Source organism: Eleutherodactylus coqui, chromosome 8, assembly GCF_035609145.1.
Source record: "Eleutherodactylus coqui strain aEleCoq1 chromosome 8, aEleCoq1.hap1, whole genome shotgun sequence".
NCBI classification, from domain to species: Eukaryota; Metazoa; Chordata; class Amphibia; order Anura; family Eleutherodactylidae; genus Eleutherodactylus; species Eleutherodactylus coqui.
The window spans coordinates 208,869,290-208,941,032 of NC_089844.1; the positions used below are offsets into that span (position 1 = coordinate 208,869,290).

Genomic DNA, 71,743 nt, shown 5'->3' on the forward strand with positions numbered 1-71,743 from the left:
GCTCTTCTCCTTTAGATAGCGCTGCATATCCGCCTGTCCTCTGCTCGTCCGCGGCGTCCCTGAGGGCTCCATGCCCCTCTCCTTCCCGACTCTTCTCATTTCTGCGCTGCTGGAAGCTGCTGAGGGTCCTAAAAGGGAGTCTTGCCGAGGGAGCTGTACTCTCACGCGGCCATTCTTCTCAGCGGTCATGCTCCGCCCCCCACATGAAGAAATTTTAATGGGCAAAGCAGGACAATTCATTCTGTGTATGTGTCAGATAGCTGAACGCCACGCTGGGAAACCGTTGTGTAACAAGAGTATAGACAAACCCCTGAAGCATTTCTGTACCAAGAGTACAGGCGAACACCTGAAAAAATGTCTTTACCAAAAGTATAGGCAAACCCCTGAAAAATCGGTGTACCAAGAGTACAGGTGTACCCCTGAAAAAAAAATTGGTTTACCCAGAGTGCAGGTGAAACCCAGAAACTTTTTTTTTTGTTACAGGACCACTCCTCGGTAAAGAATTGGGGAGGCTGACTACCACTCCGCCGCCCATGTTGGAGTTGGTATTCCACTATTGCTCTACGTTGCTCATAGAGCCAGGCCAACATGTGCAGCGTAGAATTCCACCATGTGGGCACGTTGCACAGCAGTCGGTGCTCTGGCAGATCAAACCGATGTTGCAGGGTCCTCAGGGTGGCAGCGTCCATGGTGGACTTGCGGAAATGTGCGCAGACGAGCTGGTCAGGTCAGGCAAGTGAGGGTAGTTTTTAAGAAACCGCTGAACCACCAGATTGAAGACGTGGGCCAGGCATGGCACGTGTGTGAGGCTGCCGAGCTGCAGAGCCGCCACCAGGTTATGGCCATTGTCATACACGACCATGTCCGGTTAAAGGCTCAGCGGCAAAAGCCAGAGGTCGGTCTGCTCTGTCAGACCCTGTAACAGTTCGTGGGCTGTGTGCCTCTTGTCACCTAGGCTGAGTAGTTTCAGCGCGGCCTGCTGACTCTTGCCTACCACTGTACTGCCGCGCCGCGCCACACCGACTGCTGGCGACGTGCTGCTCACACTTCTTAAATGAGAGGTAGAGGTTGCGTAGGAGGAGGAGGAGGAGGGGGAGGGTTTAGAGTAGGTGGCATAGACCGACGCAGATACCAGCACCGAGGTAGGACCCGCTATTCTGGGTGTGGGTAGGACGTGAGCGGTCCCAGCCTCCACCAAATTCACCCAATGTGCCGTCAGGGAGATATAGTGGCCCTGCCCGCCAGTACTTGTCCACGTGTTCGTGGTTAAGTGGACCTTCCCAGTAACCGCGTTGGTGAGGGCACAATTTATGTTGCGGGAGACGTGCTGGTGTAGGGCTGGGACGGCACACCGGGAAAAATAGTGGCGACTGGGGACCGAGTAGCGCGGGACCGCCACCACCATCGTGTTTTGGAAGCTTCCGTTTCCTCAAGCCTGTACGGCAGCATCTCTAGGCTGATTAATTTTGCAATATGCATGTTTACAGCTTGTGCGTACGGGTGTGTGGTAGCGTATTTGCGCTTTTGCTCCAACTCTTCTGCTAGTGACAGCTGAACGCTGCGCTGAGAGACATTGCTGGATGGGGTGGAGGACAGTGGAGCTGAGGGTGTGGGTACAGGCCGGGAGGCGCACGTGCCTGTGTCCTGAGCGGCGGGGTGGATCTGAGTGGCAGGTTGGGGCACAGGGGACGAGGCAGTGGTGTGACCCGGAGGCGGTGAACGACCTTCGTTCCACCTTGTGGGGTGCTTGGCCCTCATATGCCTGCACATGCTCGTGGTGGGGTGGCTGGTAGTGGTGGCTCCCCGGCTGATCTTGGCGCGACACAGGTTGCACACCACTGTTCACCGGTCATCCGCGCTCTCACTGAAAAACATCCACACCTTTGAACACCTAGCCCTCTGCACGGAGGCTTGGCACGAGGGGGTGCTTTGGGAAACAGTTGGGGGATTTTTCGCTCTGGCCCTGCCTCTACCCCTGGCCACCCCACTGCCTCTTCCAACCTGCAGTGCTGCTGCACTTGCCTCCCCCTCTGAAGACCTGTCCTTAGTAGGCTTAGCAAACCAGGTAGGGTCAGTCACCTCATCGTCGAGCTGCTCTTCCTCAAAAACCTCTGTGCGCTCCTCTCTTGGACTTACTGCCCTTACTACTACCTCACTGATAGACAACTGTGTCTCATCATCATCATCATCATCATCCTCACCCACTGAAAGCTCTTGAGACAGTTGCCGGAAGTCCCCAGCCTCATCATCCAGACCCCGGGGAATTTCCAAAAGTTGGGCATCAGTCACAACAAACTCCTCAGGTGAGAGAGGAACCATTTTTTCCCACTCATGTCAGGGGCCCGAGAACAGTTCCTGGGAGTCTGCCTGCTCATAATATGTCATTTTTATGGAGTGAGGAGGCTGGGAGAAAGGAGGAGTTGCAGCCAGAGGAATCAGAGTTGCAGTCCCTATCTGGGAGTAGTGGACGGCGTAGAAGATTGGGCGGTCGATACATTGCTGGATGCACTTTCTGCCCATTACGACAGGACCTGCTCACACTGCTCTGTTTGTAATAAAGGTCTACCACATGGACCCATAAATTGTTATATGAAGCTGGGGACCCCAGAAACTTGCCTCTCTCCTAATCCCGCAGCAGCCGGCTGTGATTCACCTGGGCCAGGAACTCGGCCTGTGCCCACACCCTCACTTGGATGTCCGCGCCCACCTCCTCAACCCTTACACCTACTCCTCATCATGGCGGATTACGAATAAAGCAGAGGCGAAATAAATTACCCCACTGTACAGCACTGGCAACTTGGTCTTAATTCACCGCACACAGAGACTTGTAGATAGCGGAGGCTCTTTTCTGTGGCTTGAAAAAAGTAACCCGCTGTCTTGTGCTGATACCTAGGGGTAATTTACTGCTCGCAGAGACTTGTAGATAATAGAGGCTGTGTGGAGTGGGAAAAGACTGTAAAGCCAGTGGATAGTGCTGGTAACTGCGGTGATCTCAACCCCACCAAGGAAAGGGTATTATGAGACGCTCTGTACAGCGGCTAAGCTGAAGTACTTCGCAATAGCCCGGTGATATTACAGTACTGTTTATCGTGAGAGTGGTATTTTACTGCACACTCCAGCCAGAAAAAAATAACACGGCAGGCTGCAAACAGGCCTAGCTGTGTAATACTAAAATGGAAGCACTACAACTCCCATCATCCACCCAGTAAAATGCACACGGTCAGATGTAGCCCTAAGAAGGATCGTTGGGGTTCTTGAAAACAGTGTGTGGGTATATGTATATATTGCCATATCTTTTTTATGCTTTTATACCTATATGCAAGTTCTATTCAATTCCAAATGAGAAAAAACTTAATCTGTCGCCTTACATCAGATATTCCAAAGGCCTTGCAAGGCGAAGACAAAATGTATCTTAAACACCGCAAAGAAGAATCGGACACGAAGGCCGCGTGCTTGGCTGTTTTCCCAGAAGCGCCATATCTAGATAACGACTGTTCAACTACGTATATAACTTTCACTGTCTCAGGCCGGAAATCCGGACTTTACATATATGGTTATGCAGTGAATTTGAGCCAATGAGACCATTACCCATTCCTAGTGATGTGACCAAAGGGTATAAGACCCCATGTAATCTGTAATAAAGCGTGCAGTCATGTCCCCGTGTGAGGAACTATACCAGACCTCCGTGTGTGGTGTCTCTTTTTTTTTTTTTTAATCCAATTTTTATTGACATTTTGAATTTTTCAACAATCAGAAAACAGACAATAAGATAACGTCTCAAGTGGCATGAAAGTAAAATTACATACGTGCATAAGAGATCAAATGAAAATGCACAACGCTCGTTATTAATTTAGAGACGATCACAACAACAAAGCGGCAAGAGCCGCTAGGGGAGACATATCACTCTTCAGGGCGGCCGCCCTGTCCGGGATGCCACCGAAGAACATCAAGATTAACTTCAAACACAGGATGACAGGTACAGTAGGTAACGAAACAAAGGGGGGAGGTTAGGGGGGGAATGGGGGGGGGATAGTCTCGTGCTTCATCTATCTCTGCGAATTATGAGAATCCGAACGAAGAAGACTAAGACGGCTGGGGGTACAGCCTACGAGTCGTGCGGGCTAAGCCGGAGGGTCTCTATGTAATAGGCGGGGAGAACATGAAACAAGGCTCAACATGGTGAAGGATGGTCGGGTGTCCCTCCCAAAAACACTCGGAGGGTCCTGTTATTTTATTACAGAGCTGTCCTGATAGAACGCCATGGGCTCCAGGTTTCTAGGTATTTCTCATGGGAACCTCTGGCGTAGCTAGTCAACTCCTCCAGGCTCGATAGGAGATCCACCCTCTCTCTCCACTTAACCAGGGAAGGGGGGTCCTTACTACGCCAGAGAAGGGGGATGAGAGACTTAGCAACATCAATCAAGTGTGCTATTAATTTGTGTTTCTGGACTAACCCTGGAGCAAGTTTGCTCGGCACGCATCCCACACCTTTCCAGAAAGGAGTCAGCACCGGGCACTCCCACCACAGATGTAGATATGAACCCGTTGCGGAGTCGCACCTCCAGCAGGAGTTCTGAGATGTAAGTTTGTGGTCCGAGAGCCACTGGGGAGTTCTATACCATCTAGATAGCAACTTATAATGTGATTCCTGCGAAGTGACGCAGAGGGAGGTGCCAAATGAGTTTCTGAGTATGACCCTCGTGTCGCTCTCTGAAAGGGAGATCTTGAGCTCCTTCTCCCAGGAGGTGATGAACACTGGTTTAGAGTTGTGTGGTGGTGAGACAAACTGTTTACGGATGACAGCCAGTTTCCTCTTGGAAACGTTTTTGTCGTTAAGAGATTTCTCAAAATTAGTTAGAGGTCTGGTCGATCTATGCAGATACAAAAAATGTTTCATGATATGTGTAATATGTGCTGTCATTAGAAAAGGTAGCTTATGTCCGGGTAATAGTTCCCCCAGAATATCCGAGGGGGGCATATGAGCCCTCGTCTGTAAGTCTGATATTTTTTTATCGGACAAAATCTGCCAGCTGCCAGCAGAACAGGGGTCAAGCTGAAGACCCACTGTCATGTGTAAAGCGTTTAAAGGGGTGAGAGGAGAGGGGGTGGGGGCCAACTCCCCCCCCCCCCCCAGCCTAAACCAGGCCTCCATAGCTCCCTTCTGTAGGGGACTGACCTTTCCCCGTCTCCGTAAGATCTGCTTAGGAAACCATAAATCCTGAAGGAGGGTGGGGCCGTAAGAGGCCAGTGCGAGGTCATGCACTAGCTGGTCTTTGACTGGATGTACTAGCTCCATCCAATGACTTAGTTGGGTCGACAAGTATATGTCTCTTGGGTTAGGCAAGTCTATACCTCCATCTGTCCTTCTCCTTTCTAGCAAACTGCGGGCTATTCTCGGTCTTCTGCCCCTCCAAACATAGTTCAAGACAATTGAGCGCAAAGACTTGAAAAAAGACTTGGGAATGTAGATCGGGAGAAGTCGCATTTTGTATAAAAAAATTGGCATAACGTAAGATTGAAGAATGTTTTTTCTCCCTAACCATGAAAGGAAAGGGAAGTCATATGAATGCAGCAAGTTTCTTATTCTAGGCAGGAGAGGAGAAAAATTGGCCGAGAACAGATCCTCTGCTTTTTTAGTCAGTCGTATACCCAGGAATTCAATGTCTGCTGTTGCCCATGAGAAAGGTGAATTTGTCTTCAGTGCCCGACTGCGGTTAGATGAGATCGAGACACTCAGGACCTTTGACTTTGAATAATTTATTTTGAAATTAGATAAGGTCCCGAATTCCTCTAAGAGAGTGGTGAGGCGCGGCAGACCCTCCTCTGGGTTCGTGACTAGAAAGACAATGTCGTCTGCGTAAGCTGCCAGTGAGAGGGTCCTCCGGCCAACTTTTAGACCACGGATACCTGAATCTAATCGGATCTTCTGTAAGAACGGCTCTAGGGCAAGGATAAATAGCGAGGGAGATAGGGGGCACCCCTGTCGCGTGCCGTTACTGATATTAAAGGGGGGCGAAAGGATTTCGTTTATTTTAAGTCTGGCATACGGGGCGGCGTAGAGAGAAAAAATGGCGGTAATGAAGGTGGGAGGTATTTTGAATTGGGAGAGAACACTTTGCATGTATAGCCAATTGACTCAGCCAAAGGCTTTTTCAGCGTCAGAGCCGACCAAAGCCAAAGGGATGTTTAATGTTTGCACGTGTCTTATTGCATGTAGAAGTCTGATACAGTTATCTTTACCTTCTCTGCCCCTGATGAAACCAGTCTGCTCCTCGTTTACTAGGGATGGGATATACCTTTCCAATCTTTTAGCGAGAAGTTTAGCCCACATCTTCACGTCAAAATTAATTAGAGATATAGGCCTGTAACTTCCGCAAGCTTCAGGGTCTTTATTCTCCTTATGTATTAATGTAATGTGCGCTTCTTGCGCTTGTTTGGGCAGTGAATCTCCCTGGAGTAGGGAGTTAAATAGTTCCGTTAAATGAGGAGTCAGACATGATTTAAAGGCTTTGTAATACGCGGCAGGTAGTCCATCGGGGCCGGGACTTTTACCCGAAGGGGATGAAGTCAGGAGGTCCTCTACCTCTTGAGAAGAAACTGGTCTCGTCAGGGCTACAGCTGCATCCTCGTCTAGACAAGGGAGGTCCAACTCGCTCAAAAAAGCCTGAATCTGTGTGTGCGCTATCTGTCTCTCTTCCTGGGTGAGGGATTAGCGAATATTATACAATTGGGAGTAGTAGGCTTGGAATTCCGCTGCTATGTCCACAGAGGATGTGACGGTACCGCCCATGTTGGTCTTTAATGAACTAATGAAATTTCTTTTCTGAGCTTTTTTGATAAGAGCAGAGGTCCACTTACTCCCTCTATTGCCCTGTACATAAACTGTTTTTTGTAAATGTAGGTGTTTTTTATTGTACTTTGAATCAAGGTCTCTTTTCAGCTCCTTCCTGAGGCTAATTAATTTGTCTAATGAGGCCTTGCATTGAGAGCTTTTTACGGCTTGTTCTAGTTTAGTAATTTGCTGGAGCTTTTTATCTGTCTGTTTTTGTTGCCTTTTTTTAATTCTAGAGCTTAGCGCAATTAATAAGCCCCTTGCGTAGGCCTTGTGAGCTTCCCATGTCATTGGGATTGAAACCTCTGGAGATTTATTTAGTTGGAAGAATTCTTCTAATCGGGACCGAATATATTGTTTATCCTCTTCTGCGTCCAGAAGCGAGAGGTTTAATTTCCATCTCCATTCACGAGGAGAAGGTGGGATGAGGTCTATGCTGATGTGAAGTGGAGCATGGTCCGAAATTAGCATGGGGTCTATTTTAGCACCGTTGACGGTGTTTAATAGGGACGAGGAAATAAAAAGATAGTCGAGGCGTTGAAAGGAGAGGTGTACATGAGAATAAAAGGTAAAATCCTTCGTGGACGGGTTGAAATGCCTCCAAGCATCTACCAAACCCAACTCCGAGAGACTGCGGTACAGTCTTCTAAGTTTAGTCTGAGAGATGTGGGACCTTCCGGTCGATGAATCGAGAATGGGACTTAGAGTCAAATTTAGATCACCTCCCAGGAGAATTGGGCCCTCTGCGAAATGCTTTAAGGTCTCGAGGTGTCCCAGCAACTAGGGCACCTGCCCCGCGTTTGGAGCGTACAAATTAGCAATCGTCACTTTTTGGTTTAGAAGTTTGCCTCTTAAAAAGAGGACCCTTCCCTCTTCATCTGAGTGTTGGGCTTCACAAGTAAAAGTTACCGAATGATGGAATAATACAGAAACTCCCCTAGCGGCGGATGTCGGATGCGTGCTGCGGTATGCCTTCCAGGGAGTGATAAATGTCTATTTCCCCTGAAGTGGGTTTCCTGTAGGAATGCAATTTTAGTACCGTACCTTCTCAGCAGCAACGCTATGTGATGCCTTTTGGATGGGGAATTCAGTCCTTTCACGTTCCACGTGGTCCATTTCAGTGGTTCATTCATGCTAATGTAAACTCTAGCACACCTGACTCTGGATAGCGTGGAAAAAGAGAAGCGTCAGTCGTAGGCAGATAAAAGACTACTACACCTCCCGCGTTGGGATTCACCTAACTGGGTACCCGAGACTGATGGGTGGAGGGAAGGGGGAGGGAAGAAGGGGAGCACCTGGGACGAGCCGGGGAGGGGGGGACTTACTTAACAGAGACAGAAGGGAGGGAGGTAGACTATAAAACACGTATAAACGAGAGAACTAGGCTATTCCCTCCAGATGGAGAGAACTGCAGGGTCTCACGTCGACAGGGTCGTCTATTCGTGAGAAAGTGGAGGGGGGGGTAAGATGGGTGTGAGGCGGGTTGGTCGACCCTTATTCAGATAATGACCGATCAACTATGGACAGCCTGAACTGCAGGGGTCCAACAGGGTCCTTTAGAAAGGACAGCCGTAAAGGGGGGTATAAGGTCTTGGATCCCATCCCGAGTTAGACAAGAGAGGGATGCAATAGTAGTGGAGGAGTCAACTATAACATGATAAACATATAAAAAAAACATGCTGCGTCACTATATAGTGACTATACAAAACCGTTTCGGTGAGGACGAGGTCGGTCGGGAGCCGGGAAGCTTGAAACTCCGGCTTGGGTCAACACGGGCGCTTTCTTAATGGCGCATGACCAGGCCGTACGTGTATAGCCTGTAAAAAGGCAAACAATAACAGTAACATACGGGAGCTTCAAGTGTCCTCGTTGTTGATGGTTTCCTTTGCCTTCTTTCGCTTCCCTCTAGGAGACTTTGCATTAGAGGCTGGTTGCCAAGCATCAGGCTGGGGGAGTTTTGGCAGATTCGGGAACCCTGGAAGCGGGAGCCAATACGGCAGGTCGAGAGGTGGTATATCCAGCAGGGGCCAGGCTTTGGGCAGATCCTCTGGGGTTCTTATAGAGAGCCTGCGCCCACCTACGGTAATCCCAAGTCGAAAAGGGAACAGCCAGGCGTAACGTAAGTCTTTAGCCCTAAGGGCTTCAAGTAACGGTCGTAGGAGTCTCCTTTTGTACAGAGTTGAGGGCGCTAGGTCCTGATAGAACTGCAGTGCGTGCCCTTCAAACTTTAATCCTTTGTGTCCTCTCGCAGAATTTAAAATAGCCAGGGTGTCTTGGTGAGAGAACATTTTACAAATAATGTCCCTGGGAGGTTCATTTGTGGGAGGAGGGGGTCTAAGCGCCCTGTGAATGCGCTCTATACCCATATGTAGAGCTTTCTCAGGTCCTAGAAGACGTTTGAAGATTTCAGCTCCTACCTTAAGGAGGGAGTCCGCCTCGTATGACTCGGGGAGCCCCTTTATGCGAACGTTGCATCGCCTGTTTCGGTTTTCTAAGTCTTCCTGGGCAATTATGGCGCGGTTCAGGTGCTCGTGTTGTTCCTTCAACACTTGCGTCAGAGCACGGGCGTGAGAAGTGATGGCGGAGGAAGAAACCTCCAAGTCTTCAACCCTGCGCCCCAGATGTTTCACATCCTCCTTTATTTCAGATAGGTCTGATATTAGGGGCTTCAGGGTGTCAGCAAGAAGCTGCTTCATAAAGCCTTTTGAAATGGCTTCGTTATCTTCCTCTTCTTCAGATGAGGACTCCCCTCCCCTCTCCTTACTATGAGCCGGTGAAGCAGCCTCGTGGGACGGCCCCATCTTGGCCGGCTGGCGCGGTGACCGCGAGTCCCGTTCTTTTAAGAAGCGCTGCATCCCGACCTGGTTCTTCAGCGCCCGCGGTGTGCTCAGCTGCTCTGCGCTCCTCTCCTTCCCCGTTTTCGGCATGTCCGCTGTGAAGAGCTTATGATAGGACCCTGTGGGGACACCTCGCAGTCGGAGCGCTGGACTCAGGCAGCCATCACACTCGGAGGTCAGGCTCCGCCCCCCCCCCCCCCCCCCCCCCCGTGTGGTGTCTCTTCTTTACCGCCGGCAGCGGGGCATTGGGGTGGGCCTGATCGGTGCTTTACGCAGAATTTTCCCTGACAAATGGCGCCCAACAAGGTGGGGGGGGTAAAACCAGAGCCGTGCAGCCCTGTCTACCCGGATCTATGCCACGGGGAAGCCGTCCTGCTGCAAACCGAGCCTGATCAACACTACAGAACTCCAGGTAAGACCGGCATAGCATATATTTATGTTGTGCTTTACACTGAGAGTCTTGCAGCAGGAGGGACTATCTGTGTTTTGTGACCGGACGGCTTGGGTTAAGAGTTCTACACGGTAACTTGTGGGCTTCAGGTTTGCCGTCACGGACCACTGACCGTGATAAGCACACCAATTGCTCACCCAGAAACTAGTCTGTAGTCTATTTGTACTTTGAAGTCCGTAGTGTTTTAATGATAGTGAAGGTTGTTTGTTGTATCTGCAGAATTTTTTTTTCTCTTTTTCTTTTCATTTTGTCTCACAGACGAAGGAACCCTCTGTTTTAGTTTAGTTAGTTGTTGATGGTTTAGCTGAGAGGGATGCACTCTTTGGGACTGGTTCCATAGAAGAAGATGCCTTTGGTTGTTTTGCCGTATATAATGGGCTAACAATTCGGGTCAGAAGGATGCACTCTATGGAGCGTGTTATTATTATTATTATTATTATTGTTGTTGTTGTTCTAATATGCGTAAGACCTTATTAAAGAAGACGGATCCCCTTATGGGCCGCCGCCGTGCGGATCAATTGGTGGAGGAGAGACAAGGGTCCCAATTTGTAAACTGTAAGAAAACTATTATGAAAATGTGTGACATTGACCCACACGGTAGATTACAATATGGGGAATGGGAGGAGGTCTTTAGGACCAAGAAGGGTGCCTTGGAAGACCAAGGGTTGCTAGAAAGTGCTGAAGTGATAAGGAGAGAGACAGTCAGAGAAAGTTAAGTATGTACACAATATTTGTTTAAAGGTGTATAATACTAGGTGGAGATATATATATATATATATATATATATATATATATATATATATATATATATATATATATATATATATATATATATGTGTGTGTGTGTTTGTGTGTGTGTGTGTGTGTGTGTGTGTGTACTTATATATGTGCAAATGGTTAACTGAGCTCTAGAGATGAGCGAGCACCAAAATGCTCGGGTGCTCGTTACTCGGGTCGAAATTTCTGCGATGCTCGAGGGTTCGTTTCGAATAACGAACCCCATTGAAGTCAATGGGCGACCCGAGCATTTTTGTATATCGCCGATGCTCGCTAAGGTTTCCATTTGTGAAAATATGGGCAATTCAAGAAAGTGATGGGAACGACACAGCAACGGATAGGGCAGGCGAGGGGCTACATCTTGGGCTGCATCTCAAGTTCCCAGGTCCCACTATTAAGCCACAATAGCGGCAAGAGTGCCCCCCCCCTCCCAACAAGTTTTACTTCTGAAAAGCCCTCATTAGCAAGGCATACCTTAGCTAAGCACCACACTACCTCCAACAAAGCACAATCACTGCCTGCATGACACTCCGCTGCCACTTCTCCTGGGTTACATGCTGCCCCCCCCCCCCCCCCCCCCGCACAACACAGTGTCCACAGCGCACACCAAATGGTCCCTGCGCAGCCTTCAGCTGCCCTCATGCCACACCACCCTCATGTCTATTTATAAGTGCGTCTGCCATGAGGAGGTACCGCAGGCACACACTGCAGAGGGTTGGCACGGCTAGACAGCGACCCTCTTTAAAAGGGGCGGGGCGATAGCCCACAATGCTGTACAGAAGCAATAAGAAATATAATCCTGTGCCACCGCCATCAGGAGCTGCACAAGTGGGCATAGCAATGGGGAACCTATGTGCCACACACTATTCATTCTGTCAAGGTGTCTGCATGCCCCAGTCAGACCGCGTTTTTTTATAGTCCCAGGCAGGTACAACTGCGCAATGAGAATTCCGTGTGCACCCACAGCATGGGTGTGTGCCTGAAACCCACCGGCGGTACATAAATATATCCCATTGCAGTGCCCATCACAGCTGAGGTAACGTCAGCTGTAATGCAGGTGGGCAAAAAATTAATTGGATTACATTGTAGGCGAGGGCCCCAAAAAATTGGTGTACCAACAGTACTAATGTACCTCACAAAAATTGCCCATGCCCAACCAAGAGGGCAGGTGAAACCCATTAATCGCTTTGGTTAATGTGGCTTAATTGGCAACTAGGCCTGGAGGCAGCCCAGTTTAAATAAAAATTGGTTCAGGTGAAAGTTTCAACGCTTTAATGAGCATTGAAACGTATAAAAATTGTTTAGAAAAATTATATGTCTGAGCCTTGTGGCCCTAAGAAAAATTGCCTGTTTGGCGTGATTACGTGAGGTTTCAGGAGGAGGAGCAGGAGGAGGAGGAGGAATATTATACACAGATTGATGAAGCAAAAAGGTCCCCGTTTTTGATGGTGAGAGAGAACGATGCTTCCATCCGCGGGTGCCGCCTACGTATTGCTTAGGTATCGCTGCTGTCCGCTGGTGGAGAAGAGAAGTCTGGGGAAATCCAGGCTTTGTTCATCTTGATGAGTGTAAGCCTGTTGACACTGTCGGTTGACAGGTGGGTACGCTTATCTGTGATGATTCCCCCAGCCACACTAAACAACACTCTCTGACAAGACGCTAGCCGCAGGACAAGCAAGCACCTCCAGGGCATACAGCGCGAGTTCAGGCCATGTGTCCAGCTTCAACACCCAGTAGTTGTAGGGGGCAGAGGCGTGACCGAGGACGGTCGTGCGATCGGCTACGTACTCCCTCGCCATCCTTTTACAGTGCTCTTGCCAACTCAGCCTTGACTGGGGACCGGTAACACAGTCTTGCTGGGGAGCCAGAAAGCTGGCAAAGGCCTTGGAGAATGGTCCCCTGCCTGCGTTGTACATGCTGCCTGATCTCTGCGCCTCCCCTGCTACCTGGCCCTCGGAACTGCGCCTTCGGCCACTAGCGCTGTCGGATGGGAAGTTTACCATCAGTTTGTCCACCAGTGCCCTGTGGTATAGCATCATTCTCGAACCCCTTTCCTCTTCGGGAATGAGAGTGGAAAGGTTCTCCTTATACCGTGGGTCGAGCAGTGTGTACACCCAGTAATCCGTAGTGGCCAGAATGCGTGTAACGCGAGGGTCACGAGAAAGGCATCCTAACATGAAGTCAGCCATGTGTGCCAGGTTACCTGTACGCAACACATGGCTGTCCTCACTAGGAAGATCACTTTCAGGATCCTCCTCCTCCTCCTCCTCTGGCCATACACGCTGAAAGGATGACAGGCAAGCAGCATGTGTACCCTCAGCAGTGGGCCAAGCTATCTCTTCCGACTCTTCCTCATGCTCCTCCCCCTCCTCCTCCTCCTCCTCCTCCTCCTCCTCAACGCGCTGAGATATAGACATGAGGGTGCTCTGACTATCCAGCGACATACTGTCTTCCCCCGCCTCCGTTTCCGAGTGCAAAGCGTCTGCCTTTATGCTTTGCAGGGAACTTCTCAAGAGACATAGCAGAGGAATGGTGACGCTAATGATTGCAACATCGCCGCTCACCATCTGGGTAGACTTCTCAAAGTTTCCAAGGACCTGGCAGATGTCTGCCAATCAGGCCCACTCTTCTGTAAAGAATTGAGGAGGCTGACTCCCACTACGCCGCCCATGTTGGAGTTGGTATTCCACTATAGCTCTACGCTGCTCATAGAGCCTGGCCAACATGTGGAGCGTAGAGTTCCACCGTGTGGGCACGTCGCACAGCAGTCGGTGCACTGGCAGATTAAACCGATGTTGCAGGGTGGCAGCGTCCGTGTTGGACTTGCGGAAATGTGCGCTGAGGCGGCGCAGCTTTCCGAGCAGGTCTGACAAGCGTGGGTAGCTTTTCAGAAAGCGCTGAACCACCAAATTAAAGACGTGGGCCAGGCATGGCACGTGCGTGAGGCTGCCGAGCTGCAGAGCCGCCACCAGGTTACGGCCGTTGTCACACACGACCATGCCCGGTTGGAGGCTCAGCGGCGCAAGCCAGTACTCGGTCTGCTCTGTCAGACCCTGCAGCAGTTCGTGGGCCGTCTGCCTCTTCTGTCCTAAGCTGAGTAGTTTCAGCACGGCCTGCTGACGCTTGCCCACCGCTGTGCTGCCATGCCGCGCCACACCGACTGCTGGCGACGTGCTGCTGCTGACACATCTTGATTGCGAGACAGAGGTTGCGTAGGAGGAGGGTGGTTTAGTGGAGGAAGCATACACCGCCGCAGATACCACCACCGAGCTGGGGCACGAAATTCGGGGGGTGGGTAGGACGTGAGCGGTCCCAGGCTCTGACTCTGTCCCAGCCTCCACTAAATTCACCCAATGTGCCGTCAGGGAGATATAGTGGCCCTGCCCGCCTGTGCTTGTCCACGTGTCTGTTGTTAAGTGGACCTTGGCAGTAACCGCGTTGGTGAGGGTGCGTACAATGTTGCGGGAGACGTGGTCGTGCAGGGCTGGGACGGCACATCGGGAAAAGTAGTGGCGACTGGGAACCGAGTAGCGCGGGGCCGCCGCCGCCATCATGCTTTTGAAAGCCTCCGTTTCCACAAGCCTATACGGCAGCATCTCCAGGCTGATCAATTTGGCAATGTGCACGTTTAACGCTTGAGCGTGCGTGTGCGTGGCGGCGTACTTGCGCTCACGCTCAAACAGTGGCGCTAGCGACGTCTGGACGCTGCGCTGAGAGACATTGCCGGATGGGGCCGAGGACAGCGGAGGTGAGGGTGTGGGTGCAGGCCAGGAGACGGTAGTGCCTGTGTACTCAGAGGGGGGTTCGATCTCAGTGGCAGGTTGGGGCACAGGGGGAGAGGCAGTGGTTCAAACCGGAGGCGGTGAACGGCCTTCGTCCCACCTTGTGGGGTGCTTGGCCATCATATGCCTGTGCATGCTGGTGGTGGTGGCTCCCCAGCTGATCTTGGCGCGACAAAGGTTGCACACCACTGTTCGTCGGTCGTCAGGCGTCTCTGTGAAAAACTGCCACACCGTTGAGCACCTTGACCTCTGCAGGGTGGCATGGTGCGAGAGGGCGCTTTGGGAAACATTTGGTGGATTATTCGGTCTGGCCCTGCCTCTACACCTGGCCACCGCACTGGCTCGGCCTGTGCCCACACCCTGACTTGGGCCTCCGCGTCCTCGCCCGCGCCCACGTCCTATAGGCCTACCCCTACCCATCAGCATGGTGTATTACCAGTAGTGCAGAAACAGAACGCTGTAATTAAATGTGCCGCTTATTGGCCTGTGGTTGGAGGCTGACTTCGCTTACGGAACGCACAGCAGAGCCAGGAAATAATTTTGTGCAAGCCTGCTGTAACACTTAGCTGGCTGCGTATGAATTTGGACAACTACCCTCACCAGAGACCCAGTACACTGAGGGCGGTCACAGGCAGCCCAAATAGAATTTTTTTCACAAAAGTTTGCGGAAAGGCCCACTGCTTATATTCACGAAATATGTCTTCTGTCCCTGCCTCAGCAGCACTACTGTCCCTGGAGTATGTCAAATAACTGCAGAGTGTTGCACTGTGGACTGTAATACAGCGCTGATGTGACAGCCAACACAGAGCCAGGAAATAATTTTGTGCAAGCCTGCTGTAACACTTCGCTGGCTGCGTATGAAGTAGGAGGACAACTACCCCCAGCAGAGACCCAGTACACAGAGGATGGTCACAGGCAGCCCAAATAGATGTTTTTTCCCAAATGTTTTTGGAAAGGCCCACTGCCTATATACACTAAATATGTCTTCTGTCCCTGCCTCACCACCACTACTGGCCCTGGACTATGTATAATTACTGCAGGGCGCAATGCTCTGCACGGCCCATATACAAAAAAAAAAAAAAGTGCAACACTGCAAAAAGCAGCCTCCACACTACTGCACACCATCAGATGTGGCCCTAAGAAGGACCGTTGGGGTTCTTGAAGCCTAAAATACTCCTAACACTCTCCCTACAGCAACTCCAGCATCAGCAGCACTTTCCCTAAGCTATGTCAGAACGCATCTGTGGCGAGCCGCGGGCGGGGCAGATTTAAATACTCGGGTGACACCTGATCTCCCCAGCCACTCACTGCAGGGGGGTGGTATAGGGCTTGAACGTCGCAGGGGGAAGTTGTAATGCCTTCCTGTTCAGGAACCTTCCTTTGCGGAACCACGGCTTACTCAATTTGGAATGTTTACACCCTTCCATATTAATTCTGAATTGATAATGCGCATAAGAAGTTTTCACACTGACACAAGGTTCAGCATGCATAGCTTCCTCAATTCTAACTTTAATGATCGGCGTGTAGCCTATTTTAAGAGTTTAACACATCCGCCCATCTGGGCAGGTCAAAGATTACATAGATACAACGTTTTGTTTAATTATTGGATAAGCATCTTGCAATTCTTCCATCCTCCAGTCATCTGTGATTGGCCATCAGGTGGTGGATGAAATGAGTGGGTTGTCTTCTAACGTCTAATGCATAAATCTTATGTTGTAACCTTACGGTCACAGCGGTGACCACCTAACATTGTATGTGGTTACAATTGAATTGGGGACTTGGCAAACATAGACGTATTTTCTTGTGGGCATGGTGGGCTACGCCGTCTGTTACAGTTACAGTTTGTATTCTTAAGAGCCCCCTCAGGATGTGAGTGGCATATAACTTTTTACATTTGTGTGACGGATGTATAACAAGGATTATATTACATAACAAAACATACGAGTAGTCTTATCATCCAACATTAGTTGAATAACTAACAAATGTTACAGCACAAGAATTGCTTTGCTTCTATTAAGAGTTCCACTTCCTCTTTTTAAATGAAGTTAGCAGCTTTTTTTTTTTTTTTTTCCCCTCTAAACACATTCAGTTAACCCTTTTTATACATTCACTTACGGGCACAAGCCTATACTTTCAACATTTAACAATTCAACAGCAACAGAGTCTAGTAGTCTGTCTTTTACTAGAAGGGATCCAAAAATGCAACCTATGAAGTCCAAACCCACAGCGTGCCGCTGTGTACGGTGCATTATCTTGGCTATAACCCAGCCAATGCATTGCTCATTGCTCATTGCTAACAATCCCTTCTTACAGTTGAGCAGGACTGATACTAATTATATATGATAGACAAACAAACTATTTCTACATAACAACTCAGCAGGATTAGCTCTACACAACAGACAAGCACACTAACTTTATCATACTGACAGGTAGGACACACAGAAAGATTGCTTGTTTAATCAATGATAACTTGACTCTCCACCCCTTCCACACTTTCCTGGAGGGTGTAAGAATTAACCTCGGTACAATGTTCGCTGCCTTTCAATTTCAATCATGGCTGCCAGATTTATGATTATAGAAGTCTCCTCAGACGCCGGACATAATATGCCCCGCCCTAGAGTCTCTAGCATTTCTGTCGCTACACAGTTTATCAATCTACCCTCAGACGGAGGGATCTACTCGTGCACGTTCAAACGATAAACAAATATTTGTGGACACACACAAATAGACAGAGCACCAGTACGGCTGGCTTAGTCTCACTGCCCCTCGGGATACTGTCTGATAGCTCCCTTCTCCCGGACCCTACAAGCAGGCCTAGCAGGAGCGGAAATCCCATATCAGACTTTTCTCTGGCAGTCTCTCCCTCCCTGGGCCCTACAAACAGGCCTCAGGACTGCTGAGTCTCTGCGACAGGCCACCTGAACGGCTCCCTCCTCCCTCAGGAGTGGAAACACCCCGTACAGGCCCTCCCGGGGGCAGCTATTGATGTCACCAATTAACTAGTACTCTCAAGACAACAGGCATGTAAACATTCCTTTATATCTTATGACAGGTTCTTATCGAGTGATCGAGACTTATAAATACCTGTCGTTTGGTTCCAAATCACTTGGCCTTGGCACGGCACATAGGCGAGTCTGAACTTAGCCACACAGGTATAGATAATTAATTTATCTTACCGTGTTCTGAAGATTTTTTATTGGGCCCACAAAGTCCAAGGTCGCATATGTCCGTGTCTCCTGTCCAAGCTCTATGGAACCCATCGATCACTCCCCGTACGGGCCACCAGCTGTCGAGGAACCTTCCTTTGCGGAACCACAGCTTACTCAATTTGGAATGTTTACACCCTTCCATATTAATTCTGAATTGATAATGCGCATAAGAAGTTTTCACACTGACACAAGGTTCAGCATGCATAGCTTCCTCAATTCTAACTTTAATGATCGGCGTGTAGCCTATTTTAAGAGTTTAACACATCCGCCCATCTGGGCAGGTCAAAGATTACATAGATACAACGTATTGTTTAATTATTGGATAAGCATCTTGCAATTCTTCCATCCTCCGGTCATCTGTGATTGGCCATCAGGTGGTGGATGAAATGAGTGGGTTGTCTTGGAGCCACGTGTGGTTCCTTCGATATGATTGGATGTTACATCATGAACTATAAATTGCACAAACCTCCCATGTTATTTGCATACGTTTCCAGTAAAATTGCTTGGGTAATTTCTGCGGTAGCTGCGGTTGTCCATGTCTGAGTTAACTGTCCTCCAAAATTGCAAAACAGATGGAAAATGTAACGTGTTTATACTATATATTATCTTGTCAGCGTTTTGAGAACAGAAGTTTCATGTTGGCTTCCCCATGTCAGCAGAGTTATAAAACAGATATTTTCATATGAGCGGAAGTACCTATTGCATAACTGTAAGAACATTATATTTGTAGCAAGACAGAAAGCGAATATGTATACAGAATGTTAAATTGACAACTATCTACTGCCAAGGCCCACCGATCCATATAGATATATACTGGGCTTCCACCACAGACCCCCCTTGAAACTATCTGTTTCACTAAACTCGCCCTGCTCCGTCCCACCCCCACCGCTGACCCTAGACTCGCATTGTGTTGTACACTGGAGCTATTGCTGCCATGGGGGTATAGGATGGTTCGACATCATCGTATTCTGGATCCATGATGACGACGTTTGCGCTGACAGTGGGCTTTTTGTTGGACGTCGTAGTGGGACAGGTGGACCAGGCAGTCATCAGGGTCGGAATACACTGTATGCAACGACAAACAGAAATTAGGATGACTATAAAGGTGACAAATATAATCAGGTTAGGAGAGGTGCGACTTTCACTATTTCAGGTAAACACTGCATAACTTGTATAGAACCCCGCCTTCTTGACGTTACCTCGATTCATCAACAAGAGTGCAAAATCAGGACTATCTAATAACTGATCAACATGACTGAACCCCTGTCTTATTAGTACGTGCATTACCATATATATTAGTCTGGAAGGAAAGAGCTACAAGCTGATTATTCCCACTTCCCTTTTCCAGAGGCGGCAAGGTAACAGGACCAGGGGTGTTGTAACACCGGTATGTTGCGTGGACATAAGCAGAGTGCACTGCAGATAAAATAAAGCAAAATCTTAGCGAAAACCTATCACAGTGTTCTAAATACACAATGTTTTAAAACTTATTTTTCTATATTTCTCCCTTCTCCTGTTAGGTACCTAACCGAGGAAAACAGACTAAGGTTAGCTCTTTTTAGTTAGTGCGGTCAGCTTCTTAATGGCAACTGCGTTTTTACCTGCGGGTCACGTTTTGTCTGAAATGTAGGTACAAGTCTCCGCTATCATCTTACAGACACTCCCTTTTTTGGCTAAAATCGTACCTAGTGCCATTCTATTTTGAAAAGTCATAGTCGAGGTAGGTCCTATTGGTCGACTAGTCCCTATAAGGCGTCTCTAGTATAATTTATAAACCGCTGTTAATTATAATAAACATAATTAATCCAGTCAACATTTATTTACCCTAATGATCGGGAAAATGGACTCGAATCTAGTTTTAACTTGGTCTCTAATTTTTAAAACTTGTCAGGTACCCCCCTTGGCTATCCTATGATGTCAATGTATACGTGTAGATCAAAACTACCACCAGGGGTCTCTCTTCTCACTCTAATGTGCTGTACTGGAAGTACATACTAGTAGTGTGCACAGGTACGCACGGCGTGGGACTCCCTAATCTTCACCCACACCATTGTCCCTCCTGGAGATAGTCCTAATGGTGAACACGTCCAGGTCGCCTCACCCTTGCGTCAGGGTTTTCCCACTGCCCATAAGTCCCTACTCCTAGGAGGGGAGGGATCCCTACCTCACCTCAGAAGGAGACCATGGATTCCCTGGGCTTATTTCCAGGCATCCATACCCTCTATCTGTACGAGTTAACACCCCACAGGGTGTGCCCTCGCCGGAACCTAAGGTCTTCTGCACTATCCCTTGGCAAATGGGAATTCCACTGACAATCCATCTTAGGAGATCGGGCCAGGCACAGTACTAGTACATTTCTCCTTTTCTTTGGTAGCGTATGTGGTTGGCATTATCGGAACTGGCTCTTCATCTTTTTCAAACAAGGGAAACATTGGTCACATTAAAGGGAGAATACACGTACAGGAAATTACATACCCCACCTCTTTCTGCGAAAATCATATCCACGGCCACTCTATTTTGGAACGCCATGGATGCAGTGGGCCCTAACTGGTTAGCTAACCCTTGCAAAGCATCTCTGGTGTAGTTTACAAACCTCTGCTGATTGTAAGAGATATAATTCATCCAATCTACATTATTATTAACAGTGACAAAAGCAAATAAGGACTCAAAACCTGCTTTAACCTGATCTCTAGAATTAAATTAATCTCGCTCCCCCCTTGGCACTCCTATTACATCTATGTGTACATGTGGATCAAAGTTACCACCTGGAGCGTCAACGTCTCTCTTAGCACGATGCAGTGTTAGATTCTCACCCTCAGTGTAGGCTTCATATTGCACATTTGATTGTATCAATTTGTTCTGAAACAGGGGGCTAGTGTACAGTAGTCAAAGGTGTGTGTTAGAGGAATTGTACCACATTATAGCATGTAAAGGATATGCAGGATCATTAGTTTTTTCAGTGCGAAGTGTGGATCCAAGTGGGCTTTCCTTTGAGCTTGACTGCAGTTGGGGTGGTGAACAACATCTGGTAGGGACATTCAAACAGGGTTTCTCTCTTAAACTTTTCCACATAGACCCTGTCACCTGGTTTTAGATTGTGACACTCATCTGTAGGACCTGGGGAAAAGCAGAGACTGCAGAATGCATTACTAACAATTCCTTGGAGAGGCCTATGACAAAATTAACAAGAAAATCATTCCCCAAATTCAGCTACTGTTGCATGTACCATCCTGGGAAAAAGAAAAACTAATGAAAGACACTCAATTCAAAATTTACCCATTTTCTCTATTGCCTTTTGTATCTACTTTCCCACTACTCTGTGGATGGTAGGGTGTGTGAAAAGCCTGAAATATACCCAAAACAGACATGATGTGTTGCATTATTTCACCTGTGAAGTGTGTACCTTTGTTTGACTCAATCACTTCTGGTACCCCATATCTGCAGATTACCTCATTCATGAATTTCTGTGTGGTTATCTGCTCATTTACCTTAGTATCAGGGTGGGCCTCCAACCTGAAGAAGACTCCAGCAACAACAAGCACATATTCATACTCCCCAACAGGTGTGAGCTGAATTTGGTCAAATTGGCAATCTCTGAAATGGGTAGAGTGGTCAAGGCAAGTGTTATATGGCCACCTTACTTCTGTCCGGACTCGCATATGGCAAAGATCATGCTAACTGGACAAATGATGCAGCAGCTACGGAGAACCTAGGTGTCACCCATTCTTGTTCAGTGTCGCCGTCATCGCTGCTTCTGATTCTGCGTACCAGTTGGGCCATCATGGGGAACAGGGACCTCTGTAGGCAAGTTCTGTTAATTGTTCGCCATACGCCGTCCTGTTCTGTCGCTCCCGTCTTTTAGCCCAACTGCTTTCTTTCCTCGTTGACTTGTAACTGTAAAGTCCTTGACATATCAAAGTCCAAAGTTTTTATCAGAGTCCAAAGTCTTTGTCACTGACTCATGCTGTCAGTATCTATTCTTCTTTCTTCCACGGCTTGAGGGCCGCTGCCTTTGCTGTGTTGTCGGCGAGGGTGTCATCTCTCGCTTCTCCATTGTAGAAATCGGTGTGAATTCTCCATTGCCAGGTAGTAGTAGTAGGGTTTCCATGAGACTCTGCACCGCTGCACCATTCTTAATTGGCTGTCCTACTGAGATAACAAGCTGTCTGACCTTCCATATTGGGCCATAATCATGAGCTATGCCAAATGCATTCCAGGAGTCAGTGTAAAAAGTTGCCGACTTACCTTCTACCACTCCACACGCCTCAGTGAGGGCCTCCGGTTCCGCTTCTTGCCCTGAGACATGCGGAGGCAGAGCTTCTGCGTTTAGGACATATTGTTGTGTGACCTCTGCATATCTGGTTCGGAGTCATCAATCCTCACCCTGATACCATCTACAAAAGAAAACTCAAAATATGCATCATTAACAGTGTGTACATCACTACAATAATGCACAGAATTTTAAACAATTTTAAAAAATAGCTGATCTGCCATACTCAGATCACCTATGCCTCCCCTCCCCCCAGGATTACCTGATTAGGAGAAGAGTAGCCGGGTTCAAGGTATTACAACATTGGGAAGCAATATTGGGGGAGGCATGGAAAGAGCACATTGTAGCCGGATCTAATAGGCCAGAGATAAGTGCTTGGGTTGCACTTGCATGAGTATGTTCTGGGTGTCATTTGGGGTGTGGACCACTAGGGGGTAGTCCAATACCAACTTAGAAGATTTGTCAGCCATTGCCTGTACTGCTGCCACCGCACAAGCAGATGAGGGAGCTTCTCGAGTCACTGGATCTAACCTCATCTGCTGTGGTTGTCCTCCGTGCTTTTGTGTCAATACTGTCATATGGGCGGCAGTATGAAACAAGGCCCAGAAAGGTGCGGAATTTGGCAACGGGTGTATGTACAGGTATGGCCTGCAGAACTTGGTTAGTCTTTGGAGGCCTCCAGGCCTTACAGCCTTCTGCAAGAGAAATTAACAGTGAAATTGTGGCCGGTTGGCAGTTTTTCCAAAGCATCAGCACACAGCACCTGATCTGCATGGCTGACCCTTCACCCCCTTTTTTTTTTTTTTTTTTTAAACTAGGGGGATACTGTTTGACCCAGGGGTGTGTATCTGGGTCTCGTATATATTATCATGGTGGGTATAATCAATTTTCCTATGTCTGTCTTGTAGTTGTCCCATAATTTGTCAGGAACCGTGGAAAGCTGAGTTTGAGACAGGAGGAAAAAACAAAAAAACTTTTTCTTCTGGCTATCTATGATTCTTACCCCCTCCTTGGATAAGAGACGTGTTCTTGCATCATCTAGCTCCACCCCTCTGAGTGTGGCTAATCACTTACTTCCTTATTCTCTCATTCAATGTTTGGCAGTCCTTGGGTACACATCACAACTCAATAAAGATAAAGTCTTATGCACCACACAATTTACATTTTACAAATTACGGGTCAATCTGCCCCGTTCCTCCTGTGGATACCTGGCCTTATCGTTACCTGCTTGTTTCCTATTCCTTGGCTTCTCTACTGTCTCTCTTACTCCCTGTAGTTTATTTATTTATTTTATATTGTCTGTGAATATACGTTACTTGTGCTGGGACTACAGGGCTAGTAACTTCCTCTTTTCAGAATCTCTCCCTCCCGTGACAGCCTAGCGAGGGAGAATGTGGCTAATTTTTACTTTTACAACAGTTTTTGTCCCAGACTTCCGGCGACCGGGCAGATGCAGTCTTAGATGCCGGGCATCTCCATCTGATTGGTAATGTACTGCAATTCCCTCTATTCACTAAACTGTATTGAACGCTGGTGTCTTTGGCTTGTATTAATACAGACGCCATTTTAGCCTACCTTCTCTTCCTCTTTTCTGACACTTAGGGAAATTCTAACGTCTAATGCATAAATCTTATGTTGTAACCTTACGGTCACAGCGGTGACCACCTAACATTGTATGTGGTTACAATTGAATTGGGGACTTGGCAAACATAGACGTATTTTCTTGTGGGCATGGTGGGCTACGCCGTCTGTTACAGTTACAGTTTGTATTCTTAAGAGCCCCCTCAGGATGTGAGTGGCATATAACTTTTTACATTTGTGTGACGGATGTATAACAAGGATTATATTACATAACAAAACATACGAGTAGTCTTATCATCCAACATTAGTTGAATAACTAACAAATGTTACAGCACAAGAATTGCTTTGCTTCTATTAAGAGTTCCACTTCCTCTTTTTAAATGAAGTTAGCAGCTTTTTTTTTTTTTTTTTTTTTTCCCCCTCTAAACACATTCAGTTAACCCTTTTTACACATTCACTTATGGGCACAAGCCTATACTTTCAACATTTAACAATTCAACAGCAACAGAGTCTAGTAGTCTGTCTTTTACTAGAAGGGATCCAAAAATGCAACCTATGAAGTCCAAACCCACAGCGTGCCGCTGTGTACGGTGCATTATCTTGGCTATAACCCAGCCAATGCATTGCTCATTGCTCATTGCTAACAATCCCTTCTTACAGTTGAGCAGGACTGATACTAATTATATATGATAGACAAACAAACTATTTCTACATAACAACTCAGCAGGATTAGCTCTACACAACAGACAAGCACACTAACTTTATCATACTGACAGGTAGGACACACAGAAAGATTGCTTGTTTAATCAATGATAACTTGACTCTCCACCCCTTCCACACTTTCCTGGAGGATGTAAGAATTAACCTCGGTACAATGTTCGCTGCCTTTCAATTTCAATCATGGCTGCCAGATTTATGATTATAGAAGTCTCCTCAGACGCCGGACATAATATGCCCCGCCCTAGAGTCTCTAGCATTTCTGTCGCTACACAGTTTATCAATCTACCCTCAGACGGAGGGATCTACTCGTGCACGTTCAACGATAAACAAATATTTGTGGACACACACAAATAGACAGAGCACCAGTACGGCTGGCTTAGTCTCACTGCCCCTCGGGATACTGTCTGATAGCTCCCTTCTCCCGGACCCTACAAGCAGGCCTAGCAGGAGCGGAAATCCCATATCAGACTTTTCTCTGGCAGTCTCTCCCTCCCTGGGCCCTACAAACAGGCCTCAGGACTGCTGAGTCTCTGCGACAGGCCACCTGAACGGCTCCCTCCTCCCTCAGGAGTGGAAACACCCCGTACAGGCCCTCCCGGGGGCAGCTATTGATGTCACCAATTAACTAGTACTCTCAAGACAACAGGCATGTAAACATTCCTTTATATCTTATGACAGGTTCTTATCGAGTGATCGAGACTTATAAATACCTGTCGTTTGGTTCCAAATCACTTGGCCTTGGCACGGCACATAGGCGAGTCTGAACTTAGCCACACAGGTATAGATAATTAATTTATCTTACCGTGTTCTGAAGATTTTTTATTGGGCCCACAAAGTCCAAGGTCGCATATGTCCGTGTCTCCTGTCCAAGCTCTATGGAACCCATCGATCACTCCCCGTACGGGCCACCAGCTGTCGAGGAACCTTCCTTTGCGGAACCACAGCTTACTCAATTTGGAATGTTTACACCCTTCCATATTAATTCTGAATTGATAATGCGCATAAGAAGTTTTCACACTGACACAAGGTTCAGCATGCATAGCTTCCTCAATTCTAACTTTAATGATCGGCGTGTAGCCTATTTTAAGAGTTTAACACATCCGCCCATCTGGGCAGGTCAAAGATTACATAGATACAACGTATTGTTTAATTATTGGATAAGCATCTTGCAATTCTTCCATCCTCCGGTCATCTGTGATTGGCCATCAGGTGGTGGATGAAATGAGTGGGTTGTCTTGGAGCCACGTGTGGTTCCTTCGATATGATTGGATGTTACATCATGAACTATAAATTGCACAAACCTCCCATGTTATTTGCATACGTTTCCAGTAAAATTGCTTGGGTAATTTCTGCGGTAGCTGCGGTTGTCCATGTCTGAGTTAACTGTCCTCCAAAATTGCAAAACAGATGGAAAATGTAACGTGTTTATACTATATATTATCTTGTCAGCGTTTTGAGAACAGAAGTTTTATGTTGGCTTCCCCATGTCAGCAGAGTTATAAAACAGATATTTTCATATGAGCGGAAGTACCTATTGCATAACTGTAAGAACATTATATTTGTAGCAAGACAGAAAGCGAATATGTATACAGAATGTTAAATTGACAACTATCTGGTTCTGATCACAAATGGACATGTCTTGGTCTCTTTCATACATGTAAGAAAGTTATACCCCACTCACATCCTGTGGGGGCTTTTAAGAATACAGGGGTTGACAATGCAGAACATGTTGCATTGTCAGAAGGTCCCAGCATATGTGTTAATTATGAGTTCAAATGCAGGGAATAGTTAAACTAAAACAACTCTGTTCAGTCAGTGAATGCATATTCGGAGAGATAACAGTTATTTTGCAAAGGTGGGTGCTTTCAGCTCAGGGTCACAGAGAAGGAAAGGCAGGGGGGCTGACAGATACCCACGCATTCTAAAAGACTTCAGCGTTTAATATAACATATAATAGCTTCAGTAGATAAGAAAGATAGAATGTCTCAGTCACTCAGCAATTTTTTTTCACATAATTTGTCAAAAATAGCGCTCATTCACAATCTCATCTCAATAGAATCATGTACTTTATAACATTATAGCACTCACCTCAATGTCTTTCAACTGATGTATGTTTGTTTGTCAAACTTTTTTTGTTTGTGCATCTGTATGTACTGGTACACCTTCAATGGGGGGTGACGGGGCAAACTTGAGCGCATGGATGGATGAGAGTTAGTGACCCATGTTCAGGCTGTGATGAATGTAAAATGTGTGATGCAGATATTGACTGGGGATAAAAGTCCCCCCCTATGCATAAGACTTTACTTGGTTGTGATGTGGACGTGCGGACTGTAAAGCTTAAATGAAGTTGTGAAAAAAGACGCAAGCAGCCAATATCGAAGGGGTGGAGCTAGATGATGTAAAGGATGTAATGTTTCATCCCTCTTGTCCACAAGGGAGGGGGTGAGGATCTTGAGCAGCTAGTAAAAGTTTTTTTGTTTTTTTTTTCTATCTCTCAAATTTGATAAGACATTGCAGGCAGGATCAGATTAATAATGAATTTGCTTAAAGGATATCACATTTCCAATATTAATAGATGTTTGTAGATTATTCTGCCCTGATGTAACTCATGTCTCTGTTATTGGTGCTAACATCTTACAGGTCTTATCTGCATCCATCAAATCTTTTTTACAATGTTGTAATACCTTAAACCCGGCTACTCTTCTTACAATTGAGTACCCTGGTTCAAGGGGGGGGGGGGGCATAGGTGATCTAGGTATTGCAAATCAGCCATTTTTAAATTTTTTGCAACAAGATTCTGATCTTTTTGAAATAGAATATCAGCAGGATTGTCTAGCATTGATGCAACAAGAAAATTTAAGTTTTAAAAAGTTACTGAAACCCTTGTTAACAATGTATATTTTGAGTTGTTTTTTATAGATGGTACCAAGGGTGATGGACGACTCCACACTGGATATGCAGTGGTCACACAACAAGATGTCCTAAAAGCAGAATGCCTCCGCATGTCTCAGCACAAGAAGCGGAACTGCAGGCCCTCACTGAGGCGTGTAGAGTGGTAGAAGGTAAGACAGCAACCATTTACACTGACTCCCGGTATACATTTGGCATAGCTCATGTTTACGGCCCAACATGGAAGGCCAGACAGTTTTTTACCTCAACAGGACAGCAAATTAAGAATGGTGCAGCGGTGCAGAGTCTCACGGAGGCTCTACTTCTACCTAACAAAGTGAAGAGCTCACACCAATTCCTACACCGGAGAAACAAGAGGCAACGTCATCACAGACCACACAGCAAAGGCAGCGGCCCTGAAGCCGTGAAAGAAAAGAAGAATTTGACTAACAACTTTGGACTTTGACAAAACTTTGGACTTTGATAAAAACATTGGACTTTGCTAAAAACTTGTACTTTGATATGCTTAAGACTTTACAGTTACAAGCCAGCAAGGAAGAAAAGGAAAAATGGACTAAAAAGGGACGGCGTATGGTGAACAGTCAACAGCACTTGCCTACCACGGTCCCTGTGCCCCATGATGGCCCAGCTGACGCACGGAAATACGCACCTCTCAATGCAGCAATGATGTCGACGCTTGAACAAGGACGGGTGGCTCCTGGGTTTTCTCTAACTGCTGCATCATTTGTCCAATTTTGCATGATCTTTGCCGTAAGCAACAGGGCAGAAGTAAATTTGCCACATCACACTTGCCGGGGTTACTCTACCCATTTCAGGGATTGCAAAATTGGCTACACTCAGCTCCCACTTGTTGGGAAGTATGAATATGTGCTTGTTGTTGTTGATTTCTTTTCAGGTCGGAGACCTACCCTGTTGCTAAGGTAAATAGGCGGGTGGCCGCACAGAGGCTCATGAATGAGGTAATCCGCAGATACGGGGTACTGGAAGTGATTGAGTCAAACAAAGGTACACACTTCACAGGTGAAATAATGCAACACATCATGTCTGTTTTGGGTATATTCCAGGCTTTTCACACACCCTACCATCCACGGAGTTGTGGGAAAGTAGATACAAAAGGCAATGGAGGAAATGGGCAAATCTTGAATTGAGTGTCTTCCATTAGTTTTTTCTTTTTTCCAGGAGGGTACATGCCACAGTAGCAGAGATTGGGGAATGATTTTCCTGTTGATTTTGTCATAGGTCTCTCCAAGGAATTGTCAATAATGCATTCTGCAGTCTCTGCTTCTCTCCCAGGTCCTACAGATGAGTGTCACAATCTGAAACCAGGTGACAGGGTCTATGTGAAAAAGTTTGAGAGAGAAATCCTGTTTGAATGCCCCTACCAGATGCTGCTCACCACCCCAACTGCAGTCAAGCTCGAAGGAAAGCCCACTGGGATCCACACCTCGCACTGCAAGAACTCATGATCCTGTATATCCTTTACATGCTATAATGTGGTACAATTCCTCTAACACACACCTTTGACTACTGTACACTAGCCCCCTGTTTCAGGGATCAGAACAAATTAATACAATCAAATGTGCAATATGAAGAGTACACTGAGGGTGAGAATCCAACACCGCATCATGCTAAGAGAGAAGTTGATGCTCCAGGTGGTAACTTTGATCCACATGTATACATAGATGCAATAGGAGTGCCAAGGGGGGTGCCAGATGAATTTAATTTTAGAGATCAGGTTAAAGCAGGTTATGAGTCCTTATTTGCTATTAATAATAATGTAGATTGGATGAATTATATCTATTACAATCAGCAGAGGTTTGTAAACTACACCAAGGATGCTTTACAAGGGTTAGCTGACCAGTTAGGGCCCTCTGCATCCATGGCGTTCCAAAATAGAGTGGCCCTGGATATGATTTTAGCAGAAAGAGGTGGGGTATGTAACTTCCTGTACGTGTATTATCCCTTTTATCAAAAAGAGTATGAGTAAGGGACTGGACAATGTGACACCAAAATTTCCCTTGTTTGAAAAAGATGAAGAGCCAGTTCCGATAATGCCAACCACGTACGTTACCAGAAGAATGGAGAAATGTACTAGTACTGCGCCTGCCCCGATCTCCTAAGATGAATTGTCAGTGGACTTCCCATTTGCCTAGGGATAGTGCAGAAGACCTTAGGTTCGAGCGAGGGCACACCCTGCGGGGTGTTAACTTGTACAGATAGAGGGTATGGATGCCCGGAAATGAGCCCAGGGAATCCATGGCCTCCTTCTGAGGTGAGGTAGGGATACCCCCTCCTAGGAGTAGGGACTTACGGGCAGTGGGAAAACCCTTACGCAAGGGAGAGGCAACCGAGGAAGAGTGCAAGGCCTGGTGCTTGATCTCCATATTAAGTTTTTAGGGGGGTTTGTGAGGGTATATGTATATATTGCCATATGTTTGTTATGCTTTTATACTTGTATGCAAGTTCTATTCAATTCCAAATGAGAAAAAACTTAATCTGTCGCCTTACATCAGATATCCCAAAGGCCTTGCAAGGCAAAGACAAAATGTATCTTAAACAACGCAAAGAAGAACCGGACACGAAGGCCGCATGCTTGGCTGTTTTCCCAGAAGCGCCGTATCTAGATAACAACTGTACTACTACGTGTATAACTTTCACTGTCTCAGGCCGGAAATCCGGACTTCCCATATATGGTTATGCGGTGAATTTGAGCCAATGAGACCATTACCCATTCCTAGTGATGAGACCAAAGGGTATAAGACCCCATGTAATCTGTAATAAAGCGTGCAGTCATGTCCCCATGTGAGGAACTATACCAGACCTCCGTGTGGAGTGTCTCTTATTTACCGCCAGCAGCGGGGCATTGGGGTGGGACTGATTGGTGCTGTATGCAGAATTTTCCCTGACAACAGGATCCTACACTACCACTGTCCCTATCTCAGCAGCACTTTCCCTATACTCTGCATAATAGACTGCAGCCCGAGATTAACCCCTTAACGACCAAGGACGTACCGGTACGTCCTGTGGCCGCGGGGTATGTATGAAAAGAGATTGCGATGCAACCTCTCTTCATACAGTGCGGGCATCAGCTGTTTATAACAGCTGACACCTGCGGGCAATAGCCACGAGTGGCCGCACGGCTGATCGCGGCTATTAACCATTTAAATGTCACTGTCAATTCAGACAGCGGCATTTAAATCCCCCGAACGCTGTTTGGGGTCCCGCGCCCCCCCCCCCCCCCGCGGTGAGATCGGGGAAGCCGTGCAGGTGTCATGGCAGCCGGGGGCCTAATGAAAGGCCCCAGGGCTGCCTTAACAGACTGCCTGTCAAGCCATCCACACAGGGTGGCTTGAGAGACTGCCTGTCAAAAAGTAGTATGACGTAATGCTATAGCATTACGTCATACTGCAGGAGCGATCAAAGCATCGCATGTTAAAGTCCCCCAGGGGGACTTCAAAGTAATGTAAAAGAAACAATCAATAAAGTTTTTTTTAATTGAAAAAAAAAAAGTTGTAAAAGTTTAAATCACCCCCCTTTTGCCATATCTATTATTAAAAAATCTAAAAAATAAATTAAAAATATGTATTTGGTATCGCCGCATTCGTAAAAGTCCGACCTATCAAAGTAGTACATTATTTTTCCCGCACGGTGAACATCTTCCGGAAAAAAAAATGAAGAACGCCAGAAATGCACTTTTTTAGTTACCCTGTCTCCCAGAAAAAACGCAATAAAAAGCGATCAAAAAGTCGTATGTATTCCAAAATGGTACGATCAGAAACTACAGGACATCCCGCAAAAAATGAGCCCTCGCTCAACTACATCGACGGAAAAATAAAAAAAGTTATCGCGCGCACAAAATGACAGCAGAAAATAATTGAAAAAAATTTAATGTCTTTGAAAAAAAAAAAGAGCAGTGTAGTAAAAAAAAACGATACAAGTTTGGTATCGTAGTAATCGTACCGACCCATAGAATAATGTTATCATGTAGTTTTTGTTGCCGTTTGTGCGCCGTAGAAGCAAGATGCACTAAAATATGGCAAAATGTCGTTTTTTTTTTTCATTTTACTCCACTTAGAATTTTTAAAAAGTTTTTCACTACATTATATGGTACTTTAAATAGCACCATTGAAAAATACAACTCATCCCGCAAAAAACAAGCCCTCATACAGCCACGGCGATGGATAAATAAAGGAGTTACGATTTTTTTAAAGGGGGGACGAAAAAACGAAAATTGAAAAAGAAAAATGGCCGCATCATTAAGGGGTTTAAAAAAAAAAAGTGCAAAACTGCTCCCAGCAACCACAACAGTAATTCACACAGTCAGATGTAGCCCTAAGAAGGACCGTTGGGGTTCTTGAAGACAGGATCCTACACTAACACTCTCCCTATAGTAGCAGCAGCAGCACTTTCCCAATACACTCCCAGTGTGTGTCTGAGGCGAGCCGCGGGCGGGCCGGCTTTAAATATTCTAACTAATAGAGATGAGCGAGCGTACTCGTCCGAGCTTGATACTCGTTTGAGCATTAGGGTACTCAAGATGCTCATTACTCGAGACGAGCACCACGCGGTACTCGAGTCAATTCTCTCTTTCTCCATCAGGCACCCTAGCATCTCTCCTGACCCTCCTATCTATCGCACCTCTAGGAACCTCCAGTCTGTCCACACTAAACAGTTTGCTGAAACTATTCAGTCCTCCCTATTGCCCATCTCTCGCCTCCCCTGCCCTAACCTCGCAGCAAATACTACCACACCACCCTCAGCCGTGCCCTGGATGAAGTGGCACCGCCCGTGACGCGAGCTGTCAAACGCAGACCACGGCAACCCTGGCTCACGTCCCAAACGCGCTTCATCCGACGGTGCTCTAGGTGCGCCGAGCGGCTGTGGAGAAAGTCAAAGCTGCCGGCAGACTTCCTCCACTTCAAATTCATGCTTAACACTTATAACCTAGCCCTTCACCATGCCAAACAAGTTTATTTCACCTCCCTTGTCTCCTCACTATCCCACAACCCCAAACAACTCTTTGAGACCTTTCACTCCCTCCTCAGCCCCAAGGAACAGGCCCCTGCGACAGACCTGACTGCTGGAGAACTAGCTGCCTATTTCAAAGAAAAAATCGACCACATTCGAAAAGAAATCTCTGAAAGCTGCATGGTTAGCCCTGATCCCAGCTTCATCAGCACTGCACCCAGCACCTACTCACTATCTACGCTAGAACCAACGACAGAGGAAGAAGTCTCCAGGCTCCTTTCCGCTGCCCGCCCTACCACCTGCGCCAGCGACCCTCTCCCCTCTCACCTCCTCCGCTCCCTTTCCCCAGCTCTCATTACTCACCTTACCACAATCTGCAACCTCTCCCTAACCTCTGGCACTTTTCCCTCCTCATTCAAACACTCCATTATATCCCCTCTGCTTAAAAAACCAACCCTGGACCCGACTAATGCTGCTAACTACCGACCCGTCTCGAACCTCCCCTTTATCTCCAAATTACTGGAACGCCTGGTCTACTCCCGGCTTACTCGCTTTCTCTCTGACAACTCGCTCCTCGACCCCCTCCAGTCTGGTTTCCGCTCTCTACACTCGACCGAAACTGCCGTTACAAAAGTAACAAATGACCTGATGACTGCAAAGTCGAGAGGTGATTACTCTCTACTAATCCTCCTTGACCTGTCTGCTGCATTTGACACTGTTGACCATAATCTCCTTCTCACTATGCTCCATTCTATTGGTCTAAAGGATACTGCTCTCTCCTGGTTCTCCTCCTACCTCTCTGACCGCTCTTTCAGTGTTTCCTTTGCTGGTTCTATCTCTGCTCCACTTCCTCTCGCTGTCGGGGTACCCCAGGGCTCGGTCCTTGGTCCCCTTCTTTTCTCTATCTATACTGCCCCAATTGGACAAACAATCCACAGATTTGGCCTCCAATACCATCTCTATGCTGACGACACCCAACTATACACCTCCTCTCGTGAGATCTCTGGACCATTCCTCCAAAATATCACCGACTATCTGTCTGCTGTCTCTAACACTATGTCCTTCCTTTTTCTCAAACTAAACCTCTCTAAAACTGACCTCCTTGTCTTTCCACCTTCTAACCGACCTCCCCTCAACATCTCCATTCCAGTGTCTGGCACCATCATAACCCCCCGACGGCATGCCCGATGCCTTGGGGTCACACTGGACTCTGACCTCTCCTTTACCCCCCATATCCAATCTCTGGCCCAAACATGCCACATGCACCTCAGAAATATTGCTAAAATACGTCCGTTCCTAACCACGGACACGCTAAAGACGCTCGTGGTTGCGCTCATCCACTCCCGGCTCGACTACTGCAACTCGCTACTCATTGGCCTCCCTCGCACTAGACTCGCTCCGCTCCAATCCATACTAAATGCAGCAGCTAGACTCATTTTTCTATCCAGTCGTTATTCAGACGCCTCTGCATTATGCCAGTCGCTGCATTGGCTGCCCATCCACTGCAGAACTAAATTTAAACTCCTCTACCTCACTCACAAAGCTCTGCATGGCGCTGCGCCACCATACATCGCCTCCCTCCTGTCAGTACACCACCCAGCCCGCTCACTCCGATCGGCTAACACACTCAGACTAAACACCCCTGTAATATGAACCTCACATGCTCGCCTACAGGACTTCACCAGAGCAGCACCCATCCTCTGGAACGCTCTACCCCAAGGCATCCGGACAATTCCCGATGCACAAAATTTCAGACGTGCCTTAAAAACGCACCTCTTCAGGGAAGCATACCAAATCTCCTGACATAGTCCCTCGCCCCTCCCTATGGTGCTCCACCCTGTTTGCCTTCTGATAAATGATCTGTACATAAAATTTCCTATTGCCTGTGTTCCCCAACCCCTGCACCTCCTGTACCACCCCCAACCCATTTGTGTCTAACCAAATGTACCTTATATTGTAATTGTTGTATTGTTTTGCATTTATCCATGCCTGAAAGCGCTGCGGAATAAGTTGGCGCTATACAAATAAAGATTATTATATTATATTAATTCCATTTCCTTCCCTGAAATGTTAGCACCATTTTCTGGCCAATAGACATGCAGGGAGGGCATTACCACTTCCTCCTGTGACGTTCCAGCCCTATCCCACCCCCCTGCAGTGAGTGGCGGGCCAGATCAAGTGACCCCCGAGTATTTAATTTGGGTCTGCTTGCGGCTCTCCACAGTCACACACTGGGAGAGATCAGGGGCAGTGCTGCTGCTGCTATAGGGAAAGTGTTAGTGTAGGAACCTGAGTACAAGAACCCCAACGGTCCTTCTTAGGGCCGCATATGACCGTCTGCATTACTGTTGTGGCTGCTGGTAGCAGTTTTGCTTTTTTTTTTGTATATCGGGCGTGTAGCCCCATTACAGCTATAACGTTCTCAGGCTGCAGTCTGTACTACTTAGTATAGGGACAGCGTTGCTATGATAGGGAGAGTGGTAGTGTAGGATCCTGTGTACAAGAACCCCAACGGTCCTTCTTAGGGCCACCTGTGACCGTGTGCATTACTGTTGTGGCTGTTGGTAGCAGTTTAGCTTTTTTTTTTTTTGTATATCGGGCGTGCAGCCCCATTACAGCTATAGCGTTCTCAGGCTGCAGTCTGTACTGCATAGTATAGGGACAGCGTTGCTGAGATAGGGAGAGTGGTAGTGCAGCATCCTGTGTACAAGAACCCCAACGGTCCTTCTTAGGGCTACCTGTGACCGTGTGCATTTTACAGGTTGTCTGATGGGAGTTGTAGTCCATCACTATTGCACTTAGGCCTGTTTGCGGCCTTCCTGACTGTTGTTTTCTGCCTGGAGTTTGCCTTACTATACCGCTCTCAGTGACAAAGTCTACGCACATAATTCCAAGATCATTTACACCGGGCTGTGTCTGCAGTGAATTAGAGACGCACAGCATACGGCCACATCGACTGATAGAGGGAATGTGATATACACACTATCCAGCCTGTATTCTTTGACAAAAAAAAAAACAAAAAGCTCCTACTTAGGGCTACCGCTGAGCGTCTGCATTTTACTGGGTGCCTGGTGGGAGTTCTGGTGCATCACTATTGCATTGCTTCCATTTTTTTCTGCCTGGAGTTAGCGTTACGATTCCGCTCTCTGCGTGAAAGTGTACGCATATGATTCCATAATTATTTACAGCGGTCTGTGTCTGCTCTATTCGCAATACACCATGATGAGGGGTAGGGGTCGAGGATGTGGACGCTGGCGAGGATGCAGAGGTCCAAGTGAGGGTGTGGGCACAGGCCAAGTCCCTGGTCCAGGTGTATCCCAGCTGGCTGCTGCGGGATTAGGAGAGAGGCAAGTTTCTGGGGTCCCCAGCTTCATATCACAATTTGTGGGTCCACGTGGTAGGCCTTTATTGCAAACGGAGCAGTGTGAGCAGGTCCTGTCGTGGATGGCAGAAAATGCATCCAGCAATGTATCAGGCACCCAGTCTTCTACGCCATCCACTGCTGAAACTCTGAATCCTCTGGCTGCTGCTCCTCTTTCCTCACAGCCTATACTGATGCTACAAAAATGGTACTGGGGTCTGCATATGCTTCTGCTACATAAATGTTACAGGGGTCTGCTGCTGCAGAAATGCTACAGGGGTCTGCGTATATTGCTGCTAGAGAAATGTTACTGGGGTCTGCCTATACTTCCACTACAGAAATGGTACTGGGGTCTGCCTATACTGCTGCTACATAAATGTTACAGGGGTCTGCTGATACTGCTGCTACAGAAATGATACAGGGTTCTGCTGATACTGCTGCTACATAAATGTTACAGGGGTCTGCCTATACTTCCACTACAGAAATGGTACTGGGGTCTGCCTATACTGCTGCTACAAAAATGGTACTGGGGTCTGCAAATGCTTCTGCTACATAAATGTTACAGGGGTCTGCTGATACTGTTGCTACGGAAATGTTACAGGGGTCTGCTGATACTGTTGCTACGGAAATGTTACAGGGGTCTGCTGATACTGTTGCTACAGAAATGATACAGGGTTCTGCTGATACTGCTGCTACATAAATGTTACTGGGGTCTGCCTATACTTCCACTACAGAAATGGTACTGGGGTCTGCCTATACTGCTGCTACAAAAATGGTACTGGGGTCGGTCTATACTTCTGCTACATAAATGTTACAGGGGTCTGCGTATACTGCTGCTAGAGAAATGTTACTGGGGCGTGTTTATACCTTTGCTACAGGAATGTTACAGCGGTCTGTCTATACTATGGGTGCACTAAGTCTTCCCATCGCGGTGTTTTACCTATGTGGCACAAATAGTACAGTGGCTGACTAGGCCTGAATTGCTGGCCGAGGCCAAGTCGCTTGGCGGGGCAAAACTCTCCCATGGTTGGGCACTCCGATTTCTTCCTGTGTAATACCATCTTTGTGCACTTACAGCATAGGCTAGGCCACGGAACGCAAAGACTGCCCCTTCCAGTGTTGAGCTATCTATGTTGCGACACATGGATTTCTTGTTGCTATGTAACTCAGGGCACCTTGGGTCACAAAGGTGGAGGCTTGGAACCGAGCCTGACCCTGGGCCTGCTAACGTGCTTCCCACACAGACTATAGCGGGTCCTGGTCATGGTGTCTTGGCCTTGTAATGCCACATCCTCCCCCTTGGGGTCAGGGAATCAGCAATGCACATCATGTGCTTTCTCTAGTGTTACCACAGTTATCAGAGAAACTTGTTTGGGCCAAATGAGATGAGCGTAACTGCATTAACGTTACAGGAGCCTGCCTATACTTCAGCTGCAGAAATGTTACAGGGGTCTGCCAATACTGCTGCTACATAAATGTTTCTGGGGTCTGTGTATACTTCTTCAACTAAAATGTTACTGTGATCTGTCTATACTGTTACTACTGAAATGTACCTAATACTCGGCTCTACCTATACTGCTACTACGGAAATGTTACAGGGGTCTGTCTATACTGTTACTACTGAAATGTTACTAATATTAGGCTCTGCCTATACTGCTGCTACGGAAATGTCACTGTGGTCTGTCTATACTGTTACTACTGAAATGTTACTAATACTGGGCTCTGCCTATACTGCCGCTACGGAAATGTTACTAGGGTCTGTCTATACTGCTGCTACTGAAATGTTACTAAACCTGGACTCTGCCTATATTGCTGCTACTGAAATGTTACCGGGCTCTGCCTATACTGCTGCTACTGAAATTTTACTGGGGTCTGTCTATACTGTTAGTATTGAAATGTTACAAATACTGGGCTCTGCCTATGCTGCTGCTACTGAAATGCTACTGGGCTCTGCCTATACTGCTGCAACTGAAATGTTGCTGGGGTCTGTTGATACTGTTACTACTGACATGTTAATAATACTGGGCTCTGCCTATACTGCCGCTACGGAAATGTTACTAGGGTCTGTCTATACTGCTGCTACTGAAATGTTACTAATCCTGGACTCTGCCTATATTGCTGCTACTGAAATGTTACCGGGCTCTGCCTATACTGCTGCTACTGAAATTTTACTGGGGTCTGTCTATACTGTTAGTATTGAAATGTTACAAATACTGGGCTCTGCCTATGCTGCTGCCACTGAAATGCTACTGGGCTCTGCCTATACTGCTGCAACTGAAATGTTGCTGGGGTCTGTTGATACTGTTACTACTGACATGTTAATAATACTGGGATCTGCCTATACTGCTGAAACTGAAATGTTACTGGGGTCTGACTATACTGTTACTACTAAAATGTACCTAATACTGGGCTCTGCCTATACTGCAGCTACGGAAATGTCACTGTGGTCTGTCTATACTGTTACTACTGAAATGTTACTAATACTGGGCTCTGCCTATACTGCCGCTACGGAAATGTTACTAGGGTCTGTCTATACTGCTGCTACTGAAATGTTACTAATACTGCACTCTGCCTATATTGCTGCTACTGAAATGTTACCGGGCTCTGCCTATACTGCTGCTACTGAAATTTTACTGGGCTCTGCCTATACTGCTGCTACTGAAATGTTACTGGGGTCTGTCTATACTGTTAGTATTGAAATGTTACAAATACTGGGCTCTGCCTATACTGCTGCTACTGAAATGTTACTGGGCTCTGCCTATACTGCTGCAACTGAAATGTTGCTGGGGTCTGTTGATACTGTTACTACTGACATGTTAATAATACTGAGATCTGCCTATACTGCTGAAACTGAAATGTTACTGGGGTCTGACTATACTGTTACTACTAAAATGTACCTAATACTGGGCTCTGCCTATACTGCAGCTACGGAAATGTCACTGTGGTCTGTCTATACTGTTACTACTGAAATGTTACTAATACTGGGCTCTGCCTATACTGCCGCTACGGAAATGATACTAGGGTCTGTCTATACTGCTGCTACTGAAATGTTACTAATACTGCACTCTGCCTATATTGCTGCTACTGAAATGTTACCGGGCTCTGCCTATACTGCTGCTACTGAAATTTTACTGGGCTCTGCCTATACTGCTGCTACTGAAATGTTACTGGGGTCTGTCTATACTGTTAGTATTGAAATGTTACAAATACTGGGCTCTGCCTATACTGCTGCTACTGAAATGTTACTGGGCTCTGCCTATACTGCAGCTACGGAAATGTCACTGGGGTCTGCCTATACTGCTGCTACTGAAATTTTACTGGGCTCTACCTATACTGCTGCTACTGAAATGTTACTGGGCTCTGCCTATACTGCTTTAACTGTAATGTTAGTGGGGTCTGTCTATACTGTTACTACTGAAATGTTACTAATACTGGGTTCTGCCTATATTGCTGTTACTGAAATGTTACTGGGCTCTGCCTATACTGCTGTTATGGTAATGTTACTGGGGTCTGTCGATACTGTTACTACTGAAATGTAACTGATACTGGGCTCTGCCTATACTGCAGCTACTGAAATGTTACTGGGGTCCGTCTATACTATTACTGCGGAAGTGTTAATAGGATCTCCCTGAACTTCTGCAGCATAACTGTTAGTGGGGTCTTCTTATACCTTTGCTACAGGAATATTACAGGGGTCTGTGTATAGTATGGGTGCACTAAGTGTTCCCATCGCAGTGTTCTACGTATCTGACCCCCCAAAAAACCCAGACTGACTAGGGCATGCAGTGTGGGCCGAAGCCAACCTGTATTTTATCTCACGTTACCTCAGCTATCCGGGGCACTGCAATGGGATTTATGTATGTACCGTCGGTGGCTTTCAGGGACCCACCCATGTTGTGGACCCACACAGCTTCTATAGCAGAGTTGTACCTGCCTGGCACTATGAAAAAAACCCAGACTGACTAGGGCATGCAGAGTGGGCCGAGCAAACCTGTATTTTATCTCACGTTAGCTCAGCTATCTGGGGCACTGCAATGGGATTTATTTATGTACCGTTGGTGGCTTCCTGGGACCCACCCATGCTGTGGGTCAACACAGACTTCCCATAGCGGAGTTGTACCTCCTGTGACTATGAAAAAAGGCCAGACTGACTAGCATGCAGTATTGGCCGAAGCCAACCTGTATTTTATCTCACGTTACCTCAGCTATCTGGGGCGCTGCATTGGGACAAACAAGAGGAGCGATACAGCGCTAATGAGATGTGCACAGCTACGCTAGCATGGGAGTCCGCTCTAGGCCCACGATTGCTGAGGGTTTGTGCAGAGGCCTATGTCCTGGGTGCAGTGAAAGTCCGCTTCCTGCCTACGATTGCTGAAGCTGTTGGCCGAGGCCTATGTCACGGGGGAAGTGCAACTGCGCCAGGTTGGGGCTGTGCAACTTTTTCCTGCTAATCCAGTCATTGGAGCGGTGAAAGGAAAGCTAACTGCATTAATGAGCCCGTCGCAGATGAACTAGCATCGAAGTCCTCTTCATGCCTACGATTGCTGAAGCTGTGAGCCGAGGCCTATGTCATCGGCGCGGTGCAAGTCTGCCATGTTTGGCCGCTCTGATTTATCTATTGTTCATGTCTTGGGTTGCCTAGGAACCACCCATGCTGTTGGTGCAAACTTAGTTCTCATTGCGGTGTTTGACCTGTCTGGCACAAAGACACTGACTGACTTGGGTAGGGGGCAGAGTGCAGATGGCTTTCCCCTTGCGGTGTCAATTGAGCTATGCGACACCTAGACAGAATGAATACTGTGCGGGCACATGGATTCCCCATTGCTATGTAACGCATGCCCACGTTTGCAGCTCCTGACGGAGGTGACACATGATTGGAATGAAGATCGAATGTCAATGTCTCACTTTTGTGTGCGCTGCGGACGCAGGGTCGTGCGGGGGGGGGTGGGGTGTTGGGCAGCATGTGACCCTGGAGAAGAGGCAGCGGTGTGTCCCGCAGGCAGTGCTTGTGCTTGGTTGGAGGTAGTGTGGTGCTGAGCTAAAGTGTGCCTTGCTAATGAGGGTTTGTCCAGAGTTTGTCCGGAGCTACACAATGCTGCAACATCAGCATCGAGGGGCATTTTCTGCTCAGCCATCGTGGTAACTTCCCGGAAAACCTTGGTGCCCTCAGCCATGAGCAAGGTGGACGATCCCACCAAGATGTGAAGGTCATGGAGGCAGGGTATCAGGGTAGACGGCGTGCATATATCAGGGCCGACTATTATCGGGGCATCAGAACGGATTGCCAAAGATTGAACAACACTCCGTGACAAGATATCAGCCTAAAGGTCGCCCTTTGCCGCTACTACTTGCACACAATGTGACACAAGAACACTAGACCCTTTGTACGGACACGGCGACCTTTACATAAACATTACATTCAGAACTCATTTATTGTATTGTTCTCCATTGTATGTCCATGTTGTTCATTGTGAGCAGATTATTGACCCACCGGCCGCACTGTGTACTGCGGCTACTGCCTCTACATGTATGACTGCAGGTAGATACAGTGACCGGAGACTAGTGGGTTAAGGGTTAAATGTACATAGCTAGGCCGGTGTCCCGTGGGAAGTCACGCATGGGGCAGCCCGGACAGGGAGCTGTCTTCCGTGAAGCTTCTTGATGGCACCCGATGGTATTTATTATCCTCTCCTCCCCACGGAGGCCCCTGACACTGCTCTCTTTCTGGGTAGCCTCATTGGGCGCTAAATAGAAGAGCTGATTAGCGATCTGGAAGGGTATGGAGGACGGGGTTGTGGGGGAAGCGGGGGTCTCACAGTACCGATGGTCCTTCAGGGTCTGTGAAAGCTTTCTGGACCAACACGCTCTCCCGTAGGAATCCCAGCGGACACTGTACAACATCTGCTGCCCCGGGGATCTACAGTAGAACCCTCCCTGCGGGTTCTGTACGATGTCACCGACTGTGGCACTGGATCTGGCGCTGAGAGTCCCGCTGTATCACTGCTCCGCTCGGACATCAGTGACTGACAGGCCATCGCCGGCTGCAGGAGACCCGCGGGTAGAAGGCTTTGTTCAGGCGTCATTTCTTGGCGATCTACATCCCGATTAGAGCGTTGTTAGATGCCACCGCTCTTCAGCAGAATCCCAAGTTCCATCTTCACCGTCAACGATTGATGGGAACTACAGAGCCGATGCAATGGCCGTCACGTCCAGCACATGATATCCCTGGGATGATATAGAACGGGCAGCAGCCCGCGGGAGGAGATGCACCTGCAGAGAAGAAGAATCGCTTCTTCTTGTGGACAACCACACCCATCATGTCCGGGGTATTAAAGGGACGATAACGTGTGACATTCCCGATCGTCTGAGTGTACAGGGGGGTACTGGGTTTCCTCATCTTACATTGCGCCGCAGTATAGAGCAGTCTGCAGTATATACAGTATACATTCAGCACCCGGGAGCTGGCAGTGAGCGGAGGCGCCGCCTGTGCTACACCTCTGGGCTCTCGGCAGCTCCAGGTCGTCCTCACATTGTGCAATCAGCTTCTGCACGATGGAGATTGTGGAGTAGATCCCGGGGATGGTGACAAGGGCCGGGAATAGAGGGAAGGCGCTCCCGCAGCGGTTTTATCTCCGCAGATACGCGGTGATGTGCAGATCGGGAGAACTATGGCGAAGATCTCGTGGCCTCCTCTCCGCTCCTCCCCGGAACCTCCGCCAGCAGCGGCTATAAACGGTTGCATGAGATGTCAGAGAGTGAGGAGTCACGTTGAAAGCGAGCTCTCCTGTCCGGTTCTGACCGGTAACGGACTCTTATCCCGGGCAGGGAAGCACAAGAGGAGAACGGAGCGGAGAGGAGGCCCGGATGGGATAAGGCAGTAGCTGTGCTCAGTGTCAGCCAATAGCAGCTCAGGACGGGCCTGCTCACGAGCCAATCAGAGCGCGGCCGCTGTACATATAAGAGGCGCCACCAGCGCCGCTCTCAGAGTTTCTCTTCCAGGAGAGTTTTACTATTTGATTACCGCAGCACACAATGGCAGAAACCGCGCCAGCCGCCGCTCCTCCTGCCGCCGAGCCGGCTGCCAAATCCAAGAAGCAGCCGAAGAAATCCGCCGCAGGGGGCGCCAAGAAAAGCAAGAAGTCCTCCGGTCCCGGCGTGTCGGAGCTGATCGTCAGAGCCGTGTCCGCCTCTAAAGAGCGCAGCGGGGTGTCTCTAGCCGCCCTGAAGAAGGCTCTGGCTGCCGGAGGGTACGATGTAGAGAAGAATAACAGCCGCCTGAAGCTGGCCGTCAAGTCTCTGGTCACCAAGGGCAGCCTGCTCCAGGTGAAAGGCAGCGGCGCCTCCGGCTCCTTCAAGCTGAACAAGAAGCAGGAGACTAAGGACAAGCCGGCCAAAAAGAAGCCAGCGTCTGCGGCCAAGCCCAAGAAGCCCGCTGGAGCCAAGAAAGCGGCGAAATCTCCTAAGAAGCCCAAGAAGGCTCCGGCCAAAAGCCCGAAAAAAGCAAAGAAACTTGCAGCGGCCGCCGCCAAGAAAGTAGCCAAGAGCCCGAAGAAAGCCTCAAAGCCGAAGGCCGCCCCAAAGCCCAAGAAGGTGACGAAGAGTCCGGCTAAGAAGGCGGCCAAACCCAAAGCTGCCAAGAGTCCGGCTAAGAAGGCTGTTAAAGCCAAGAGTGCGGCTAAGAAATAAGCTGAAGCCGCCCATGCATTTACCCCACAAAGGCTCTTTTCAGAGCCGCCACCTTCTCACCGCAGAGCTGTATTATCACTGCCTCGAATTCTGTTCTAGATAGCAGCGCCCCCATAGCGGCTACAGGGGACTTCATATCAGTTGGGAGTCTAGGGAGCGAGGGGGAGTAATACGAGACATTGTCGCCGCATCATCCCCGTTACTGTTGGGCACTGTGACCTATACAACGCGTGTATGGATGCCGGGCTGAGTGTGAAGAGGGAGGGGACTCGCCGACCTAATGCATTTCCCATAAAAGCAGCGCAGCTTCTAATGGGGGAGACTGCCGTGCAGCGTGGAGTGTGTGTTTCTGCGGACATATCAATGCAGGGAAGCAGCTGAGAACATGATTTCACAGACACCCGTACGTATCATGCAGTGGCCTGATAGGCTGCGGTGGGGCAAGCCTCTGCCGAACGCTGATTGGTCGCGGGCATCAAGCGTTTTGGCGGGCTAGTGGTTTGTTTGAAAAGGCCAATGAGATGTAGGGGGCGTTGTTTCTAAGAGCCAATAGGGAAGAGCAAGTAGGGTATAAAGGCTCTGCTCTTTCTACAGCTCCCATCATATCACATCTGTGTGCATCTCTACAGTAGAGTTATGGCCAGAACCAAGCAGACCGCTCGTAAATCCACCGGAGGGAAAGCTCCCCGCAAGCAGCTGGCTACGAAGGCCGCCAGGAAGAGCGCTCCTGCCACCGGCGGAGTGAAGAAGCCTCACCGCTACCGTCCAGGTACAGTGGCTCTCCGTGAAATCCGTCGCTACCAGAAGTCCACCGAGCTGCTGATCCGTAAGCTTCCCTTTCAGCGCCTGGTGAGAGAGATCGCCCAGGACTTCAAGACTGACCTGCGCTTCCAGAGCTCAGCGGTCATGGCCCTGCAGGAGGCCAGCGAGGCTTACCTGGTAGGACTGTTCGAGGACACCAATCTGTGCGCCATCCACGCCAAGCGGGTCACCATCATGCCCAAAGACATCCAGCTGGCCCGCAGGATTCGCGGAGAGAGGGCTTAGATCTGCTCTGGGCACCGCATGGAACACAAAGGCTCTTTTCAGAGCCACCAAATCTTCCTCAAACGAGCTGCATCCTGTCCTCCGCTGTCATTTTCCCAACTCGGGTTCACAGCCAGCCTGTGCGCCGCCGTGTACCCTGGCGCCGCCTCTCCCCAATAATGTTCTGTCGTCAGCAGGAGGTGGTCTGTTAACCCCTTCAGTGACCTAGTCAGTTCCTCAATTAATGCCATTCTCTCATCTTTCAAATGTAGTAGAAAGAGATTTGACTCCCCGGCAGACAGTTATGAACGTGGTTGATCAAACGTGTCCGTATGAGGCATCTATCTGTGCCTGTGGGCCGGGAAGGGATTAGTGTTGAGCATGTATTTATGTGGATATTATCTCATTGTACGAAGAAGAAAGACAGCGATACACAAAACTATACTAATTAATACGGCATAATGGGATTGGGAACCGGCCGGGAAACTGTTAAGAATTGTAAGAATACGCGGTAAATTCAAAATTCCAAACGGTTCTGTGTTAAACCAATCAGCAAAGAGAGGGGAGCGGCCAACATGTAATTGCCCCAATAGGAACGCCTAAACTTGCGTCATTTGTTACTGATTTCAATCTGGTCCGCTCGTCGCGTAGATAAGTGAGGACGCTTGAGCTGGTTGGCAATTGTTTTCTGCTTACATCGTGGAAGATGTCTGGTCGCGGTAAGGGAGGGAAAGGTCTTGGGAAGGGCAGTGCCAAGCGGCACAGGAAGGTGCTCCGTGATAACATCCAGGGCATCACCAAGCCTGCCATCCGCCGTCTAGCTCGCAGGGGAGGCGTCAAGCGTATCTCCGGCCTCATCTATGAAGAGACTCGCGGCGTCCTGAAAGTCTTCCTGGAGAACGTGATCCGCGACGCCGTCACCTACACCGAGCACGCCAAGAGGAAGACCGTCACCGCTATGGACGTGGTGTACGCGCTCAAGCGCCAGGGCCGCACTCTCTACGGCTTCGGAGGTTAATAATTCTGCTCTTTCACCATAACACAAAGGCTCTTCTCAGAGCCGCCCACCTCTTCCAAGGAAAGGCTGTAATACAACTTCTTGTGGTGTCGCTGCTGCCTGATTGCCCATCTGTTCTGATACGTGTAACCCGCCCTATAGCAGATGCCTGCCATCACCCCTTATGCGTTGGCATTGTTAGTGGCTCAAAACTCATTTAACCCTTTGAATCACACTTTTGGGTGCCCACCTTTATGCCCATTGTTCTTTGCGTATGCTATAGTCAGCCGTGTTCCCCTCATGACGCCTTCCCGCAAGGTCTTTGTATCATTAAAAGTAAATAAATGCCTAGATGCGCACATACATACTTTAGTTATTGCGAGTAACAGAGAGATTTAAGCGTTCTATTAAAAATACCCCCCGCCATGATGACCCCTAATGCCAGCGAATCTTCTCTTCTACCAGGAAGCAGGCTGCGGCGCACTGATTGCATGTCCCCTTTTACTAAAGGATACAGACTGCCAGCTAATCCGTGTCATGCTACCATATTGGAGGCGTCCGGCACGGCCGTCCACTCATAGAAGTGCTGCGATTGCACCAAGCTCTCCTAGGGACCCGCACAGCCATCATTTTACATAGAATTGCCGTCATAGCAGCCAGCTCTCCCAGAGTGCTGCACTGATTTCCTATTGCGGGACTCTGGGGGACCTGGGTGATCTAGCCGGAGCACTAAATTAATCTAGGGAAGAGGTTGGTTCTGCACGTCTCTGAGAAATACAGTCTGCGCCTCTTTGTGAGGGGATGCCCGCTGTCACCGGTCCCCGCTGTTCTCCACGCCAGACTGCCATCTCCGCTCACCTGCGGCCGCTGCCACGATGGTCTCTGCTTCCGTGCACCCTGCTGCCGCGGCCACTCTGGTCCCCGCTGCCCATGCGGCTGCTGTAGCCGGTGTACTGCCACTCTGGTTCCCGGTACTCTTCTGTTCCACATGCGGCCTCTGCCACTCCCCTTTCCTAGCACCCCCAGTGCTTCAAGCCTCTTATTTTCAGGCATCCCCGATTGCCTCCGCTACCCACTACAATGTACTACAGCCCCCAGCATGTCGTCTGCCTACTACCCCTTTCCCTTTGTGCACCCCACTGCTTTAGGGCGCAGACCCGCATATCCCCTGTAGTCTTCTGCCTTCCGAGCACTCCAGTACAGCTGCTACTTGTGGTCGGCATCCCCCTCCGACGTCGACCGCCTCGTGTAGCCACCACGCCGACCTCAGCCCACAGCATAATCCAGTCATGGGCGCACTGTGCTCCGGGTACCTCGGTGGCAAAAACGCTGCCGCTTCTCTAATGGCTAATTGTCCGCAGCTGCATCACCGAATCCACGTAGCGCCCACCTCTATGGAGGCGTCCGCATAGCGCTGCTTCGGTCACCGCACGTATCCCTAATTTACAGCGCAATCAGCATCGCGACCCCCGACAGAGATACAGTTGTGTAGCGCTGCAGGGAAGATCTCCTCAAATCCAGTACATAGACAGAGAACAACTCCGGTACACAGAGACAAAGACGAGTTGTGCAACGCAGGGGACTAAGTAACCGAGCCGATGTATACACAACCTTTGTTACAGAGGAGCAAACGATGATGCTCCCTGCACAACCGGGAAGTGATAGCTCTGCTGTAGACGGGGTGGGGGGCTCTTAGAAGAGCCTTTGGGGTGATCGTGCACGGCAGGCCACGGAACAATTACTTGGCGCTGGTGTACTTGGTGACGGCCTTGGTGCCTTCGGACACGGCGTGCTTGGCCAGCTCTCCAGGCAGAAGCAGGCGCACAGCAGTCTGAATCTCCCGGGAGGTGATGGTGGAGCGCTTGTTGTAGTGAGCCAGGCGGGAGGCTTCCCCTGCGATTCGCTCGAAGATGTCGTTGACGAACGAGTTCATGATGCCCATGGCCTTGGAGGAGATGCCGGTGTCGGGGTGGACCTGCTTCAGCACCTTGTACACGTAGATGGCATAGCTCTCCTTCCTGGTCTTCCTACGCTTCTTGCCGTCCTTTTTCTGAGTCTTGGTCACGGCTTTCTTGGAGCCCTTCTTGGGCGCTGGAGCAGACTTGGCGGGATCAGGCATGATAACATAGAGATACTTTCCTCACTACAGAGAACAGTGTTCCTGCACCTCCCAGCGCTGCGGTATTTATAGCGGGGCCATGCAAATGAGTACCGCCGTCTGCTTGCTGTTCTATTGGAGCAGCAAAACATGTGACCCCTGTGAGCGTCATTAGCCACGCCCGGTACCGCTCATTGGTTCTTCCTCAAGTCTGGCCTCTATTGGGGGGATTGAAATCTACCCAATTGGAGGAGAGGAGGGCGGAGCAGCAGGTTATAAAAATCAACAGAACTGCGCCTTCTCGTTATCACAACTTCCGAAGTGGTTTTTTTTTCCTAGTTCTGCTTTCCTGTGCTAGAAGATGTCTGGACGCGGCAAACAAGGAGGCAAAGTCCGTGCTAAGGCCAAGACTCGCTCATCCCGGGCAGGGCTGCAGTTCCCTGTCGGCCGTGTACACAGGCTTCTCCGCAAGGGCAACTACGCTGAGAGGGTGGGCGCCGGCGCTCCGGTCTATATGGCAGCAGTGCTAGAGTATCTGACCGCTGAGATCCTGGAATTGGCTGGCAATGCCGCCCGGGACAACAAGAAGACCCGCATCATCCCCCGTCACCTTCAGCTGGCTGTGCGCAACGACGAGGAGCTGAACAAGCTGCTCGGTGGGGTGACCATCGCCCAGGGAGGCGTCCTGCCCAACATCCAGGCCGTGCTGCTGCCCAAGAAGACCGAGAGCAGCAAGACGAGCAAGAGCAAGTGATCGCGCCGATCCCTGCATAGAACCAAAGGCTCTTCTAAGAGCCACCCACATGCTCCTTACAACAGAGCTGCGCCGCTTCTATGCTGTGATACTCGGTGGCCGGTACGCCGGCTGCACCGGGAAACTATAACTGTACAGGACTTTCCACAAGGAGGCGGAGATTGGGGCGGATGCCAATTTGGCCATCCCTGTCACCGGCAGAAGCGCACAATCGTCCTGCTCTAGGTGACCTCATGTCCAGAGGACGGGCGGCTGTAGGACTCGCTCACCAGTCCTTGCGATAACGGGTTAACAGAGTCCTCTGTTAGGTCACGTATATACAAGAATCAGAACGCTTCAGTTGTGTTTCGGATAGAACACCCAGCTTTCTCAGGGTCCTGCGTGGGCTGTATGCTTACAAAGCGTTGCAGCCGCATCATCCAGCCCTCTCAGAGCTCTGCACGGTCGCCCCCTTAGAAGTGCGCTCATCATGTCACTCCACAGCCATGCCCTTTTTATGGAGGTGGAGCTATATCACCTAGCTTTCCCAGAGCCCTGCACGGCTCAGGCTGGTTTTGGATTATAGTAAACCTACAGGGATTAGACGTCCTCTTGCGTTACTAGTGGAGCAGGTAGAGGATTCCACCGCCCGTCGTAGGGCTGGGATTAGGGGGTGTATCTGAGGGTTCTTTACCTCCAGCCCCGAGCGCCTCTATATCAGACGGCCTGGTCACTGATTACACGTGTTACATGGATGGGTGGAGGACAGGAAGAGCGGGAGACGCGATCAACTGAGCGGGAAGTTCAAAATCTCCGGGGATCAGCCAATGAGCAGGAAGAATATGACTATAGCCCCGCCCATAGGCGGCACTAAAACCACCCGACCTCCAACGGCAGGTCTGTTAACCCTTCACCGCACTCATTAATTCAGGCCCAGCTCCTCGCGTATTATAGACATAACCTGCCTGCCCTAAATAGGTTAAGGGGTTTAAAAGCGTGCCGTGACCGCAGCCTGAAGCGCACCCTGACGGGGAGGCTGCTACACCCCCGCTGTATCATGTCAGAGCGCATAGACCATCACCGCTGCTGACGACCCCACAAGGAGTTGGATTACAGCCTTTCCTTGGAAGAGGTGGGCGGCTCTGAGAAGAGCCTTTGTGTTATGGAGAAGGAGCAGAATTATTAACCTCCGAAGCCGTAGAGAGTGCGGCCTTGGCGCTTGAGCGCGTACACCACGTCCATAGCGGTGACGGTCTTCCTCTTGGCGTGCTCGGTGTAGGTGACGGCGTCGCGGATCACGTTCTCCAGGAAGACTTTCAGGACTCCGCGAGTCTCTTCATAGATGAGGCCGGAGATACGCTTGACGCCTCCCCTGCGAGCTAGACGGCGGATGGCAGGCTTGGTGATGCCCTGGATGTTATCACGGAGCACCTTCCTGTGCCGCTTGGCGCCGCCCTTCCCAAGACCTTTCCCTCCTTTACCGCGACCAGACATCTTCTACGTTGTAAGCAGAAAGCGATAGCTGCTCAGCGCCGAGCCCTACTTTATATAGACAGGGAGCGGACCAGAGAGGAGACTACTGATCAGGGCCGTCATTGCGGGGCGTTTCTTTTAGTTGTCTAGCGTAAAGGCCCATCCCCTCTCCCTGCTGATTGGCTGAATACAAGAGCCCTTGCCATCTTGTGCAGCCGACTGGCCTGTCAGCTCCTGAAGCAGTGGGAGAGAAGACGGAGGAGGGGTGAAGGAGACAAGGGCCATGCAGCAGAGAGCCGCTGGAGCGTGAATCCCTCCTGTAAAGCGAGCAGTGCAGCTGCTGCCACAAACACGTGGGGGCGAGGGGAGAGCGCGCAGGGAGGCTTCGGTGAAGGGGAGTACTAGAGCTCTGCTGCATCAGCGCTCCCCTGCCGGAGCAGAGAGACACTCAGAAGCCACAACAGACAGCTGTGGGCGGCAGGAACATCAGGGCACCGTGTATAACAAGGAGGCCCCATAACCTGTGACAGTCCCCGGCACAGGGCATACAGTGGCACTTCTACTGCTACCCCAAGAAGCGCCAGGATTACTCCTCCTCTGCTGTGGCCACCATGCTGTGCAACACTCTGCAGATTCTCAAGACCCGGAGTCCCTCATTACAGTCATCAATGAAGTGCAAACCGAACGACTTCCCTGTGTGACTGCTGCCAGACACTGCTGTATACTCCTTATGTCTTAGGGGCCTTTACAGGTCTACTTAAGGAGCTTTAAGCAATTTGCAAAATCCCCTACAAAGGCAGGAAACACAGAAGTGGTTCTGCTATGGGACCCATAGACAGAACTCTCCCAGTGATACACTAAAGATGTTTGCGAGGGGGAAACCCCCCGACACGGAGCCTACGACATCATCTGCATCAGGAGACGTGGCCTCTGCACCAACCGCCTGTTTGAGTTCGCTTGCTGGGTTGCTTCAGACTTTGCAATGCCTGTCCGATCGGCTCTTATCAGCGATGCAGACAGCTACTGCTGCCCCTACGGGTAAAATCCACGAGATCCGAATGGATGTGAGCCTGTTGACACAAGCCACCCAGAATCTAAGAGACCGACCGGGTCACTAGTACAGAGGACAGGATCTCTGTGCTGGATGATACCGTATCCCCGACGGCAGCTACTGTGCGAGAGCTTACGCCAAAAGCAGAAATCTGGAAACAAAAGGCGGGAGGCTTGGAAAATGGCTGACAGCGGAATAATCTGTGCTGTGGGCCTGCCAGAACGCACTGAGGGGCAGAGACCGCAGGGGATCATGGAACGGTGACTACCTGAATGCTTCCCTGTCACACAGGTCTTTGTGGTGGAGCACGCACACCGAGTACCCATGAAACCACCTATACCAGGCGGGCGCTCCTCCTAGACCCCTGTTGGCAAAGCTGCTCAACTCCTGGGATAGAGAGGTGATCCTACAAGCTGCCAGAACAGGAGGCCCTCTTAGATGCAACAATGCTGCAAAATCCATCTTCCCGGACTTCTCGGCAGATCTACAAAAGCAGAGAGCGCCCTTCTTTGGGATCAAAAGGCAACTCTGAGATCTCCAGCTGCCATACTCCATGGCATATGGATGGTGACCGCACACGTTTCTTCTCCTCTCCGTCTAAGGCTGAGGAATGGCTGTCTAACAGGCATCAACCAGAGTGACTGAAATGTACACTTATCTAAGGAAAAGACTTGGGTATACTAATAGATCATAGACTGAACATGAGTCAACCATGTGATGCGGCAGCCAAAAAGGCAAACAGAATTAGGGGATGTATTAAGAGAAGCATAGAGTCTAGATCACGTGAGGTCATTACCCCCCTCTACTCTTCCTTAGTCAGACCTCATCTGGAATACTGGGTCCAGTTCTGGGCACCCCACTTTAAAAAAAAAAGACATCGACAAACTGCAGCAAGTTCAGAGAAGAGCTACCAAGATGGTGAGCGGTCTGCAAATCATGTCCTATGAGGAACGGTTAAAGGATCGGGGAATGTTTAGCAGAAGAGAAGGCTGAGAGGAGACTTAATAGCTGTCTACAAATATCTGAAGGGCTGTCACAGTGCAGAGGGATCAGCCCTATTCTCATCTGTACAAGGAAAGACTAGAAGCAATGGGATGAAACTGAGAGGGAGGAGACACAGATTAGATATTAGACAGTGAGGGGATCAATGAGTGGAACAGGTTGACACGGGAGGTGGGCAAGTAATCCTTCAATGGAAGTCTTCAGAGGCCGGACAGACATCTATCTGGGATGTTTTAGTGATCCTGCACTGAGCGGGGGGTTGGACCCGGTGACCCTGGGGGTCCTTCTAAGTCTACCATTCTATGAATCTATGACTACCTTCTTCTTCTTTCAGGCAGAGAGCCTATTATCTGCTGAGTGGGCCCGCTTCCAAATTACCCTGCTTCGCCTCAGAGGCTCTATGCTTAGAATATTTAATGTGCATTCAACTTCAGGTTAGCAGGCCCAGGATATATATGTGCATGTAAATGATAGGAGCCTGGAGGCATAGAGATAAAAGCTTTCTTCTATGTATTCAGTATGTGCCCATTATAACAAGAAAAATGCAAACGTCTCAGGACGTACCGCCTAGGATCGAGCGGTATGGATGAGAGACTGCTTTCTTCATGCAGAAAAGAGGACACAGCAAGAAGTATAAGACAGGAGCTAACATAACCTGCTGCATAGGTGAGATCATTACCATTGCCAGGATACATATGGTTGCCCATGGATCGCCGTGTTCCTGACTGCTGCGGGTGTGACGCCCCAATGGTTCACAAGCACTACGCTCAGCACCGGCGCAGGGTGATGTTCACAACTACTCTGGTAGATAGATATGCACCGAAGAGCAGTGTGCACCACAACTGAAATGCATAACCCTGATGAAAAGCCTGTGCAATACCAGGGTACCACACTCAGCACGGCGACAGGGAACGCATGCGCTGTAGGAACGAGCCGCACACCATGCTATGCTGAATGGTAACACCGCTCCAGGGAGGATGAAGCCTGGCCCTAACCTAGTAAGGGAGGTGAAGGGGCCCCGCCTTAAAGAAGAGTAGTAGCCTCGATAGAGATGGCCCCACGGTCTTCCTCCTGGGCCCTGTCTGTCCCTGAAAGGACCCCTGGAGAGATGAACCGAACAGCAAAGCAACACAGAAATGAAAAACAGAAATGCAACTGAAAAGGAACCCACAGCTACTCATCTGCAAGTAGAAATACACCCAGCACAGAAGAGCTCCAAACTCCAGGGACTCCACTATGGAACAGAATAAGCAGCACTGAGCAAGGGGAGGCGTGAGAATATATGGCCACTATGCACATGGGAACTGGCAGAGTGAATGGGAAGCCACACAACATCACCCTACTCCCAGGCATGACTAATCTAGCATGCATCAAAGACAGGCAGCAACAGCAGTCTCTGCACATGGTGCATTAACCCCTGTCCTCCATAACAAGGCAACAGGTCTTGACCTGCGTCCAGACCACCATGCCCCAACAGCGTCAAGGTACAATAGTACCCTTCACTCCTAACCATTGAAGAGGATGGACTCCTCAAGCACACCTCAATCACCCGCATTTATAGAAGGCAGACATCTTGTGACGGTACACATATTGGTACTCTTTTGCAGACATATTCCAGCCACTTTCAGACATTAGCCCCTTACATGCTGCAGCTGTGCAATGCATACAGCAGAGTACTAGACCCTTAGCACGGCGCATCCACATAAAATACATGACATGCATGACTACACGGGCACTATTCTCCCTCTCCTCGCCTCCCCTACCCTCAATAAGAAAGCGTCTTATTAAAATTAGAGATGAGCGAACGTACTCGGTAAAGCACTACTTGTCCGAGTAATGTGCTTTATCCGAGTACCTCCCCGCTCGTCCTGAAAGATTCGGGGAGCGCCGCTGCTGACAGGTGAGTTGCGACAGGGAGCAGGGGAGAGCGGGCGGGGTTATGGTATCTATTAGGCAAATATCACTTTTAAGTATCTCCCGGTGTTTAATGAAGTCAATTCTAAAGGCCCATTTAGACACAACGATTATCACTCAAAATCCACGCACACAGCAGTTCATGGGACAGTTTTGAGCGTTCGCTTTGCATAAGCGTGTAAATGAAGGCTCACGCTGTATGCAGAATACAAGCGGGACCGCTATCTTCTCCATACTGCTGTTGTCTTCTCGGAGCGCTCAGCTGATATCCCGCTAAGAATGCAGCATGCAGCATGGATAAGGCTCATCGTTGTCTTTCAGCTAGCTAAATGGGCCTTTATTGAAACATTGTCCTTGAAACTAGGGAAGGACAATCATTTTAATTAGAGATGAGCGAACGTACTCGGTAAAGCACTACTCATCAGAGTAATGTGCTTTATCCGAGTACCTCCCCGCTCTCCCCTGCAGCTACCCGCTCCGCGGCGCTCCCCGAATCTTTCAGGACGAGCGGGGAGGTACTCGGATAAAGCACATTACTCTGATGAGTAGTGCTTTACCGAGTACGTTCGCTCATCTCTAATTAAAATGATTGTCCTTCCCTAGTAGCTATACTGGCCACAACAAGCAGACATGTTTCAATAAAGGCCCATTTAGCTAGCTGAAAGACAACGATGAGCCTTATCCATGCTGCATGCTGCATTCTTAGCGGGATATCAGCTGAGCGCTCCGAGAAGACAACAGCAGTATGGAGAAGATAGCGGTCCTGCTTGTCTTCTGCATACAGCGTGAGTCTTCATTTACACGCTTATGCAAAGCGAACGCTCAAAACTGTCCCATGAACTGCCGTGTGCGTGGATTTTGAGTGATAATCGTTGTGTCTAAATGGGCCTTTAGAATTGACTTCATTAAACACTGGGAGATACTTAAAAGTGATATTTGCCTAATAGATACCATAACCCCCAGGCCCAATATAGTATTCTGTAAGGACACATCAAAAACATAGGGGCAATTTATCTACCCCACCGGCAGGATCCTATAAGTGCCAGCATGGAAGATGCACACGCTGCAACAATATAGCACACCACATGCAGCAAGCGGAGATAAGACCGGGCACATTTACGACAATACAATACTGTTTAATCTGTAACCCGTCCGAAGTGGAGACTGACTTCAGATGGCCACCAAGCTCCAGTATTCATCATTCTATACTGCCCGTGTCATACCAGATTGATGACATCATAATGCACAGTCAACTGCCAGACAGGCGGGCTCATTAGCATGCAATGTGTTTGTATGTCTGTCTATCTATAGATATACTATGTAATCAATATAAATGATAGAATCCACATTGATATAATTAATGTAATAACTAGAGATGAGCGAGCACACTCGTCCGAGCATTAGGGGACTGGAGACGAACACCACGGGGTACTCGAGTCAATTCCATTTACTTCCTTGCATGTTTAGCGCCATTTTCTAGCCAATAGACATGCGGGGAAGGCATTACCACTTCCTGCTGTGACACGCCAGCCCTATCCCACACCCCAGCAGTGAGTGGCTGGCGAGATCAGGTGACCGCCGAGTACCTAAAGCGGTCCCGCCCGCGGCTCGCCTCAGGCACACGCTGGGAGAGTATAGGGACAGTGCTGCTGCTGATATAGGGTTAGCGTAGGATCCTGTCTTCAAGAACCCCAACTGTCCTTCTTAGGGCCACATCTGGCCGTGTGTATTACTGTTGTGGCTGGCTGGGAGCAGTAGTGCACCCCCCCCCCCCCCCCGCCGGGCTGTGCACGCCATTACAGCTATAGCGTTCTAAGTCTGCAGTGTATTATACAGAGTATAGGGAAAGTGCTGCTGCTTATATAGGGAAAGTGTTAGAGTAGGATCCTGTCTAAAAAAAAACCAAAGCTCCTCCATTGGGCTGCATCTGACCGTGTACATTTTAGTTGTGGCCTGCTGGGAGTTGTGGTGCATCCATTTATGTATTACGCATCTAGGCCTGTCCCCAGCCTTTCAGTAATAGGCGTTCTCAGCCTGCAGTGCCGTACAACCAGCTCACCGTGAAACTGCACTCAAATATTTCCTAGCCTACTGCAAACGACTTCAGTTATACCGTTCTGTGTCTGCAGTGCATGAGACAGAGGTCTCACCGCTAAACAGTACTGTAATATTTCCGGGGCCACTGCAAAGTATTTCAGCTCTGCCGCTGTGCAGAGCATCTCACAATACCCTTTCCTTGGTGGGGTTGAGATCGCCGCAGTTACCAGCACTATCCACTGGCTTTAGAGTCTTCTCCCACTCCACACAGCCTCCATTATCTACAAGTCTCTGCGAGCAGTAAATTACCCCTCGGTATCAGCGCAAGACAGCGGGTAAATGTTTTCAAGTCACAGCATAGAGTCTCCGCTATCTACAAGTCTCTGTGTGCAGTGAATTAAGGCCCAGTTGTCGAAGGGAAAGCAAATCTACTAAACAGTTTCTTCTCATGTGTATTCACCAAAGAAAAGGAAATGCCACACGAGATGCAGGGGAATAAAATGAACCCCTCACAAAATATCTCATACCTAACGCAGGAGGAGGTGCGGAAGCGTCTAAAGAAAACTAAAATTGATAAATCGCCGGGCCCAGATGGAATACACCCAAGGATACTAAGGGAACTAAGTGACGAGATAGCTAGGCCGATATACCTAATATTTCTAGACACTATCAAGACCGGTGTAGTACCATTGGACTGGCGCATTGCCAACGTGGTTCCAATTTACAAAAAAGGGAGCAAAAGTGAGCCTGGTAACTACAGGCCGGTAAGTCTCACTTCAGTAACGGGAAACATTTTCGAGGGGATTCTGAGAGACGCCATCGGTGAGTACCTCAAGGAGAACAAGGGAATAACTCCTCACCAGCATGGATTCATGAAGGGTCGCTCATGTCAGACAAATCTGATCAGTTTCTACGATGAAGTAAGCTCTAAGCTGGACCAGGGAAAATCTATTGATCTTGTATATCTGGACTTCTCTAAAGCCTTTGATACCGTGCCACATAATAGGCTAATATACAAAATGAGGCAGCTCGGACTGGGCGAAAACGTGTGTAAGTGGGTAAAAAATTGGCTCAATGATAGAAAGCAGAGGGTGGTAATAAATGGTTCATACTCTGATTGGGCCACAGTCGCTAGTGGGGTGCCACAGGGTTCAGTATTAGGCCCCACTCTGTTCAACATATTTATCAATGACCTGATAGAGGGGCTGCACAGCAAAATATCAATATTTGCAGATGACACAAAATTATACAATACAATTAATGCAACGGAGGACAATGTGCAGCTACAAACGGACCTGGATAAGCCGGGGGCTTGGGCAGAAAAATGGCAAATGAAGTTCAATGTTGATAAATGTAAGAGTATGCACATGGGCAGGAGGAACGGATGTCACCAATATTCACTTAATGGGGTACCACTAGGGAAAAGTGATATGGAAAAGGATCTGGGGGTATTAGTGGATAATAGACTAAACTGGAGTAACCAATGCCTGTCAGCTGCTGCAAAGGCAAATAAAGTCTTGGGATGCATTAAAAGAGGTATAGGGGCGAAGGACGAGAACATTATCCTTCCTTTATATAAGGCACTTGTCAGGCCTCACATGGAATACTGCGTACAGTTCTGGACACCGGTGCTCAGGAAAGATGTTAGTGCTGGAGGGGGTTCAAAGAAGGGCAACTAAACTAATACATGGAATGACAGGACTGGAATACCCAGAGAGGCTATCCAAATTGGGACTATTCACTCTAGAAAAAAGAAGGTTAAGAGGCGACCAAATAACCATGTATAAATACATGAGGGGACAACACATGGATCTCTCCCAGGATCTGTTTACACCCAGGACCATGACGGTAACAAGAGGACATCCGCTACGATTAGAGGAAAGTAGGTTTCATCACCAACATAGAAGGGGATTCTTTACTGTAAGAGCAGTTAGACTGTGGAACTCTCTACCGGAGGAAGTGGTGATGGCAGGATCCATAGAGGAGTTTAAAAGGGGACTAGATGTCTTTCTGGAGAAGAAGGATATTACAGGATATAAATATTAGGTTAAATGTCAATCCTGGTATATAGGCAGGTAGAAACTATTGGGGGTTGATCCAGGGAACAGTCTGATTGCCATTAGGGAGTCGGGAAGGAATTTTTTCCCCAAAAGGGCTAATTGGCTTCTGGCCTTGGGGTTTTTTGCCTTCCTCTGGATCAACACAGTAGGATAGACAGGCTGGACTAGATGGACATTGTCTTCATTCGGCCTTAAATACTATGTTACTATGTATGTTACTATGTCAGTGCTGTACAGTTGGGTAATTTATTTGGCCCTGCTCTATTCTTAAGCCGCCATGATGAGGAGTAGGGGTAAGGGTCGAGGACGCGGAGGTCCAAGTGAGGGTGTGGGCACAGGCCGAGTTCCTGGTCCAGGTGAATTGCAGCCGGCTGCTGCAGGATTAGGAGATAGGAAAGTTTCTGGGGTACCCAGCTTCATATCACAATTTTGGGGTCTACTTAATAGACCTTTATTAGAAACTGAGCAGTGTGAGCAGGTCCTGTCGTGGATGGCAGAAAATGCATCCAGCAATCTATCGACCACCCAGTCTTCTACGCCATCCACTGCTGCATCTCTCAATTCTCTGGCTGCTGCTCCTCCTTCCTCCCAGCCCCCACACTCCATGAAAATGACACATTCTGATGAGCAGAAAGACTCCCAGGAACTGTTCTCGGGCCCCTGCCTTGATTGGGAAATAATGGTTCCTCTCTCACCTCAGGAGTTTGTCGTGACCGATGCCCAACCTTTGGAAAGTTCCCGGGGTCCAGGTGATGAGGCCGGGGACTTCCGGCAACTGTCTCAAGAGCTTTCAGTGGGTGAGGAGGACGATGATGATGAGACACAGTTGTCTATCTGTGAGGTAGTAGTAAGGGCAGTAAGTCCGAGGGAGGAGCGCACAGAGGATTCGGAGGAAGAGCCGCTGGATGATGAGGTGACTGACCCCACCTGGTTCGCTAAGCCAACTGAGGAGAGTTCTTCAGAGGGGGAGGCAAGTGCAGCAGCAGGACAGGTTGGAAGAGGCAGTGGAGTGGCCAGGGGTAGAGGCAGGTGCCAGAGCGAAGACTCCCCCAACTGTTTCCCAAAGGACCCCCTCGCGCCAAGCCACCCTGCAGAGGCCTAGGTGTTCAAAGGTGTTGATGTTTTTAAGAGAGAGCGCAGACGACCGACGGACAGTGGTGTGCAACCTATGTCGCGCCAAGATCAGCCGGGGAGCCACCACTACCAGCCTCCCCACCACCAGCATGCGCAGGCATATGATGGCCAAGCCATGGGACAAAGGCCGTTCACCGCCTCCCCCTGTGCCCCAACCTGCCACTCAGATCCAACCCCCCCCCCCCCCTACCCGCTCAGGACACAGGCACTTGCGCCTCCCGGACTGCAACCACACCCTCACCTCCACTGCCCTCCACTCCACCCAGCAATGTCTCTCAGCGCAGCGTTCAGCTGTCGCTAGCACAAGCGTTGGAGTAAAAAGCGCAAATACGCCACCACGCACCCGTACGCACAAGCTGTAAACGTGCACATTGCAAAATTAATCAGCCTGGAGATGCTGCCGTACAGGCTTGTGGAAACGGAAGCTTTCAAAAACATGATGGCAGCAGCGCTCCCGAGTTACTCGGTCCCCAGTCGCCACTATTTTTCCTGGTGTGCCCTCCCAGCCCTACACCAGCACGTCTCCTGCAACATCAATCGTGCCCTCACCAACGTGGTTACTGGGAAGGTCCACTTAACCACGGACATGTGGACAAGTACTGGCGGGCAGGGCCACTATATCTCCCTGACGGCACATTGGGTGAATTTGGTGGAGGGTGGGACCAAGTCAGAGCCTGGGACCGCTCACGTCCTACCCACACCCAGAATAGCGGGTCCTACCTCGGTGCTGGTATCTGCGGCGGTCTATGCCACCTCCTCTAAACCCCCCCCCCCCCTCATACGCAACCTCTACCTCTCAATTAAGAAGTGTGAGCAGCACGTCACCAGCAGTCGGTGTGGCACGGCAACACAGCGGTGGGCAAGCATCAGCAGGCCGTGCTGAAACTACTAAGCCTAGGTGACAAGAGTCACATGGCCCCCGAACTGTTGCAGGGTCTGACAGAGCAGACCGACCTCTGGCTTTCGCCGCTGAGCCTCCAACCGGGCATGGTCGTGTATGACAACGGCCGTAACTTGGTGGCGGCTCTGCAGCTCGGCAGCCTCACACACGTGCCATGCCTGGCCAACGTCTTCAATCTGGTGGTTCAGCGGTTTCTTAAAAACTACCCTCACTTGCCTGACCTGCTCGGCAAGGTGCGCCGCGTCTGCGCACATTTCCGCATGTCCACCACGGACGCTGCCACCCTGAGGACCCTGCAACAGTGGTTTAATCTGGCAGAGCACTGACTGCTGTGCGACGTGCCCACACGGTGGAACTCTACGCTGCACATGATGGCCAGGCTCTATGAGCAGCGTAGAGCAATAGTAGAATACCAACTCCAACATGGGCGGCGGAGTGGTAGTCAGCCTCCCCAATTATTTACCGAGGAGATGGCCTGGATGGCAGACATCTGCCAGGTCCTCGGAAACTTTGAGGAGTCTACCCAGATGGTGAGCGGCGATGCTGCAATCATTCGCGTCACCATTCCTCTGCTATGCCTGCTGAGAAGTTTGCTGCAAAGAACAAAGGCTGATGCTTTGTGGTCGGAACAGGAGACGGGGAAAGAGGGTATGTCGCTTCATAGTCACAGCAACCTCATTTCTATATCTCAGCGTGTTTTGGAGGAGGAGGGGGAAGAGACAGCTGGGCACACTGCAGAGGGTACCCATGCTGCTTGCCTCTCATCTGTTCAGCATGCATGGGCTGTGGAGGAGGAGGAGTATCCTGAAAGTCATCTTGCTAGCGAGGACAGCCATGTCTTGCGTACTGGCACCCTGGCACACATGGCTGACTCCATGTTAGGCTGCCTTTCTCGTGACCCTCGCGTTAAACGCATTCTGGCCACTACGGATTACTGGGTGTACACATTTCTCGACACACGGTATAAGGGGAACCTTTCCACTCTCATTCCCGAAGAGGAAAGGGGTTCGAGAGTGACGCAATACCACAAGGACATGGTGGAAAAAGCGATGGTAAACTTTCCATCTGACAGCGCTAGCGGCAGAAGGCGCAGTTCTGAGGGCCAAGTAGCAAGGGATGCGCAGAGATCAGGCAGCATGTTCAGCGCAGGCAGGGGAACACTCTCCAAGGCCTTTGCCAGCTTTCTGGCTCCCCAGCAAGACTGCGTCACGACTCCCCAGCCAAGGCTGAGTCGGAGGGAACACTGTAAAAAGATGGTGAGGGAGTACGTAGCCGACCGTAACACTGTAATCCGTGATGCTTCAGCTCCATATAACTATTGGATGTCAAAGCTGGACACGTGGCACGAACTTGCACTTTATGCCCTGGAGGTGCTGGCTTTCCCTGACGCTAGCGTTTTGTCAGAGAGGGTGTTTAGTGCAGCTGGGGGAATCATCACGGACAAGCGTACCTGCCTGTCAACTGCCAGTGCTGACATGCTTACACTCATAAGGATGAACAAAGCCTGGATTCCCCCAGACTTATCTTCTCCACCAGCGGAGAGCAGCAGTACCTAAACAATCTTTTTGCTGCAACCGCAGATAAAAGCACTCTTCTCTATCACCGTAAAAAAGGGGTCATTTACCTTTGTCAATCTGTCTATGATATTAGTCCTCCTCCTCCTAAAACATCCTGTCAGCACGCTGAACTGCCAGTTTTCTTGCGGCCCAAAGGGCTCATATAACTTTTGTCTAACAATATTTCGACCTTTCTAACTGAAGCATTGAAACTTCAACATGAACCAAATTTTTTTAACAGGGCTGCCTCCAGGCTCAGTTACAAATTAAGACACAATAAGCTAAAATATTAATGGGTTTCACCTGCCCTCTTGGTTGAGCAATTTTTCTGGGGTACATTTGTACTGTTGGTACAGCAATTTTTTGGGCCCTCACCTACACTGTAATCCAAGTAATTTTCCTGGCCTTCGCCTGCACTGATGGTACACCAATGTGTCCGGGGTTGGCCTACACTCTTGCTACAGAAATGTCACCCGGGTCTGCCTGCCTATACTTCTGCCACAGTAATGCTACATGGGGTCTGCCTATACTTCTGCAACAGAAATGTTACTTCGGTCTGTCTATACTTCTGTTCCTGAAATGTTACAGGGGTCTGCCTACACTGCTGCAAATGAAATGTTACTGGGGTCTGCCTATGCTGTTACTACTCAAATGTTATGGGCTCTGCCTATACTGCTGCTACGGAAATGTTACTGGGGTCTGTCTATGCTCTTATCACTGAAATGTTACTAATTCTGGGCTCTGCCTATACTGCTGCTACTGCAATGTTACAGGCTTGTGGAAACTGAGGCTTTCCTAAGACATGATGGCGGCGAGGCCGCGCTAGTAGGTCCACAGTCGCGGCAATTTTTATACCAACGCGGTTACTGGGAAGGTGCATATAACGACGGACACGTGTACAGGACACGTACTGCCTCAAAAACATTCCCCTCCTCCTCCTACAACAATGAAAACATTCTTGGCAAATGCTTTTGCAGTGGTCCGTCTGGCGGCAGTCCAAGAATTTTACCTAAAACGACAGACACAATAAGAAAGCCCCCAACCACCATCGCTACCCCCCCTCCCCCGCCACGACCCACTTCATCCTGGCCACATTCCGAAAACTAACTAAATACAACCGCGCTACTAGGTCGACACTCCACAACTTCATCCTGGCCACGTTCCAAAAACCAACTAAATAAAACTGTGGTACTAGTCCGTTATCCCTAGCTGAACCTTTCTGCCGACTGGTAGAGCAATGGTGGCTTCCAACTTGTTGGCACTGCTAAGTCCAAAGATAAGCGTACAGCTGAGGTCGGAATACAGGTGACTATAGAACACAGCATCCCTGCAGGGCAAGGGACAGAGTAACAGCAGGCACCGATCCTTGGTGGAAGCAGGCCAGCTGAGAACCACATACTCCCTGAATGATTTTGGACTGACTGATGTTGAGGCCTTTACCTGTGATCATCTTTGGTAATTCCTAAGAAAGATGCGTGGTAGTAGCCGGAAACTTGGATTGCTATTTGCTAACACTTTGAAATGGACAACGGAAACCATATGAATGAAGCCTTTCCATATTTCAGCTTGAGATGAGGAGGAGTGCAGACTTTCAGTACCTTGAGTATCATTGTCATTGCAATCAAATGCCCCTCTCTTGTCTCAGAAAATACTAGCTTTTCCACATAGGTGTTGTCAATCTGTCTATACTGTTACTACTAAAATCCCACTAATACTGGGCTATGCCTATCCTGCTGTTATGGAAATGTTACAGGGGTCTGTCGATACTGTTACTACTGAAATGTAACTGATACTGGGCTCTGCCTATACTGCAGCTACTGAAATGTTACTGGGGTGCGGCTATACTATTACTACAGAAGTGTTAATAGGGTCTCCCTGGACTTCTGCAGCATAACTGTTAGTGGGGTCAGCTTATACCTTTGCTTCAGGAGTATTACGCGGGTCTGTGCATACTATGGGTGCACTAAGTGTTACCATTGTGGTATTCAACGTACATGCCCCCCCCAAAAAAAATTACCCAGACTGATTAGGGCATGCAGTGCAGGCCGAAGCCAACCTGTGTTTTATCTCACGTTAGCTCAGCTATCCGGGGCACTGCATTGGGACAAACTAGAGGAGCAATACAGCGCTAATGAGGCGTACACAGCTACGCTAGCATTGGAGTTCGCAGTAGGCCCGCGATTGCTGAGGGTTTGTGCAGAGGCCTATGTCCTAGGTGCAGTGAAAGTCCGCTTCCTGCCTATGATGGCTGAGGCTTTGGGCCAAGGCCTATGTCGTCGGTGCGGCCCAAGTCTGCCATGTTTGGCCGCTCTGATTTATTTATTGTTTATGTCTTGGGTTGCCTAGGAACCACCCAAGCTGTTGGTGCACACTTAGTTCCCATCGCAGTATATGACCTGTCTGGCAGACAAACACTGACTGACTTGGGTAGGGGGCAGAGTGCAGATGGCTTTCCCCTTGCAGTGTCTATTGAGCTATGCGACACCTAGACAAAATGAATAATGTGTGTGCACATGGATTCCCCATAGCTATGTAACTCATGCCCACGTTTGAAGCTCCTGACGGAGGTGGCACAAGATTGGAATGAAGATTGAACGTCAATTTCTCATTGATTCTCTACAGCATTGTGGGCTATCGCCCCCCCCGCCCCTTTTAAAGAGGGTCGCTGCCTGGCCCTGCCAACCCTCTGCAGTGTGTGCCTCCGGTTCCTCCTCATGGCAGACACACTTATAAATAGACATGAGGGTGGTGTGGCTATGTGGCCAGCGTGTGGCATGAGGGCAGCTGAAGGCTGCGCAGGGACAGTTTTGTGTGCGCTGCGGACGCAGGGTCGGGCACGGGATGGGGGGGCGGGGGTGTTGGGTTAGGCAGCATGTAACCCGGGGGGGGGGGGCATGTAACTCAGGAGAAGAGGCAGCAGTGTGTCCCGCAGGCAGTGCTTGTGCTTGGTTGGAGGTAGTGTGGTGCTTAGCTAAGGTATGCCTTGCTGATGAGGGTTTGTCCGAAGTAAAAATTGTAAGGGGGGGGGGGGGGTGTCCACTCTTGCCGCTATTGTGGCCTAATAGTGGGACCTGGGAACCTGAGATACAGCCCTGCATGTTGCCCCTCGCCTACCCTATCCGTTTCTGTGTTGTTTCCATCACTTTCTTGGGTTTTCTAGATTTTCACATAGAAAGCCTTAGCGGAGCATGGGTTATATACAAAAATGCTCGAGTCGCCCATTGACTTCAATGGGGTTGGTTACTCAAAACAAACTCTCGAGCATCGCGGAACGTTTGACTCGAGCAACGAGCACCCGGGCATGTTGGTGCTCACTCATCTCTAGTCTTGACATAACATGAAGTGATTTCATGCTATTGTTATCGGACCACACCGGTACCGATCTGATGACATCGTTGCCAGGTGCCAAATTGGTAGATATGGAAGCTTGTGATGAGCAATTATCTATCAATAGCATGAAATCACTCCATGTTATGTCAAGACACTTCTCCAGTGAGAATCTCAATGAAATTCTACTTTATTATGAACATTGCCAACTCTTATACAGGAAGAAGAGGGCGTATCCAAATGTCGCTTGGTACAAAGATTAGTGTTACGTAGCTTACTGTTACAAAGGTGAAAATACTTATTGATCATAAGACTTATTGACATCTACCAAATATTCTCAAAGCTCTTAAAGGAGATGTCTCGAGGAAGCAGTGATTTTTTTTTTTTGCCCAATCCCCCTAATTAAACATACATTACTAAGCCCCCCTGTAAATGACTTTCCTAGCTGGTTTGTACTTACCGTTCCAGCGTTTCAGCAACTTATAAAAGTTTCCCCAAGATGGCCGCCGGCTCTTTCCCCGTCGCTCGCTGCAGCCCGACGTGCGCGCTCCCGAGACGCTGCCAGCTGTGTCTCCATGGCAACCGGACGCCCCGCAGCCGCCGCCGACCAGTCACCCACCGCCAGGCAGCAGGTAACCGGCGCTAGCCCCCGGCTCCCCAGCGCTAGACCCTCAGCCCAGGTGAAGGCCCCGGAGCCCAGCGCTGGGCTCCGGGGCCTTCACCTGTCAGTGAACATCACCCCCGACCCATCACTTACCCCCCTGGCCCAGCGCTAGTTCCCCACGGCCTAGCGACAGACCCCCCCATCGCAGCGACAGCCCCCCCCCCGGCCTAGCGACAGACCCCCCATCGCAGCGACAGCCCCCCCCCGGCCTAGCGACAGACCCCCCATCGCAGCGGCAGCCCCCCCCCCGGCCTAGCGACAGACCCCCCCCCCGGCGCATCACAGCGACAGCGGCGACAGCGACGACAGCCCCCCCCCCCCCCCCCGGCGCAGCGGCAGCCCCCCCCCCGGCCCATCACTTACCTGGACGGCAGGACAGCTGGGCGGCTTCTCCGGACGGCAGCTCCAGTTTCTGCACCTTCCTCTAACAGAGGAAGGTACAGAATGGCCGCTCCAGCGCGCTCCCGAGCAGTGACAGCTCATCTGCGCATGCGCAGAAGAGCTGTAGCGGGGAGCACACTGAAGCGGCTCGTGCTGAAAGGAGAAGACCGGACTGCGCATGCGCGTCTAAAAAAGCAAGCTGCCAGCGAATTTAGACGGAACCATGGAGACGAGGACGCTAGCAACGGAGCAGGTAAGTGAATAACTTCTGTATGGCTCATATTTAATGCACGATGTATATTACAAAGTGCATTAATATGGCCATACGGAAGTGTATACCCCCACTTGGTTTCGCGAGACCACCCCTTTAAGGCCCGTCTCAGACACAGAATTACCTAAGTCAGGATATTGCTGTTGCATTAGACAACATTTCTGCAATAGTTGTGTGTCTTCTCTGTTAACATAGCTTAGCCTTATTTAATTTGTCTGTTGACTTATTATCTTAAAGTCCCAGTTCCTGGCACTACAAAGCATAGGTTTCAGTCTTCTATTTAAGGGTCAATAGTCCAATACAAGGTAAGAAACATAAACTTATTGCATTCTGAAACTTAACACTTTACATTTCAGGACACTATTGATACATAATTGCTAGCAAATCTTCTCCTCACGGGCTTCCATATCTACCAATTTGGCACCTGGCAACGAGGTCATCAGATCGGTACCAGTGTGGTCTGATAACACAGAGGATGGGTGCTGCTCTGGTGAAGTCCTGAAGGCGAGCATGTGAGGTTCGTATTAGGGGGATGTTTAGTCTGAGTGTGTTAACGGATGGGAGTGAGAGGGCTGTGTGGTGTACGGAAAGGAGGGAGGTGATGCATGGTGGTGCGGGACCATGCAGAGCTTTGTGGGTGCGGTTAAGGAGTTTAAATTTAGTTCTGCAGTGGATGGGCAGCCAATGCAGCGACTGGCATAGTGCAGAGCTGCCTGAAAAATGGCTGGATAGAAAAATGAGCCTAGCTGCCATGGTTAGTATGGATTGGAGCGAGTCTGGTGCGGGGGAAGCTGATGAGAAGCAAGTTGCAGCAGCCGAGTCAGGAGTGGTTGAGTGCAACCACCAGTGTTTTTAGCATGTCCGTGGTGAGGAACGGACATAATTTGGCAATATGTCTGAGGTGTAGGTTGAATATTTGGGAAAAAGATTGGATGCACGGGTGTCTATCAGACCCAAACCAAACCGGCTGTTTACCACTCAGAGTATTTAAAGCAAACTCGGATGCTAGTTCTTCTGTGAAAGTCTCATTAAATCAGTTACAGTTCCTTGCATCGCTCCAAAGACAGCATGAAACATGAAGACATTTATTTATTTATTTTTTAATCCAAGTTTTATTGAGTTTGCGAAGGGATGCGATTTTTCTGGCGGACAAACTCCTCACCCCTACCGCCCTCTCGAAGGCTGTGAGGGGTCTTGTGGATATGGAAGTCTTCTTAAAGTCCTTAATTACACCCTCTATTTGGGCCTGTTGGAGGAAGGGCAGTAGCTGGCCGGGCAGTAGAGTCTCCACTATCTCCCTAGGGTTCAAGTGAATCAGGGACTGTAGCTCGCTCAGAGGTTTGCTACCAAATTTTTGCCAGAGCCTATCCGTGCAGGGGTCTGACGGTAGGCCCATAAGAGTGGGAAGAATGCACAGTGGGGAGACTGGGGAGGGTATTGGGGCCAATACTTCAGCCTGTGAGTCCCAGGCCTCACTGGGTCCCCTCAGGAGCAAGTTGAATTTCCTGCTTCTATAGACAGCTTTTTTAGGGAACCACAGGACCTCCGTTAAAGAGGCTCCATACATGGCAGTAGTCATCTGAAACAGGAGGGGTCTCCTGATGGCACGGTCAGTCTCAACCAGTAGTTAATATGAGACGCGGTATAGAAGTCAGAAATGTTTGGCAGACCCATTCCTCCTTCCTCTCTTCTCTTCGTCATAAGGCTGTAAGGCAGTCTGGAGCTCTTTTGTCTCCAGATAAACTTGGTAAACATCTTGCGGATAGTATTGAAGAAATTAGCTGGGAGATGGATGATGGGACCGGATTTGATAAATAATTAATGGGAGTATGTAGGATTTTATTATGTTTTTTCTCCCAAACCAGGAGATATAGGGGAGGTCGTAGTTATGTAACAGAGTTTTAATTTTAGTGATTAATGGGGGGAAATTGGCTGCAAAGAGATCATCTAACTTCCTTGTCAACTTCACTCCCAGGAAGTCAATTGCGGTATTGGACCAGGAGAAAGGGGAGCCGGACATCAGGTTCTCACAGCGAGCTCTTGGGATCGAGACATTGAGTACTGTAGATTTGTTAAAATTTATTTTAAAGTTCGAAAGAGTCCCAAAATATTCCAGGCAGGCAGTGAGTTTGGGAAGGCCCGTTTCGGGGTTAGTAATTAAGAAGATGATGTCGTCTGCAAAGGCAGCTGCCGACAAAGAAAAATCACCCGCTGTTAGTCCCCGTATCTCCTGGTCCATCCTGATATACTGGAGAAGGGGTTCCAGGGCCAGTATAAATATAGTAGGGGAAAGGGGGCAACTCTGGCACGTGCCATTTTTTATTTCAAAGGGGGTGAGAGGATATTATTTATTTTCAACCTAGCGAAGGGTTCGGCATACAGGGAGAAGATGGCCGCGACAAAGGAGGGGGGGGGGGTTGAAGTGGAGTAAGACAGATTTCATGTATTGCCAATCAACTCTGTCAAAAGCCTTTTCGGCGTCAGTACTTACTAAGGCGAGTGGAATTCTTTTTGAGTGGGCATAGTGCATTGCGTGCAGGACGCGGATGCAGTTATCCCTCCCCTCCCTCCCCCTCACAAAGCCGGCCTGCTCCCTATCCACCAGATATCCAAAAGATTTATAATATATAAGGGGAAGGCCGTCCGGACCTGGGCTTTTGCCCGGGGGGGGGAGGAGTTTATCACTCTGTCGACCTCCGCTTCCGTTACGGGGGCCAGAAGTTGGTTGGCTGTCTCCGAGTCCAATTTGGGTAGGGATAGCTTATTTAGAAAGTCCTTTAATTGTTTATTAGATTCACCCATATCATTTTGGTCCTGCTGCGGGCGTAATTTATAGAGTTGGGAGTAGAAATGTTGGAATTCAGCTGCTATGTCTGGGGATGAAGTGACTCGGGAGCCTGAATGAGTTTTTATTGCGTCAATTTGGTTCTTAGTGTGGGCTTTCTTGATCATAGCTGTCATGTATTTGCTACCTCTATTACCTTGGGCGAAGGCTATATGTTTGAGGTATAGGCACTTTTTGTTAAATCTTGATTCTAAGCAGAGATTCAGTTCTTTTCTGATGGTGGAGAGTTTGGAAAGGTTTTCTTTACTAGCAGAGAGTTTGGTAGTGTATTCTAATTTGGCGATTTGCTTCAGTAGGTCATCTATATATTTTTGTTGGCTTTTCTTTTTCCTAGAACCTAAAGCTATCAGCACCCCTCTGATAAATTCCTTGTGCGTTTCCCACACCACTGGGACTGATTGATCACCGCCCCCATTAAGCTCGAAGAATTCTTTTAATTGATTAGAGATCGCGGCTTTGTCTTCCACGGAGTCCAGGAGAGAAGCATTCAGCTTCCATCTCCACTCCCGGGAGGAGCTGCATAGAGGTCTCCGGTCCACGTGTAACGGCGCGTGGTCAGAGATAGTGGTGGGAGCGATGGAAGAGTCTATTAACAGAGGGAGGAGGTTAGAGGTTATAAGGATGTAATCCAGCCTCTGAAATGAGGCATGGACATGTGAAAAATAGGTATAGTCTTTGGCGGAAGGTGAGCACTGGCGCCATGCATCCACCAATCCCATCTCCGAGAAGCAACGTAGCAGGCGTCTCAGTTTAGGATGTGATATCTGGGAACGTCCGACTGACGAGTCGAGCAGAGGATTTACCGTGAGGTTTACGTCCCCTCCCAGAATAATGGGACTTACCGCGAATTCCCTGAGGATCTCCAACTGCCCGACCAGCCACGCCACTTGAGTAGAATTTGGAGTGTAAAGGTTGGCCAGGGTAATCTGGAAGTTATTTATGCGTCCCCTTAGAAAGATGACTCTGCCCTCTCCATCAGTATGCTGTGCCTCGCACTTAAATGTAATGGATCTATGGAACAAAATGGACACCCTTTTTGAGGCAGATGTCGGGTGAGGGTTGTGGAAGCCCTGGGGAAACTGTCTGCCCGGCAATGATAGGCACTTACCCTCCTTGTAGTGGGTCTCTTGTAGGAAGGCGATCTTGGTGCCATATTCGTAGTAGTTGCGCTACGTTGTGTCTTTTGAAGGGAGAATTGAGTCCTCTCACGTTGAAAGAGGAGAGACGGAAGTGTTCATCCCCAGTAGGTGGCAGAGGGGGCATAGAGGGTCCGAGAGACGTGCTGTTGTAAAGAGAATCAAAATGCTCAACAAAACAAAGTGCACTTTGTCAGTAAAAAGGGAAGGACGGCCATGGGGGGGCAAACACTAAGGGAAGGTGGAAGACACAGAAGGGATAGTAACGCTGCAATGAAAACAAAGTATTTGTGATGAAAAAGACCAATTCGTCCGGAGATGGTCAGTGGGGGTGGCGTCCAAGGCGGTGTTCACCACAAGAGTGGATACTGGAGCTCACGGGCTAACCAGATGGAGACCGAATTGCACTATACCTGCCCTGAATGACTCCTAAGGACCGTTTAAAGTTAACAGAATAAATCTAACTCTGAAATTTGACTCTATTAAGTCAGAAGAGAGGGGGTGGGGGAGCACAGGGGGGGGGGGGGGAAACAACATGTTAGCTATAAGCTGACGAGCTAGTGAGTCCGCGAGGGGACCACCCGCGGGACGGCGGTGCTTCCAAACGAAAGAAAGAAAGGGGAAGAGGGAAATGATCCCAAAGTTCGCCATTGTCCCTGTGTGGACCTGAACTCGTTCGATCCAGCTGTGGCACCAGGACCTCAGCTTTGCAATCAGAGGTCAGATGGGAAGATTTCTAGCCCAGATAATAAGCGGGCTGCAGCAGATCCTCATTCGCCTGCCGGGGTGGGGTCTCGACACTTCTTCTTGCACTTAGGTGATTTGGCTGGGCCCGCCGTACTCCAGTCCGTTATGGATGGAAGATTTGTGAATTTGGGTAGCTCCGGGAGTGGGAGCCAGCAGGGAAGATCTAGCGGCTCCATCTCTATAAACTGCCAACATGCCTGGAGATCTTCTGGGGCACGTATATTAAGCCTTCAGCCCTTGTGTGATATACCCAGGCCGAAGAGGAACAGCCAAGCATATTTAATTCCCCTTTCTCTCAGAGCATCCAAGAGCGGGCGGAGAAGGCGGCGCTTTGCTAAGGTAGACGGGGCCAAGTCTTGGAAGATCTGTATAGGTACCTCAGAATATTTCAAGTCTCTGTGGCTTCTGGCTGCCCTTAAGATATCAAATGCGTCTTCAAAGGCAAGGACTTTGCATATGACATCCCGTGGCGGTTCTGTTTTAGCCGGGAGGGGTCTAAGGGCTCTGTGAATCCTTTCAATCGTGATAGGGGCTGCCCTCTCAGCTCCGAGGAGGAGTGAGAAAATTTCTTTAGTCACCTTGGGAAGGCAGTGCGTAGCCCACGACTCCGGCAGCCCCTTGATGCGTATATTAGAGCGTCTGTTTCTATTCTCTAAGTCCTCCTGCATCAAGAGGGCCTTGTTGATATGGTTGTGGTGCTCCCGTAAAGTGTGCGCCACTTCTGTAGCGTGTGTAATAATGGAGGAGGTGGAAGTCTTTAAGTCCTCCACTCGTCGACCCAGGTGCCTAATATCCTCCTTGATCTCCCCCAGCTCTGTCATAATGGGGTTCAGGGCTTTCATAATGAGGTCTTTCATGAAGCCTCTGGACACTGCTTCACCATCTTCGCTATCCGAGGCAGCCCCTTCCTCCCCCTCCTTACTGTGTGCTGCGGCCGAAAGCTGGGCCGGCGCCATCTTAGCTGGGAACAGCAGAGAGCGGGAGCTCTTCTCCTTTAGATAGCGCT

At 49.1% G+C, this 71,743-nt stretch overlaps 4 protein-coding genes across 4 annotated transcripts; 3 read left to right on the forward strand and 1 right to left on the reverse strand.

Annotated features, from left to right (window-relative positions):
• The first annotated feature begins 42,730 nt into the window (after positions 1–42,730).
• Positions 42,731–43,384, forward strand: LOC136577839 (histone H1B-like). Its single transcript, XM_066577762.1, has one exon. It carries the CDS (start codon positions 42,731–42,733, stop codon positions 43,382–43,384), a length of 654 nt encoding a protein of 217 aa, XP_066433859.1.
• A 636-nt stretch (positions 43,385–44,020) lies between these two features.
• On the forward strand, positions 44,021–44,457 carry LOC136578120 (histone H3). The gene has a single exon (XM_066578024.1). It carries the CDS (start codon positions 44,021–44,023, stop codon positions 44,429–44,431), a length of 411 nt encoding a protein of 136 aa, XP_066434121.1. The 3' UTR covers positions 44,432–44,457.
• Positions 44,458–47,145: 2,688 nt separating this feature from the next.
• LOC136577840 (histone H2B 1.1) lies at positions 47,146–47,536 on the reverse strand. Its single transcript, XM_066577763.1, has one exon. It carries the CDS (start codon positions 47,524–47,526, stop codon positions 47,146–47,148), a length of 381 nt encoding a protein of 126 aa, XP_066433860.1. The 5' UTR covers positions 47,527–47,536.
• Positions 47,537–47,866: 330 nt separating this feature from the next.
• LOC136577841 (histone H2A type 1-like) lies at positions 47,867–48,262 on the forward strand. The gene has a single exon (XM_066577764.1). It carries the CDS (start codon positions 47,867–47,869, stop codon positions 48,257–48,259), a length of 393 nt encoding a protein of 130 aa, XP_066433861.1. The 3' UTR covers positions 48,260–48,262.
• The last annotated feature ends 23,481 nt before the right edge of the window (positions 48,263–71,743 follow it).

What these genes read in the sequence shown, in the direction of transcription:
- LOC136577839 (XM_066577762.1), top strand. Translation starts at nt 42,731, where the DNA reads ATGGCAGAAACCGCGCCAGCCGCCGCTCCTCCTGCCGCCGAGCCGGCT.
- LOC136578120 (XM_066578024.1), top strand. Translation starts at nt 44,021, where the DNA reads ATGGCCAGAACCAAGCAGACCGCTCGTAAATCCACCGGAGGGAAAGCT.
- LOC136577840 (XM_066577763.1), bottom strand. Translation starts at nt 47,526, where the DNA reads ATGCCTGATCCCGCCAAGTCTGCTCCAGCGCCCAAGAAGGGCTCCAAG.
- LOC136577841 (XM_066577764.1), top strand. Translation starts at nt 47,867, where the DNA reads ATGTCTGGACGCGGCAAACAAGGAGGCAAAGTCCGTGCTAAGGCCAAG.